The following is a 72,089-nucleotide window of genomic DNA, read 5'->3' as shown; positions in this document are numbered from 1 at the left end:
TGGAAGTATGCATATACCCCCTCTCCCCCATTTACTTTGTGATTTTGATATTTTTTCCTCTAGTAAATCCCCAAGTGAGGTCTTTAAAAAACGTGAGAAGGGAAAAGAGGATGAAAAGAATTAGATTGGGATTGAGGTAAACATAACAGCATAACTGAAGAGCTTGAAGAATTGCGATGTGGAGGGCAATAACACTAACCCTGGCACTGTTAATAGTGACTTGGTGAGTAACTTATATGTAGATTTCCTTTTACTTAGAACCTGCTACTCCATCTACCTCTCTTAAGCTGTAGCGTTTCTTTAATGGAGGAGGAAGGAAAGACATTGGCTTACAATTTGCTGCCTAATCTAATATTTGGTTCTCATGCACTGATTTAACAGATATGTATTGAGCACCTACCTTTGTTAGACCTTGAACAAGATACTGGACCCAGTGCAATAGGCAGGATCAACTCAGACCCCTCTTCTAATATAGGAACTGCACACTGGCCTGTAGACATGTTCTCTTTGGTCCACACAGTTATAAACACTGCAGTGTTTTTTTTTCTCTTGAAAAACTGGTTGATTTGGCCCCCTGGACCTGCATCCTCACATGGCAAAGTCAGGGAAGTGGCAGGGGTAAGGGGTTGCTGAGAAATGTCTGCCACGGTCAATAGAGGCACATGTTCTACAACCTTCCCTGGCCTCTGTCTCTCATCGTGTTAGCTATTTTTGTCCTTGGTGGAATCTTGGTTGGGATTCCTCCATCTTCACATGCTTCTCTTCACAGGGATCATCCTGTGGGCTGGGGAGCCTGGGATGAGAGCTGGGACAGAAGCTGAGTTGGGATGGGAAGTGTGGCTCCCTGCTGCTCTCCCTATGAGTGGGCGATGCCCCAGAGCTCTGCCCCTGAGCAGTGCCCCTGAGCTATGCCCTTCGTCGAGCCCTTCCCAGGCCACTGCTGCACAGCTTTTTGGCTGCGCAGTTGCTTTGTACTCTTCGGGATTAGAATTTCAGAAAGGGGAAGTCATGCCACCAGCTTTTGTAACTCTCCCATCCATGAACTTCTGTTCTTGACAGTTGTGCTCTTTGTTTGTTTGTTGAAGTCCACCTGTGGCATTATTCCTGCCTCCACACCGGTGTCTTGACAGCCCTTCCTTCAGCCCTTCCTGCCTAGGGGACCCTTTCCTTCCTGCTCATGGGAGTGCTGCTCACCTTTGAAAGCACAGCCTGCCTCCCCTTCTTGAAGCCTCTTCTAGCTTCTACCAAAACAATTGACTTTATCTGTTTTACATTTTGGGCTTTCTCATACATTTTCTTTGAAGAAAACATTGCAAAGCTCAAGGTATATAATAATATAAGGCATGTTGTCTTATATTATTCATTGTCTTTCCTAATCTTCATACCTTGTCTCTAAGATTCCATCATGAATTCTGGAGAACAAGGTCTCAGTCCTGTATATTTCTACTGTCCCAGAGCCCAGCCACTGCACTGTAAATCATAAGGTTGAAAATAAATATTTGTTGCAGGAGTGAATTAAAATATTTCCTTCCCTGATTTTCAGAGCACAGAGTTTATAGATGATACAAATTTAAGTTTTTCATACCCTGCGACCACCTCCTTCTATTACTTGCTCCTCTTAAAATGTGTAGTTTTGAAAATGGGAGCCATCTTCTCTTTGTCTTGCTCATCCTTCAGGTTCCTTTCACCTATCTCTTAAGTCTGGGGCTAAAAGTAAAGGACAGGTGGGGACAGGTAGTGACAGGCCTGGCTGGAGCATCTCTGGGAGCTGAGCCACCTGACGTAGGGGGAATGCAGGGGAGGCTGGGCCCTTTGACAAGGTTTAGGGTGGAGACCACAGTCCTCTCAGAAACACTCCGAGGATTCCCAGACTCTCTTGTTAAGAAACTGTACATACAACATGGTGTCTCCCACTGGAGACCTCAAATACCAGGGCAAGGTAAAAAGATGGCTGAACTGGGAATTGGTAGCCCTGATTTACTTGCTAACCCCACTGCCTATTTATTTAACCTTAGGCAAGTCACTAAACTTTTCTAGGTCTGTTTCATCTCATTTTGAGAATTTGATATGGGAGAGCCCTCCCAGCATGATCTCCCTGCTGGTTGTGAATCTCCTCTGACTCAGCAGACAATGCTTTATGTCAGTATTCCTCTGCAGTTTCACAAGAGGGCACTAAGCCTCAGAGGGTGTGAGCATGAAAGGGCCAGAGGCAAACATACAATTTATTTCCAGTCTCTGCCGTATCTTCAAGTGGGATTTTTTGTATTCTAATCTTCACTATAGCTATGTTTTCGTATTTAAACAATTTAAAATTTATTTTTACAAATTACATTATTTATTGTCCTTAGATTTTGTAGTGTAAGTTAAACCCCAAGGATATGGAACATGCCTATCCCCTGGTTTTGTAAATTCCCTGGAGTGTCCGCATGCTACTTATAGCTATATTGTTCGTGGTCAGTTTTAAATTACAAGATGGATGGAGATTATGCCTCATTATAATTATTGCATATGCATATAGCAATTAACTTAACCCCCACCCCATAACCCTATGCAAAAGGTACTGTCCGTTACTCATTTTATAGACGGAAAACTGAAGCACATAGATGTTCAGTGAATTGCACAAAGGTACACAGCTTGTAAATGGTGTAGCTGGGATTAGACCTGGCCAGTCTGTGTTCTTAGCCTCACTCTATAATCCTGCCTCTATGGTAAACTAATTTAGGGAAGCCAATTGATTTTTTTTTCAGATAATGATCTGATAATTTTGGTGTTATTTTTCACACAGCATTTTTAGAATAAATTTTGACGTCGTTTGCAGGCACCTATTTTGCCTAGAGTTCAAGAAACTCAGTGGTGGGGCCTGATGTTCTCAATTACTGAGAGCTCAGGTCAGCCTCAGTTCTGTGGCTACAGATAGATTCTACCTGGTGTGCGCAACTAGCCAATTCCAGAGAGGCACCACATAAGGCAGGCGGGGCAGGGGCTGCCTCTGACTAGAGTGATTGGTGTCACTGCCAGAGAGAAAATCAATCTGAAGTTTGTCTCATGATTCCAGATGATGGATCTGCATAAGCCATGTAGTTGGATGTTTTCAAACAATGTGACTAAGATACGAAAGATACAGATATTAAAGTTGCTGTAGTGGCTTTGTAGTATTATTTGCTATTGATGCACTTTGCTTACAATTCATTGTGTTTCTTCGCTGTGTAAACAAAAAGCAAGCGCCATTTATTACACACCGTTCTGTTTTATGCTTGTGGTTTAACGTTTGCCAGATATTTCAATATATAGCCACAGATCACTCTGCATGACATTAACAACAACAAAGTCTGTCTGTTTCTTTGTTGTAAAAAATTGGGATCGGCCCATGGGCCTACTGTATATCTCAATGTGGCAAAGGCAGCAATAAAATGTCACAGAGGAGAACAAACTAGCCTATATCTAAAGAGAAGATTTTAAACAGACATATGGCATAGAGTTAGGCAATTGGAAGAAAGCTTTCATATGTTGCTACTTGGGAACCTACTGACATACTTTTATGGGTGCTCATGGGTTATTTTTCTGTAGTGCCCCACCGAAGGCCCATCTCTTGACAATGCACTGAATCCCATCATCCTGTCTTCTACTCAAGGTTTCTGCAATTGTCCCTGTGGTCCCTGGTGGCATCTGTTCTTGCACCCACATTGCCTTCCAGCTGCTATACCATATCTCTGAAGAGTTGTTGTCTCTATTTACTGCCGCACATACCTCTCCTCCCATGCTCTGCAGTCCTCACTCCAGTTAGGCTTGGTGTTCCCCTCCCCACCCCCAAATGACTCTCTGACAAAATCGCCCAGGACCTCCACCTTTCAAATTCAGTGTTGAGTCCCCAGTCTTCATCTTATTCAGCCTACTGGCAGGATCTGGCCCAACCAATCATGACCTCTTCCTTGAAAGCATTTTTTTTTCACTTGGCTCCTTGATGCCACACTTGGTCCTTTGCCTACCCAGAGGGTGATCCATGCCAATCTTCTTTGCTGATCCTCCTGGCATTGCTTCAGCCTCTTCATATTCAAGTGCCTCAGGCCTCCACAACTTCTGTAACTGTCCTCACTCCCAAATTATCTAGTCCCTTGACATTAAATGTCACTTAAACACTGACGATTTTATCTTGGAACTCTGCTCAATTTCAACCGTTTTTTCTACCTCTCTGCTTGGATATCTGATTGGCATCTCAAGCCTAGCATGTCCAAAGCTTAACTTCATTTCCTTCTACACACTTTCTCACCCCTGCCATACCCAATCTGCCCCATCTTGGTAAATGTCAGTGCCATTTTTAAAATTGCAAAATCCTAGTGCTGCTATTGACCTCTGTCTTTAGCTTCTACTTCACATCAGCAAATCATGTCTGCTCTTCTTTTAAAATATATCTGAAATCTGACCACTTATAATCTCCACTGCTACCACCTAGTTCAGGCAGCTGTCATGTCTTATCTGGAGGTGATCAGTTGGGTGCCCTGTTCCACTCTTGCCTTTCGAATCACCCTGGAAAGATTCTTAGATCTCTCCCAATCTACTCATGTGGGTTTCCATTTCTCTCGGAGTAAAGACCATAGCCCTTGTAAAGACAATGGCCTAGAAAGTCCTATGTGATCTGCTCTCCCATCTCTACCAAACCCAGTCAGTCTCATATCCCTCTTCATTCTCCCTTGATCATTTTGCTGTGGTGACACTGGCTTCTTTACTGTCTCTTTTACAAGTTTTCTCTGCCTTGCCCTCTCATTTGTTGCCTAGATATTTATGAAACCTACTACTTCTCTTCCTTTAGATCTTTGTTTAAATGCCTACTTGATCAGAGAGGCTTTCTTTCACTGATCACCCTAAACAAAATAAGTTGCTCCTAACCCTGCTCCCACCCCCATGTCCCAGGATTGCCTGCCTTCTCTATCCTGCTTGAGCACTCATCACCGGGAGCATATTATGTAGTTATTTGGTTATATTTCCTTCCTCTTTAGACTGGACAGGGAATTTGTCTCTTGTTCTTTGCTGTATCACCTTAACCTAGTGCGGTGCCTGGAAGTTAGTAAGCACTCAATAAACAGTTTTTAAATGACTGAGTGAATTTCCTAGGCAAACTGGTCAGAAATAGGCTACAGAGAACGGAAGAGTGGCTGTACCTGTCATTTAATATGCTCTCAATATGATTACATTATTGAAATAAGATTTTATTCATGATGAAACAAAATGCTATTGGGCATACAGAAAGGCATGAGAAAACCAGGCACTAAATTTAATATTAGTCAAGCAAATGTTCATAGTTGGAGAAATGATTGAAGCTGTGTTATGTTTTGTTACTGAGTTACATTCAGAAGGACTGCTGATCACACGACAAGCAATGCAACTCAAGGCAGAAGAAATTGCCAAATCCCCCAGAACAAAGCAGTGAGGAACTAGTTTGACTGTCACCCAAGACTGTCTTTAAGGCATTGTGTCATAGTTAATTGGCAAAGTTTGTTTCTTTCCTAATGATACATAAAATAATGAAGTGTCTTACAATCAGCAGAGTTTTAGCTTGGATAAAATAGGGTGGGTCTCTTTTCTAGATCTTAGAATGATAAAATGAATTTATAAATCTTAATTTTGCCATTTACAGTTGTTAGTTTACTTCTTAGTTTCTAAGATAACAAATGTTACTCTTCCATATTAGTTAAACCAAGAAGGGAGGGGTTTGGCCAGACACTTGTGTATCATTTCTTGGTTTCCTTACTGAATGTCTTTCTCCAAGCATTAGGTACAGAACTAGCATAATTGGGACCAATTATCCAGTCGTGAGTTTTGACTTTTGTTTCTCATGATTAGCTTGAAGATAATTTTTTCAGACAGCTGCTGGTTTTGTTTTTCAATTTTTTTTTTGAAATAATTATAGGTTCCTAAGCAGTGATAAAAATAGTACAGAGAGGTCTCGAGTATCCATCAGCTAGTTTCTCCCCATAGTGACATTGCCCATAACTATAGCACAGCTGCAGTTTTTAATAGATCATTTTGTTCTTTTCCCATGACCTGTTGGAGTAGGAATAGAGAGATCAGGTAATTTCGTTATGGTCTAAGCCGCCTCGCTTTGGGAGGGAGTGTTTCTGGTCGCAGGTGGTGAGTCCAGAGGCAGAGTTGCTATAGAGGGACTAATACATTGATTTTCATGACCTAGAGGAAATAATCACTCAGGTTAAAATGTCTTCAAGAGTTAGTGGCCTGAAGCTCTCCAACAGAGAAACTCTTAATTGATTTGTTTTTGCTTCAGCACAGCTTTCTTTTGAAGCAATCATTTTAGAGTGATTTCACGTGCTCCAAAAAACCTCTTGAAATAGATCAACTTAAAGATCTAGAACCTCATTTGGAAGGGATGTGAGGTCAACCTTACCCATTGGATAGGGTGATTTCCCCCTTAAAGACCCAGCCAGGTCACTGTTGCAGTTCTTCTTAAGATCCTTCTCTGCTTAAGGCCTCTGTCCAGTTTCCACATGATGGACTTTTCTTACCCACAAATCAGACAACAGACAGGTACCTCTGTGCTTTCCTTTTCTCCTTCCAGTTAAATACATCTGCGTTCTCAAATCTTGTGGTGGTTTTAGCCACCCACTCCTGACCTCCCTCCTACTTGCTACTTCTCCACAGGCTGCAGTTTTTTGATAGCTTGGCCACGTCCTAGAGAGAAGATAATGGTGATAGATTAAGGGGTGAGCTGAGAGAGGTACATTATAGAAAAAATATGACAGAAGGTATTTGGTACAAGATTAGAAACGAAAGCTCATTATTAAAATTATATTCTTCAAATGAGGGTAGTGCCTTCCTTATCCTGTTTCTCTTTCCTATTTCTATTATTTGTTATCTTTCACTTGCACTTTTGGACACCCTGTACTGTCTTCTATCCCTTGAAGCCAGACTTCTAGGGTATGGTCTGCATTGTGAGGGGCCCTGATACCCCTATCTCCTCGGTCCAAATACTCACCTTTTGTTTTCTGCTTCTGCTGACTCTTTCACTACATCACCTCTCAGCCAAGACCACCACCTCCACCTCCACCTCCACCTCTATCTCCACCATTGTCCTTCACCTCTACCTCATTTCCATCATTGTCCTTGCCCAAATGCCTGGCCTTCAAGTTGTCTTTGCTGCTGTTTTTTATTCTTTTCTGTTATCGCTAGATGAGAACCACGTCATGTCAGCATAGTTAGTGACTATGCTGAGACCAAACAGTCTTAAATTCATGTATATTCAGCATCAATGATGCCTTTGAAAATTCTGATTCTCCCCAGATAAAATATCAGAATGGCAACCCCTGCCCCCTGCCCCTGACCTTCAGCCTCAAACATCTGGCATTTTGGGAGCCGATAAAACCCATACAGAGTGCCCGAGGACTCTTTTCTTCAGAGGGCTGGAACTCTGAGAATTTTCCCCTGCAATTGCTATTTGAAATATTTTTTAAAAAAAGAGCGAGAGAGAACTAAAATATGAACTGGAAATTTCTGGAAACTGCCAGCCCCTTGCGATAGATGCTGGTCAGGATGTGACAAAATTGGGTTTGGGAGTATTATTTCTACTACATAGGAAGTTAGTTGAGAGAGCACTGAGTTGAAGGGTAGAAGGACAAATACTGCAATACAATTAACTTGGCTTAGGTGGGATGGTAGAGAACCTGAGGGTTGGGGGTAGAGGTAGCCAAGTCACCTGTTCTAGAAAGAGATCTGGCCCATTTTATATGAACCCAATATTGATATATCTTTGTAGATTATGTAAATATATTTTGACTAAGGTCTCCAAAATTGTTAATGTTCTATAGGCAGACTTAGGGATATGCAAACTTGGGCATACAAATTATCATCCCTAAAGAGCTCATCCTTACAGATTAAAATTTCCAAATTGAGGAACACATAGAAATAGAGAAGTAAAAGCCTTGGCTTATTCAGAGTGGTCTTGAATTTATTTGGAGACCCCAGTAAAGATGCTAGCACAAAAAACAGTGTTATATAAATAGAAATGAACTTTGGAAAACCCGACAATGTGATAAAGACTCTATTCTCTGAGCTCCTGGGTGTAGAATATTCTGTAAGGGTACTAATTCACAGAGAACATTTGCTTATCTAAAGAATATCCATACCTATGTTTAATAAAGGAAAAAATCATGGGTAGGTAACTAAGCAGACAATGTATTTTAGCTCATTTGTGTAGTAAAACATGTAACAGAATCTCAGTAGAGTTCAAATATGCCCTCTTGACTTCCTAATGCATAGACTCCGTTAAAATAGTATTTTAGTTGTCCAAGCCTTCCGCCTTAGCCATTTTACACCTGGTAATAACTATGTAAATTCAGAAAAACAGATTTTATATGTTTTGATCCATCTTTTTCTTAATATTACTCTTAGTGAAGATCTGCTTATTTCACCCTAAGGCAATTCAAAAGTTCTGTATGACAACTTTATTCTCACTGCCAACTATTAGGAAAGGAATGCCCACTTTTCCCTGAGGGCGTGTTGTTGCATGCAGCATTCCCATTGGAATGCTCTTGAGAGGTTGAACTCATTCTCTGAGCAATTGTTTTTATACATTCAGTATTTTGCTTCCAGTGCTCATGGCCAGATAGTGTATAACCTGGTCTCTACCCAGTATTATCCATGCTGTTTTCACACTTACCTCCAAGGGCCAAAGATTATCTCACAGAAGCTCCGAAAGAATTCCTGTTTCTGAAATTCATGTGTAAAAGGAAATTTTTAAAGGGAAGAGGGTGATAATTGAGTTCAAAGTCTGAAGAATTTTTGTCAAGGATTATATTGATTAATAACAGAAGCTCTCTGGCATTTTCAGGCAGACATGTGAAAAAAAGTAGTGATTGTAATTAATTTTTAGTGAGTGCCGCATATTTGATAATTGCTCTGATTCACGCTATTATATTCCTCTTCCTTCACCCACAGCAAAATAAGCTTAATTTGATTCATACCCTTAGGAAGAAAAAAAAAAGCCTAAGATTACTCACATGGCTGTGATTCAGCTCTTGGCTCCCACCACCTCCTCCGCCTCCTCATCCTCCCTTTCTCCCACCCTGCCCACTCCCATGTTCACTCCCACCCAGTGGTGTTGCCATCAAAAAACTGAGTCAGTTTGTTCTTTAAAATGGGTGGGGAAAGAAGACAACTAATAAAAACTTTTCTGAGCGAAGTATACTGCTTAGAGCTGAAATCATTGCAGGAAGACAGGCAAAGCGGCTACTTACATAACATGAGAAGCTTGAAACAGAGGCCAGCCCTCATAAAGAAATGTTCAGATTCTTATATAAGACTAGTATAGCTTGTGTGCACGTCTGTAGAGGCATACACATAGCCATGGAGGCAGGTTTCTGTGAAAAACCTCTGATATTGTGGATCTTACATAAAATGTATACAGAAAGAATCTTGTTTTCAAAGTAGGATACTTTGCTATAATCAAAAAGTGAATATAGAAGCAATCCAAAGATTTTTGATCATTGCAAAACATAGGTGATAAAGACATTTTGTTTGCCTTCAAATGAACGTGTGACTTGGCAGCTTGAGGTTTTTTTGTTGTTGTTTGTTTTTTTGTTTTGTTTTGTTTTGTTTGTTTTTGACAGTGTCTTGTTCTGTTGCCCAGGCTGGAGTTCAGTGGCACAGACCACGGCTCACTGCAGCTTTGAACTCCTGGGCCCAACTGATCTTCCCATCTCAGCTTCCCAAGTAACTGAGACTACAGGCGCACACCACTGTGCCTGGCTAATTTTTTTATTTTATTTTATTTTATTTTATTTTATTTTGTAGAGATGAGGTCTCACTATGTTGCCCAGGCTGTTCTCCAACTCCTGGGCTTAAGCAATCCTCTCACCTCGGCTTCCCAAAGTGTTGGGATTATAGGCGTGAGCCACTGCACTCGGCCACAAGATTGTTTTTTGTTTCTCTCCTGAGGAACTGTAAGGTTAGTACTGAAGGTGACAGCTCACCCTTAGAGAGCTGATGGTGGTAGCAGACATATTGAGGCAGCAGTCTCTGTTCCTTGCTTGTATTTTTTCGCTTATTCCCATTCTTCAGATGAAGTGAAAGCCTTAGAGAAATGAAGGGACTCTTCTATGTCCCCACAGGTAATAGCCTCAGAGACAGTATTACAACCCAGGCTGTTTGTCTTTACCCTGACTTGTAACTTTGGTTTCTGGGAGCCTGACACAGTTGGATCGTTTGGTATTTTAGAACTTACCCAAGACAGGAGTGGCGGTGGACAGGAAGCTCCATGCTGGAGCTCCAAACCAGCCTTGAACTGAACTGTTGAATCAGGTCTGTGTGCATCTTCAAACTGGGCTGCGACATGGAGGGGAACAGAATGGAGCCTTCCCCCATCACTCATTTGTAATCCCAACCACCCTCTCTTCATTTTGCTGGCTTTTCCCCCATTATGTTACCATCTGTCTCCAAAACATTGCCTGGGTAAAGACAAACTGGAGCAGTTGCTCGCCCTCAAACAAAACACAGAACTACTTCTCCTCACTCCCATTCCCCCCCACACTAGTGCCGAGCACCATATTTGAGGAATTCCATATTTATAAAGCTTGCCTGCACCTCGATGATGTCTGCTTGCTGTCCTTTTTATTATTCTTCAAATATGTTATGTGCTGACTGGAAACGATTAGCTTTTGTTACTGAGGGGTTTGTGGGATGCTTGAAACAGCTTCATATAGTTCTCAGATGGAAATGCATGCTGTTTGCTCCTTTAAGAAATGCAATTTCTTAATGAAAGACAGCATAGAGGAGAATGCATACTGAGGTTCCCCACCCAACTCTCTGGGTTTCTCCTAGGGTAGTTGTGGTAGGGTTTTATGTCACGGCCCTGTGGAGCGAATAAACAGTGGATCTTGGGTATTTTTTTCTGAGTCTGTACCCATCTCTTCATGCCTCTGACTAGGGGCCCTTGTTAATGTCAAGGGCAGTGCTCTGTCCCCAACAGAGCTGTAGTGTTGCCCCCAGTCTCTGACCCACTCACCTTCTTTCCTGGCTGATGACACTTCCAATGTCCTGACACATCTGGGCAAAGTGGAATTGGAGTTCTTAAATGCCCTCTCTGGCTGGCCCCAGCTCGATTCTGCACTGGCCTTAGCAGGCTCCAGGAAGTTTGGAGAGGAAAGACCCAAACAGATCTCAGATGTAAAACTGGATGAGTATTTCAACTGCTGAAACTTTAGGAGGAAAATATGGATGGGCTACGTGTTTGTCAACATTAGTAAAATAGTTACTAGTGATTCTTTTTTTAAAAAGTTATGGAATCATATTTTTCTCATTCAGAAGTGTTACTTAGGGAATGACTGAAATGTGTATGACTCCAGAGTTCTCTGTCAGACACTGTTCTCAGCACTTAACATAGAATCATTTTTTAATCCAGGTGCCACAGCTAGGAACAGCAGAACCAGAAGTCAAATCCCAGCAAGTCTGACTCCAGAAGCTAGACTCCTCAGAGATGTCATAGGTCCTTTTAGATGCCAGAGTTTTAGATGTTCCATTTTATTCACATTCTATTTTCATAGCCTGTGTTTATTTCCACTGAAAGCCATATAATTATAGACTTTATGTTCTGTATCTTAGCAAGGTAACTGTCTTTAAGCCAATAAAACTTAATACATTACTACTGAAGTATGAATAAGTTTTAATAACTGAGAAATACATACACATGGTTAAAGTAGAATTCAAAAGTGTAATTTGGAAGTGCTCTCGAAATAGTTTCGTGTGATTTTAATTTCTGAAAATTAATTCTGTATGTAAATTGAATGTAGTGTTTATTCCAGTAAAACCCTGCAGGAAGTCTTTTTATAAAGTGAATAATCAACTCCTGAATTAACTGTTATACATGGTTTCAGTGTGTATACCTTTTCTGTGCTCTCATCTACCAATCTGAAAATTAGACATCTGAACATTTTTCTGTGTTTCAAATGTTGGATGTATTTCCTGTATTGTAATAAAACTAGTTATCCATCAAGGCATAATCAACAATAAATGCCAAGCCTTAGTCAGAGCAGTTGCTGACTTTGCTGAAGGTTAAAGGAAGTATGCTGAAAAGAGATAACTGTAGTTAAATTGCTCAGCCCAAGCCTTCCAGATTTTTCATGTGGGGAATTGCCCTTCTTATTACTGTATTCTTCCTGTCTACATAATACCTGGGAACAATTTACTCCATGTAATGCCACTCCCATCTTGGTAGTGAAGTTTTTACTGAAGAGGAAGACTACTAGGGCATGTCAGTATATTTAATTGGAATTTTCACTGGTGGTTTTCAAGTTTTTATTTCACAGCTTTTAGGCAGGTCGAGACTAAAGGACTGTACAGATTTTTTGGTGATGTGATTGTATTACGTGTGTGCTGTGTGTGACTAGCTCAGCTTAGAGTGTGAATTGCAGTAAATGCAAAAGTGAAAGCTGCAACATGGCTCTCATGCTCCCAACCACTTCCTGAAGAACCCGCCGCGCGGGCCCCAGACTTAGAGACTTGAATCTTCAGGATGGAAGGAGTCCAAGTCCCTCATGGTAAAGACCTCAAGTAAACCTAAATGTAGAAAACCTGTTTGCTACTCTTGTGTGAATTAAAACGTTTGGTTGCCTCCATTGTAAAAATTTCAGTGCACAGTTCTGAAATTTAAAATATTAGGGAACAGAGCCAGAGCGTTGCCATACCTTAAAAATAATCTTGCATCTCTCCTGTTTACATGATTCAATTCTTGAAACCAGTTGGAATGTGCGTCCTGATCTCTAAATGTACAAGTTATTTAAAAAAAATGTGAGCTTGTCAGCTTAGCTACAGCCACCAGTCTAATAAAACTGAGTCACATCCAAATGGGCTGCACTTAAACTACCCTCCCATTCTAGGGAAAACGTGGCTGGAGGAGGCAGTCTGAGTCATCACCTGGTTTGTTTGACATACACTTCCTTCCATAAATTGGGAATGGCAAGCGGCACAGTGTTCTGGGCTTGCCTGGGAGAAGGAGCTGTTGCAGTCTTGCACGATCAAAATAGGGCCTTTAGGTTTGAAGGATGAGGTTGAGCCCATATTTTGACTCCAAATGTCGGGGGAGGGGAGAAGAAGTCGACAGATCCAAACAAGGAACATTTGTAAGTACCATTTTTGGAGGTCGGAGCAATGGTAGGGGTGTTCGCAGTTGAATTTCTTCCTAAACATAAAAGGTGTTTAAGAGACAAATTGGGGGCATTCAAATAAAAATAAATGGGTATCTAGTTCACAAAGTGGGCTCGTTTACTTAACAAGAGTGTCCTTGATGTGTACAGTTTAAAATGATTGAGAGAGAGATGATTTGTTAGTTACCATACGAATCTGTTCTGGCAATGTTTAATTTCACTTAATTTATTTAACTATTTTAAAAGAAATGTATTTCACTTAGGAATCTTTTCATGGCCAATTTGAATCTCCTTCAGGGGTATTTTGAGGGGATGGGAAGAGAGGCTCATGTGTCTCGCACATTTTCTTACAGCGGTTTTGCAGAGGCTCACTGGAGCTTTTTAAAATAAAAAAGTTTAGAATGTAAAATTATTGGAGACTATAGAGGAAGGGGAAGGAGGAGTAGATTTATAGCTGAAGTGGGTTTGTAAACTCAGCGTCTGCTTTGGGATTATTTTTTAATATGTGCCAGACATTCTTCTGATTTTCATCCTGGCTTGGTTGTGGCTCTTTCTCTGTCTGTGTGAGGCTGGGGTGTTCCCTGTTTTAAAGCCGTAGTTGTCGCAGCCTGGGCGTTTTCTGTTTCGGCTTATGGCTTTTTTTCTCTTTTCCTGAATGAGTGTCCTTTGTGTAACCCCAGTAATTCAGAAATCCTGCAGTCATAGGGACTGCCCTATCATGTGACTTAGGTACTAGGTGCTGGCTGCGATTGGTCAGCAGCTAATTGGCGGGTCCCTATAAGAGGTCTTGGGTCGGGCGTCCGGCCACTCTCCTGCCTGGGCTGCTGCTCAACGGGGGCTGGGGGTGTGTGGGGCGGGGGTGGTCTGTCCAGTGATTCAGCCACATGTGATAGATGACCAAGTGACTGCTTTCTTGGAGTCCGCACACCAGTGGAAGACTCTCAAAGTGGTTGTGACCGACTTGATCAAACTCTAGGCTTCCTGAACTGGTAACTGTCACTTTAATATAGGTTACTGATTAAACTCAGAAAAATGCAGCTTAAAATCTTTGCCAGGAACTTGTGTGGACTTATTCCCTGTTCCCCCCCCCACCCCCCTTGTTCTGATTTGTTTTGTCACAGGAATGAAATGCAGATAACTCTTTAGAAAACTTTTGTAGGAAAAGCGCCTCGTGTGATCTGGAACAAAGACGTTTTATAATCAGATTTATCAAGCTGCGAAGAGGGAGTTTTAGTGAACGGAAGCAGCAGCATTCTGTCACCAGGAAATACTCCTTTATCCAGAATTGGTAAGTGAAAAGTGGCATTGCTCCCTAATAGATATCATATGCGTGTGTGGGAATTGAAAAATTGTTCACAGACCCCTAACAACTGTGTTGAACAGAGAACACATAAACAGTGAGGAGTTCTAAAAAAGAGCAGCACGAGAATACCGCATAAAGACTGAGAAGAAGCCAGGTAATTAACAAAAATGAGCTGAGTGCTATCAGTTTAGCTAAACATATGTAATACAGCTAGATTTGGTTGTTTTATTTTTTCTTGTTAGTGGAGGAGAAACATAAAATCAGAATGGGCTGTTTAGTAGAATTGCGACATTAACTTTCCATGGATGTAGATTTCCATTTAGTCTGAATAGCATGTATGAAATTTGAAGGGATGCTTTCAGAATTAGTCTACTTGCCCTCCTTTCCTTTCCTCTGCATTAAGATGTCAAGTATTTAGTTAGAACCTTACAAGATGAAAGTTGTACAAAATGAAAGTTCAAGTAATGCGTCGGAAACACCTCTCCTGATTGGGAAGGGTAGATTACAATGGCAATAGATTTTTGTTTTTTGTTTCTTACATTTGTGTCACGAATTTTAAGTTTGTTCTATTGGATTACATTAGTACAGCAAAAGGGGGGTTATTTCTATCTATATGGTTCATGACATTTTGAGAGGTCGTGATTAGTAGTTCTTACTGGTTTCGTATGCGTGTTCCTGCCTGTTGAATTCAGTTTTCTAATCTTGAATCTGAGCTGCCTTTATGTTAAAGGGTTCTAGAAAAAGACAATAAAGCTTTGAATACCCGTGTTATATACAACAGGTTCCTGTTCATGATGTATAAGGTAACGCAATTTTATTTTAGGCATGAATGTCTAATTTCTTGATTTGGCTTCTTAAGAATATACTGAAAAGGTTGAATAGAATAAGAAAAAGAACATTAGAAAAGAATGGTGGGTGACTGCCTGATTTTACTAGTTTCTTATTGGTCAATAGAAGTAATCATGTGATGTCTACTTATAGAAGCAAATGGAAAAAATTTTTCTTCTTTAACTGCTAACAAGTATATAGGCAATTTTAGCAATCTTCATTTATTAATTTGAATATATAATTATAACTGTTATTAACAGAATAAGTTTTGGGTAATATAGGAAATAATAATTATTTCTTTCTTTTTAAGCCAAATTGGAAGTTGAATCTACTTTTGGTTCCTGTTCTGTTACTTTCAAAATCTTAAAATCCTTAACTCAAAAGGGAAAATGTATAATAAAACAGGATAGCAGTGCTGAAATTTCTCTCTCTTAGCAGTGGAGTGGGATGAGGGTGGGGGAGGGAGATGAATCTAGTGAGATATATTAATTGTTTTTTCCCCCTCTTGTATACTTGGATAACTTTTGAGATCAGTTTTCTCAGACTAGCAGCTCTCAAGACTTTTGCATAAGTATTTATTCTTAAAGAAATAGAAAGACAAGATAAGCACGGCTCTTAAGGGCAGGTCCTCCAATAAGTCAGGAAACGGGTGATCCAAACTTGTGAACATGACAAGTCAATTTGACTTAATTAAGGAATGGCATTAGTTTTCTTGAAGCACATGAATTTATAGGTTTTTAGAGTCTTGAAGACAGAAAAATGGCAACAAAGCATTAAGGTATTTACAGATAATTTATATTCAACTGCTAGCTTATGTTTTCAACTCTGTATTTCATGTAAGTAAATACTTGGGGAGAACATGATGATTTAATAATCTGGATAAATACTGCCGTGCCTGTTGGAAAAAAGCCTCTAATTTTTAGGTTTTCCTCATCCATTTAAAATCCATTGTTTTGAATGACAAAATGTGATAGAAACAGGTTGGAACAGTAAATGCTAGAAAGTATATCCCAGAAGAATTAACTGAGAACTTCATGTTTTCAATTCTATTTGCCGTTCTCTGTTCTCAATTTGTTAATTTTTAAAAGTACATCGAAAGTGAGTAGCATTGCTTGCTCTGAATTCTCCTCTGGGGTCATTGAGAGTATTCACATTTTCGTATACCCTGTTAAAAGATATTAATGCCATGCATATGCCTTTGTCTTTGTGGGTGTGTAAAACAACAAACTGAAGGGATCTGGTCAAGAGACAGACCTCAAAATAATTTCTCTGAAATAGTGTTTGAATTTGCATGTTCGGGAACGTAAATGCTTTCCCTTTGGGCTTGTTTCTTAAGTTTTTGGTGTAGTATACAGTTTTACCCAATTAAATTTTTCTTTTGAGGTCTGTATATGTATGGGTGTCTATATTTGATTTGAAGGGGGAGTTTTAATCATTAGTGAAACAAGTGGCTGTTTGTTAGAACCCAGATAAGCCTCATAGTGTTGTTCCTATGACAACTGAGTAGTTGGGTGTTGAAATGTAGCTTTAAGTTCTTGGTTTGGAAATGTCATTCAGACCTCCCACTATAGTCTCATTGAGTAGGAGGATAATGAGAAGGGGAAAAACCATGAAGCAACATAAGTATCTCCGTTCGTTTCATGTCTTCCTGACTTGTCTTTGTGTACAGGATCGCCATGGGAGTGGTAAACATAGGTCTTGAACAAAGCAATACTTCAATTAAAAAAATACATGGAAAGGGTCAGAAAAGTTGGGGAAGATAAATAACAACACATGGGGGCAATAAAGAGGCAAGAGAAATAGGCTTCCATGGGTTTCTGCAAATCCTTTATCCAGTGCTGACCAGCAGTGAGAACATCTTGAACCAGTTATTGTATAGCTCTTCAAGAGCTGTGAATTTCCTTAAAATGCAATGTGGAGAAAATTCCTTTGGTAGCAGGATGGTTTACCACTTTGGCATAACGTTTATTCATCTCCCCCAGGCAGACTACAGAGGATACTGTGTTCTTTTAAGGCACATGTTTTTAAACCAGTTGTTCATTTGTCATTTAATAGCTTTTGTCTTTTTTCTATGGGAAAGACAAGGTTGTACTATTAAAATAGTGATAAAATTTAAGTATTTTATTCTATATTCAAAAAGTGCTTTTGAAAAGTACTTAGAAAAAGATTGTTTGAGACCTGTTGTTTGTGGAAATGTCTGTCAATGGAGAATCTATGGAGCACTGTATTTGAGGAGAGGGATTGTTCAGACTAATATTTGGCATAGCTTAATTATGCAGTTGTTGATTTTCCATGTCTGAAGGTCTTCCTATTTCCTACTCCTAAATAGTTTTAACTATTTATTTGGTTGCTAGAACCTCCTGAAGTTAGAAAGAAAAAGATTTCAGTGGGGTTAGTCTCTTAATAAATATATGCCCACCATCTCTTCTGTAATCCAAAAAGCTCTGAAAATCAAAAGATTTTCATGTAACAAATTTGGCAGCAAATCCTGACCTGAACTGATGTGAAGCTAATGATAGTCTTTGTTTAGCTCGCTCAGAATGAATCTTTGTATGTTTTACTGTAGAAGTATTAATGTGTTTGATCACGGAGTATTGTTCCAGACTCCCCTAGAGGTTTATATACTATATTGAATAGTCAACCTATTACCTTTATAAAATAATAATAATAATCAATCTGAGTGTCAGGTAAGCATTTGTGGACCCATAATTACTGACATACATTGAGTTCATATTATATGCCGGGTACCATTCTAAATGAATCACTGGCATCTAAGAACAGTGTCTGGCACATAGTAGGTACTTAGTAGACACGTTTTGGTAGGAACTGCTTTACACTTATTAAATTCTTTAACTCACAAAAACAGTATACAGGAAGTAGCGGAGCCAAGATTTGAAAGCAGACAGTCTAGCTCCAATCTGCTCTTAATGATTCTGATGCAGGTACAAGAGAGGACTGGAGATGTGGCACTGGACTTCTTAACTGAGTCAGAGGGGGTGTTTGAGTGATTTACTTTATTCATAGTCACCCTATACCTCCTACGATCAAGAGCTGGTGGTATCACCACTATGGTCATTAGCCGGGGCTGTGGTTGAATGCTTATAACAGGTTCTCCTGGGTGGGAGTGTAGGAATTCCAGGGGTCTGAACTCTCCTCACAGGCTTCCCAAGGTGATCTCCATCAGTAAATCAGCCCGACTTTTTCATCTTGAAAAATTAAGACATAGGAAATAACTCTTTCCTTAACCCTAAGGAAGTTTCCTTGAACAGTGGGAAAAACGTTTTTGTAGACATTCCTTAGACCCCTTACCCAGCAGGAGGTGTGGAATCAATAAAGAGGGCATGGGTCACCTCCAAGGTTGTGAGCTCCCTGGCTTGGGAACTACACTGGGACACAGCAGAGCCTCTTGGCAGAAATCAGGCAGCCCATGGAGCTTCAGCTGCATGACTCTTTGAATTCACAAAAGGATACCTTTAACAGTACTTCTCAAAAAATGTATATAAGGCATGTCTCAAGTCCCTATATGTTTCTAGGGATAAAAAAATTCATTTCAAACTGATGGCAACCTCCCCATTCTATTCCCCAGCTTTCTATCCTTCTTCCTGCTTAATTTTTCTTCTTAGCACTTGCCTCTGTCTGACATATTGTATGTCTTACTTATTTATTCATTTGACATTTTAATTAGACACTAGCAGTATTGTTTTCTTTGAATACATTTAAAGGTCCTAGATTTATTTCTTTTTGATGCTCATCTTCTAACTCATTCCCTCCTATCAATCTCAGACTGCTGTAAATAAATGATTTTTTGCCTTTTTTTTTTTTTTTTACTATTAGTTATCATATTTATTTTTCTTAAACAAGCTGTACTGGTTATACAGTCTGAATTTGGAGAATAGACGTCTTCATTCAGGAGGGGAAATTGAGCCAAGTTTGAATATAATCATTGGGTAACAAATCCAGAAGATTAAGTTACTAAGGAGAACATGCAAAGTAAACACTTGCATTTTATGAACTACCTTCAATTTAAATAGACAACTGGGTAACTGTATATGACATGTTTTGGGAGTAAGACCTGTTAAACCTACCTACTTCCTACTGTTTTCATTTGAAAAATAAATCAATTATTAAACAGTTATTCTACACATTAAAGACTGTAAGTGATTTAACCTTGAATATTTCCTGACTCAAGTTCTTAAAATCCTCAACTCTAACCTCTTGTTTTTCAACCCCATATTTATTCTAGTTTATTCTTTCCAACATATTTAGGGCAATCTAAAACATAAAGTAAAAAAACCCCCACATATATTATTAACTATAAACAATGTGGTTATGTAAATGCATCATTTTAGTTGATCTTTTTTCTTTAGCCTAGTTCTTTTTTTCTTTTCTTTTCTCTCTCTTTTTTTTTTTTTTTTTTTTTTTTTTGAGACAGAGTCTTGCACTGTCACCCGGCCTGGAGTGCAATGGTGTGACCTTGGCTCACTGAAACCTCCACCTCCTGGGTTCACGTGATTCTCCTGCCTCAGCCTCCCGAGTAGCTGGGATTACAGGCACACACTGCCACGCCCGGCTAATTTTTTTTTATTTTTTATTTATTTATTTTTTATTTTTAGTAGAGACGGGGTTTCACTATGTTGGCCAGGCTGGTCTTGAACTCCTGACCTTGTGATCTGCCCGCCTCAGCCTCCCAAAGTGCTAGGATTACAGGTGTGAGCCACCGCGCCTGGCCTAGACTAATTCTTAAAGGAACAGATTAGATACATACAAAAGTTGAATTTAGTATGCTTTTGTAAGTTAATATAATGATTGGGACATTTTGTTTTCTTAGCTATGCTTTATAACAAAATAGTTCTAGTTACTTTCTTTTAAATGGTTACTAAAGTAATAACTTGCTTTTTAAAAACATAGTATAACTATTTAAGGTAGACTATGAAGAGTAGGCTGAGGTTTCATTTTAAATTATCTCCTCTTTCTGCCATGGAAGAGTTTAATTCCCCTGATGTGCTTATGGTATTGAAAGCCCATTGTTGGTGTTGGTATTGAAAGAAAGCTTAGTTTTTCTGCGTTTCCTAAAAGGAGAGGGAAGAAAGATTTTTAAAAGTGAAAATCCATTGATTTTTTTTTTTCTTGATTAGGATTTGTATAATATATCTGAAGTGAGACTAGAGTTCTTAAAGTTGAGAGAAACAGTAAATATGTACACGCCCGGCAAAACTTTGCAGGGAACATTCAGAGTTCGGATTACCTGAAAAAAATCTTGAAAGCTTCAGACATTTTCCAGAGAGTGTTAGTGCGTGAAAGTGGTACCCATGACCCCAAGAGGGTGTCCATTCACAGCCTCCATTGAAGTAGTTTACTCCCTAAGAGGCCCAGGCTTTGGAAATAAGTAGATTTGTGCTTTAAGCTCCCTTTGCCCCTTGCTAGCTGAGTAAGCTACTCCGCTATTTCCCTGAGCCCCAGAGTGTAGAGCATCAGAAGTAGTGCACAGGTTTGTTGTGTGAGATAACACATGTAAAGCACATGCTGTGGGACCTGGAGTAATGGTGCTTAACACACTTGCATTCCCTTCCAAAATCCCTTTAGGAACAGACTTCTTCAGTTTAGTCCTAAAGCCTGTAGATCCATGCTAAGTGATATGACTTTTTTTCACATCAGATTAAGCAAAACACTGATGATGGTGACTGTCGCTTATTGTGCAGTTACCATGTTCTGGACAGGCACTGTTGTAAGGGCTCTACCTGCATCGACCCATTTTTCCTCATGACAAACTATTGGTGCAATTATCATGCCCATTTCATAGATGAACACACAGAGGCACAGAGAGGTAAAGGAACTTACTTAGGGCCACTCATCTGTCATGGAACCAGAATCTAAATCCAAATAGGCTGTTGCCAGTACAGATGGTAAGTACATGTACTTCTGGCAGGAAAGCAGAATAAAAGTTGACTGAACCTGAAAGTCTCGGAAATGGTCTTCTCATTTCTATTCTGTAAAGTGTCACGTCTTCTAGGCCTACCTCTGTCAATATTGAAATACAAAATTAACTTTTTCTGCTTTTTATTTCACAAATCAACGGGAACAGTCTTAGTCATTTGTGTTTTATGAGTTTTAATTAGGCCACTGCAGTCCAGGAGGGGAATTCCTTGTTTTCAGTTGATCTCATATACTAACAAGTTTAATCATGTAACTTCCCCTATTTTTTTCTCTAATGTTTTCACTTGAAAGTGGGGGTGGGAGGGAGAAGTATGTTAGCATTTGAGTCCTAGGGATGCACTTACATCAACCTTTCTGGAAATTCCTTCTTGCTGGTATAGAACTAATCCATAGAAAAATGAAATGTGTAAGAATCTGTATTTACTAATATTTTTCTTCTTTATCTCCATCTAGTTCTGGATATTTTCTGGAGGATGGGGTAAAACTTCTAGATAAAGAAGTACAGGAAGCCATCTATGTGCATAAAACCTTATGTTTGGGTGTGGACTTAATTTTCAGAATATGGGAAAGGGGTTTCACATTGAGAATTTCCTCTTTCTGATGTAGATTGAGAATTTTGACTTAGAAGATGAGGGCATGTTATCCTAGCCCGTGGGTTCAGAGTGCTTGGAAGTCTCTTTAAAAAAAAAAAAAAATCCCCTGGCCTTGGACTGAGCCTGCTCTTGGAGGATTTATTAATCATGCCGGCCTTCATTCTTTCCTTTGTTTGTTCATTCCTTCATTTGTCCATACTCTCGCATAAGTCATTCAACATCTACCTGCAAATAGGTGAAAGAAAGGATGGGAGTGAGAGTCCATCAGGGGACGGGAGAGGAGAAGCAATAAACTCACTCTATGTTCCTTTCACCTCACTGACTGCATCTTGTATCTGATTGTTTGTCCCTTTGGAGACAACGTATATTTCACAGACAGACACTCACAACACTCATGAAGGTCTTTAAGCATCTTCCTTTGGGAGCTGCATTTCTTTTTTTAAAGTGAGAGGAGAAAATGCTTGTGAGGGAAAAACAGTGCAGAGAAATGGTTTTTCTTTCTTTCTTTTTAATGTTGGCGGAAGAAGGGTTCATAGTAGGGAACGTATCAGTAAATATAATCTAAGAGCACTCATGCTTTCAAATAATTTCCTTGTTTAAAGATATTAAGTGCAGTAGCGTTTACAATTAATGATCACAACCAGTTACAGATTGCTTTGTTCTTTCTCTACTCCTGCTGCTTCACCTGCCTACGCTTATAATAAAAGAACATTAAGAGACAACAAAGGCCATCACAAAGATGTCTTCAAAAATAATTTTAAAATAGAATTTTAATTAATTTAAAGGTAAGAAGTGTTGCCATGCCCTCAATCAAATTTATTATGACTTTTTGAAAATATCTCTAAGTAAATATATAGAAAATGAGGAATGAACATAGGGGAGGGCTTTTGGAATTTATACTACTATTCTTTCAAAAAATATTACTCGTCTCCATGTTGCAGTTAGGAATACGCTTCCTTAAGACAGAGTCATTATCTTTACTTGTTATTTAAATCTTGATATCACCTCCTATAGTTTTTGAAAGACATCACTCTTCAAGTTGTCTTCAATGGCACAAACTATACCTGTGCATTTTCTGAAACAAGTTTGACCATACCAGCAAAGGCAATGAAAATGCTTTGTCTTTCAGCATGAAATGTGAAGTCTACATTATTAGTGGGTATATATGGCCCAAGGGAAGAAAATGTTGAAGTAGATTTAAAAACAAAAACAAAATCACTCACACTCTAAAAGAATGTCTCAGTATTTCAAGGCTCTTCTCTCTCTCTGTGTTAAAACCAATAAGGAGGCCTCAGGACAAGTTAGGTTGATAATGACAGTGAATATCTACCTTTCTCCCCATTCCGTTTGACATCCATACTCCAAAAGACCTTCCCTTATTTGCTATGCATGGGTAGCAGGGAGATTATAGAGAAACTGTTCTTTTTCCTGCTTTCTTTTTTTACTGCTGGGGGAGTGATCACTTTCCTACAGCTCTTGTCCACCTGGCCCTTGAGGCGTTTGGAGTTTTGGTAAGGTGTTAACAAAAATTGTCTCAGGTGCCAACTAAATTTCATAAGCTTATAGCAGCACAACAGACTAAGACACCACATGGGAAATGTACATTTTACAAAAATATATTATACATCTACCATGTCTACCATGTGCCTTAGAGAGTTCTGGGTCTGGTAATACAGCAGTGAATAAAGTCCCCGCTCACATGGAGCGGGTAGGCTGATGGTGATGGAACTCATAAGTATACGGCAGGTGTTAGTAAACACTGCGGAGAAAAATAAAGCTGTGTCAGAGAGAGAGTACCTGGGGATCAGGGGTAGAGCGACGTTAACCAGGGCTAATAGGAAGGCCTCTTTGATGTTATTAGGCCAGTGAGGAATCAGCTGTGGGAGTGTCTGGAGGAAGAGGATTCCAGGCAGAGAAAATAAAAAAGTAACTGCAGTAGAGACGGGAGCAGGCTTTGTGTGTCCAAGAGACACATCATGGCAGATCAGGTAGGACTCTGTTGGCCACAGTAAGAAGCTGTTTGGAAGGTAGGAAATGATAACTAGAGAGAGTGAAGATGGTATTCTGAGAGTCTATGTGATTTATTGTAGGGATCCCGGAGAGTCGAGCCCCTTGTGCCTCATAACTGGAGTGTTTACAAGCCGTGTAAGGCCTTCTTGCAGTAAAATGCTACTTTTGTAATTTAAATTATTATGCTATGAAAACCTTAGCAAAGATAGATAAAGTTGAACTATTTGAAGCACAATTACAGCTAAAAAGCGCAAAGTGGGCAATTCTTCCTATCACATCTACTCCTCAGAGAGATGTGGGGTACCTGAATGTCTAACTGTGGAATGTTTTGATTTGATTTAAATTTGCCAAAAACTCATCTTCCATAAGGCATATCTTTGCTGATTTTTGCACTCAGTAACAAGCAGTTTAGAATTTTGAACTGAAGGGATTTTAAATCCATGTTTAAAGTGCTTTCATTTTAAAATAATTCTTAGTTTTATGTTCAGTCAGATGATAAGCTCCTTTTTAAAATTCTGTATGAAAACTTACTGTTTGGTACAGGTTAAGAAGTCTTGTTATACAGTACTTATTTTATTGGAGGTACAAAGAGAGTGTGGAAAAATAAAGGCAATTGGCCAGGTGGGAAGGGTAAAATTGTTTTATGTACCTTTTCTCTTGTAAAGTTGTGTTAAAAACATTTTTGTAATTTCTTAAAGGTAGAGTTGATTGCCATAATTTGATTGCAGCCCCCTGTCATTACTTCACTATTATACTCGGATACTAAATGCCCCTTACTAAATCTAAGGAAATGGGCAAGTTCTGTCATCTGGGAGTTTACATGTTAAGAGACATTGCACGGGTGAGAACAGACATAAAATGTATATGTAATTATATCGACAACATACAGGGCTTAGAAAGGGGCTTGATAGCCTTTTATAGGTGTCGTCCAGGTTTATCTTACTTGAAATACTGCCTGAGACTCTATACCTAATTCTTATCACATAGCCTTTCTATTAGTCAATGATAGATTTGGGTTGGGTTAACCCTCATATTCTTTTAGCAAGGGACCCACCTGCAGAAAAGAGTTATTATTGGTTTTGTCATTTATAGTTTAGTTCAACAAGACCGGATTTCCTCACCGCCTTTGGCTGAAACTGACTGACTAAATCAGTTTCACTTGTGGGGTAGAGAAATGAGTAATTTGGGAACATAGAGTGTTGTGTGGAGGAGAGCTTAGTTTGCTCCTCTTCATCCTCCCCTTAGGTAAGAAGTCTGCATTGAGAGAGGGAGAAAGATTTGGGACATCATGGGGAAACTGACCCCCTTGGGTGAGACACATTGGGAATTAAGAGAAAGATGTAAAAATGGACCAGGAGAGGATGTACAGAAGCCCCAGGGGAGCCAGAGAATTTCTGGTCCTAAGCTCAAGTGTCAGCCTCAGTTCTGCCTAGCATCTTGGACATGCTGTCCCTGCTGGCTTATCTCCTGTAAGACAAGGGGCATACTCCTGACTTACTGAGCATCCCATCTCAGAGGAGCTGGGAGTACAAGGAATTCAGGAATGGACTTTCAAGACAACATCTAACCCGAGTCTTCTGCAGACATTTCTCTACTGAATCTACTTTCTAAGTGTAGATTAGTGTCTAAGAGATAGACATTAAGTTTCTTTTTCTACCAGCCTCTGACCCCCTTGCTTTGAGGAAAACACATGTGTTGTCCACGAAGTGGTGAGTTCTGTTTGGTCCTTCCTCTAAGATTGGTCCGGGGCTTGAGCCGTTTTGCCCCATGTGCTCTGGGATTTCCCCCGGTTGTCCCCCCATATAAGTAGACAACTTGCTGTCTGTGTTCTAAGACCTTCATATTTTTCCCTTTGACTTGAGTCTGTTCTGGAACAATTGTGTGGTGGCTGGGCACTGCAAAATGAGTCAGTTCCTGCAGTTTGGTTACAAGTTCTCAAAAAGTATTTCAGAATGTGGATGTGGTCAGCAGAGTCATTTTCCAGACATCTAAAAGGAAACCCACATCAACTGTAACAATTGAGCTACGAACCGATGGCTCTACACAACCGAATGGGGCCTGCTTTTCCTCAAAGCCTGTAGGTGCCCTCAAATCTAGCATTCTCTATGGATCGGAAAGGAGAATTCATCTTCATGCTTGTAGATCACATTTTATCTGTTACTGTTGACATAAAAAAATGCGATAGAGGTTTTGGCCTTCATCACCTTTTGAATGTGGGCACAAATTTGACATAAGAAATAATTAGTAAAATGGAATCTATGGGATTAGAGTATAATTAGTGCAAAGTGTGAAATGTGGCTTAGGGATAGATGCTTGGGTAATTGAACTAATGCACGAAGGAGAGGTTAAGATGGTTTGGGTACCGATAGAGTACATCGAAATATGCTTATTTGGTTTACTAATAGTCTGAACCTGTGCAGACTTAGCAGCAATACTGATAAAATATCATTAAATCCTTTTCAAGCTTTAAAAGAAGTTCAGATTTGTCATAACATTTGGAGAATATTTTCGCTCCACACAAGTTTTGGAAAATAATCTTTGTGAATTTTTTTATCCTCTTGGGTATCATGAATTGTAAAATTTTGTTGCAGTTCTCAGTTACCAGTCTTGCTCCACTCATTAAAACTGATGGCATTTTCAATAATAAGAAAACAAAATTTAAAAATGGGTAAACGATTTGAACAGACACTTCACCACAGAAGATACGCAAATGGCAGATAAGCACAAGAAAAAATCTTTTCAATGTCATTAGTGAAACACAAGTCAAAACCACAGTGAGGTACTGCTACACACCTATCTGAATGGCTAAAATTTAAGAAGCCAGCCATGCCAACTGTTGGTAAGGATGTGTAGGATTTAGAACTCTCATGTAAAATGATACAAACATGTCAAACATACACCTATCATATGATTCAGCTGTTTCACTCCCAGAGAAAAGAAAGCATGTGCTCACCTGAAGACTCGTACGTGAATATGCATAGTAGTTTTATTAGTAATAGCTAAAAGCTGGAAACAATCCTAATGTCTATCAACAGGTAAATGGATAAACAAATTGTGGTGTATCTGTATGATGGATACTACTCAATAATAAGAAGGAATGAACTATTGATACCTTCAATAACATGGATGACCCTAACCCATGAGAGTCATATCATATGATTCCATGTATACAGAATTCTGGAAAATGTGAAAGCAGATCAGTGGTTACCTGGGGTAGGGGAGATGGGGGTGGCAAGAAAGGGGTTACAAAAAGGCCCGAGAAAACTTCCGGGCTGGTGGATAATTTCTGTCTTGTGTTGATGGTTTCATGGGTGTATATATGTCAAAACTTATCAAATTATACAATTTGAATATGTGCAGTTTATCGTATGTCAGTTATTCCTTAATTCTTAAAAAAAACTTAAAATAAGAAATCATTGTTATAGTAGATGGAAGGCTTTAAAATGCCCTTATTTGGCAAAATCAGCATTTCTTGGGGGGAGGGGGGAACCTGATAGAGTTTTAATGGTTTGAGGACAGAAATACGACCTTCTAGTACAGATGAGAAACCAAAGTTAAACAGTGAACATAATAAATGGGATCTCTTTAGTCCCTTTTGTTTACAAAGCATTTGAACAAGTGGTTCAGGAAGTATCTTTTCCAGCATGGTGGTTCCAGCTGCCTGCCCGACTTCTAAGCATTAGCACTTAAACAAACTTACTGTAGCAGTCTACCGTGCAATGTGGCTAAGACATCCAAAGTTGCTGTGTTCAGATTGCAAAGATAAGACATGAAAATCCCCACTTTCAGATTCTATCATTGTTGGAGAAATAAATCTCTCATATTTACACAGTGCATGAAAATTTATGTATTTCCAGCTGTATTGAGGTATAATTGACAAATAAATTGTATATATTCACAGTGTGCAATATGATGTTTTGGTATATGTATACATTGTGAAAGGATTACCACAATCAAGCTAATTAGCGTATGTATCACCTCACATAGTTATCTTTTGTGGTGAGAACGTTTTAAGATTTTTCTCTCTTAGCAAATTTCAGGTATATGATGTAGAATTATTAACTATAAAGTATTTTCATAAACCTCATCCTGTGAAATCCTTTCAATGGTCCTATTACAGGTAGGATCAGTATTATCCTCGTTTGCTTTGGCAGCAAACTGAGACCCAGAGAAGCCAAGCTACTTGGCCAGGAATACAGAGCCCCCATCTTCTTGCTCAGAAATCACCATTCTAACTACTACACTTTGCTTCTTCCTCAAACTATTGTCATTGAGTGTTTGGCTAAGACTCTTCACTCACCAATTTGTCAGGTAGTTATTAGAGTTCCTTTTTAAAAATATGAGATGTTCAAGATGATAATTCCCTCTAATCCTCTGTTTCCCCGTTTCTAAATGGGTAATAACACAGCCACCAGCTTCCCAAGTTTGTGACCCTTACACGTGGAAGAGTCATGAAAAGTGGGCAACTCTGTGTACCCAGTGGGTGTTGATGTTACTGTGTGACTGCCCTCTTTGTTCCTGGGTTACTGATCACACAGTACTGAGTGGCTTTGCAAACCCAACAGGGAGACATAGCAGTTTAGTTAACATTAGTTGCCCTATAGCTTCCTTCAGAATTGGAAAGTTGCACAATAAGAAATCCTATGTACTGGATTATTTTAAATTCTTCTTTAAAGGACACTAAACCATCATTAGTTGGGTCCCAGAGACTCACCAAACAGAGCTTAGAGGCAGATACCATTGAGGTTTACTTAGCTAACAAGATTGACCCATGTCTGGCATCCTCCTTTTCTCCTTGGTTGTGTTGCCTGTACATCTCTCCTCCTTATTCTTCATCATTTTCGATGGCCTTCTCTCTTCACTAGCCCTCTAACACACTTTAGAAAATGTTTTGTTTTTTTTTTAAATAACTATTTGATGTATTGGCAAAATGAGCAGTTTTCCTGAGAGTTCTCTGTCTGTCCCGACTGGCACTTCTTTTTTTTTTTTTTTTTTTTCTTTTTTCATATATTGATTTCTTTTAAATTAAATTAAATTTTTTAAAATTTCTGTTGGTTTTGGGGGAACAGGTGGTGTTTGGTTACATGAGTAAGTTTTTCAGTGGTGATTTGTGAGATTTGGGTGTACCCATCACCCGAGCAGTATACACTGTACCCAATTTTTAGTTTTTTTTTTTTTTGAGACAAGTCTCACTCTGTCACCCAGGCAGGAGTGCAGGGGTGCAATCTCGGCTCACTGCAAGCTCCGCCTCCCGGGTTCATGCCATTCTCCTGCCTCAGCCTCCTGAGTAGCTGGGACTACAGGCACCCGCCACCACACTCGGCTAATTTTTTGTATTTTTAGTAGAGACGGGGTTTCACCGTGTTAACCAGGATGGTCTCGAGCTCCTGACCTTGTGATCCGCCCACCTTGTCCTCCCAAAGTGCTGGGATTACAGGCGTGAGCCACCACGCGCAGCCCCAATTTGTAGTATTTTATCCCTCACCCGCCTCCCACCCTTTCCCCGAAGTCTCCAAAGTCCATTGTATCATTCTGGCACCTCTAAAACCAGACATGATTTGTTTTCTTGACTTCGGCTTGAGAGTTCCAATTTCTAACTCTAATGGACTTTAATCTTAGAAAATCAGGGGATATAATCATATGGTAGTGCAAAGAGTATCAAATTTTGTCTAAGGATGACAATCAAAGGGAGCCCTATTTTTTTGTTTTGTTTTTCATCAAATCCTCGAATTTATTCCATCCCTAATTCCGTGGTCCTTCATGGCATTCATAGGGGCAGCTGTGAAGAAAAGTGGTAATGTACCTGACGACTCTCTCCTGTCGGTGTCAGGGTTGCATTTACTATTACTGATCCCAGTAATAGGATGAGTTTGATCTCTCAGCATGAAAAGAATGACCATATTAGGGATTTGTTTGTTCTCCAGACTACAGAAAGTTTGATAACCAGAGTAGGACTTACTGGAGAGATAATGTCAGAATGAATAGAGACTGTCTGTGAGAAATTTGAACGGGCTCAGTGCTGTTACCTACTAGCTAGAAATGGGAAGCAAGGGGATGAATGTGAGGTTGGGGGCATTGAGTCAAGAAGAAGATCAGGCAATTCTGGAGCTAGGTAAATTGGGATCATTCCTGGCTTGTCACATCTACGTGGGACATTTAGACTATCCACGGGCTGGATACCTTAGGAAAGTTCCTTCTGGCTCTGGGACTCACTGCTCTTTCAGCATTGCCAATTTACATCTAGTGTGTTCTTGTTAGAAGTGGAAGGCTCCTCTTCATTTTTGAGCTCCTTGCGCCCTGTCATTTTCTCTGTATGAGAGGGTTTTGCTATTCCTTTTTGAGTGAAAACGACTCCCATAGCATATTGCCATTCACACTCCACCAGGTCTCCCCTTCACACACACACACACACACACACACACACACACACACACACACACCATTCTCTTGTCCTCCCTGAGCCAGTCCTTTCAAGGTTATATCATCCTTTAGTGCCAAGTACCTCCCCTGACCTCTTTCTTCACTCATAGAAAGAGGAACCAGATTTCCCCTGTGTGACTGCCATCAATACAAACAGCAGTTTTGTTTCTGTTATTTCCCCTTTCAACCTAGTGATAAAGTTTGCTGCTGCTGCTCTCCCCACCCCGCACAGGAAGAAAGACTTCCTTCCTTCATCTCTTGACTTTGCCCAGGCCTATGAATAATCTTCGCTTTGTCATGGACTCCGGATGCTCACCTTTTCTAACATTTTTTTTAAACCTCCAAGAGTTACTCCTCAGCCTCCTTCCCTTCCCCACCTTCTGGTTTTCCCTACCTGGTAAACTTCTTATTCTACCTAGTTAATAATAGTGGGCGCCCATGAAGCTCTTGCCTCATTGATGAGTATCTGGGCATTGGGCTTCCCTATGTCCATTTTCTCTTCTGGTGTATTGACTGACGTCTCTCTCCCTGGCTCTTTTCTCACTTGCGGTGGTGCTCCCTCTTCAATATCCTGCTTCCTTTTTACATTCCAGACTGTCATGTTGTAGACCATCTCCAATTGTAAGCTGAGTGCTTGATATTTTGCCATTTTCCTCTTTGTTAGTGTTTTGAATCCTAATTTTTAATCTGATTTTTAATTATATTGATGTTGTTTTTCTAGATACTTATATTTTGCTCTATAGAACTGTCCATACGTTGTCAAAAAACCTTCCACTGTCAGCACAAATACAGTCCAGCATCAACCAATAAGGAGAGAAGAAGGGGTAGAAGGATGCTGTTGTGCTATTATCAAGGCTTTGCATGGTCCTTGGGGTGTACCGAGTTATTTCCTCCAAAACAGTTGAGGTTTCCTTACAACCTGTTGAAGAACTGATCACACGTCCACTGTGTGGCAGCCACTCTGGGAGCAAATACTGGACTTGTAGGTTAGGTCTTTATACTGTAGTCTTTCTTCGTAGTTTGAAAATATCTATTTCCCCTCTTTCCCTTCGTTTAACACATTTTAGAACATTCTTTCTTTAAAAATCTTAATTAGCGTTTCCATTTTCTCTTTGTTACACAAGTAGAATCCATGTTTTCATCCTGTTCCTCTTTGCTGAAGTGTGTGTGTGTGTGTGTGTGTGTGTGTGTGTGTGTGTGTTTTGTACCTGATAGGTCATCAAATAGCATCTGCGGGAAATACATTTAGCCCTTCATCATTTAAAAATCATTTTTATTAGTCTTTCCGAATCTTCACACTTCTTCTGCTAACTATCTTCCTTTCTCTTCCATTGTGGTGTGAGCTATTTATATAAGCCACTTAATTTTAAAAGTCCACATACTGTCATAGAACTCATAATAATTGATACCTAATGTGGTTGAGCTTCTGATAACCATCATAAGCAAAAGAAACTGTATATATGGATGTTCTCTTTCTGGTCTTCCCTCATTACCTGTTCATTTGTCTTAGTTTTATCATTTTACTGGAGTAGATTTTATTTCCCTGAGGACCCTTCTGTGCTACAAACCTGTGATGGTACACAAACACACTCTAAGACAGTGCTTTCACTAGTCCATACTTCTGTTAAAAGGAACATACACTCTTTTACAAATAGCATGATCTTATAAGCACCCACAAATCTTACAGAAAGCTACCATAAAACTAAGAGAGAAAGCAAGAAATGTTTAAAGGATGAAGAAATACAAGAGTTTCCCTGAATGGAGATAGTCTTCCACTGTGTGTGTGTGTGTGTTTGTGTTTGTTGTTTTTTGAAATGTATCAGTATAGGTGTCAGGCATTTTACTGTCTATTCACTCACATTTCTTTATTTGACAAATATTTACTAAAAGGTGACTATGATCTAGTGTACTATGCTGGTACCTGGGGAATCTCAAAATTATGGGACTGATTCTTACCCTCAAAGAGCACATATTCTCACAGGGAGACACATTTCTAAACAAATTGAAGAGCAATGTGTCTTGTGTTTCTGGCTGAGACCACAGACTCAGTGATCTGGGAACCAGCCCCCAGTAGTATGCAGCTAACTTTCCAGAGGAATCCAGGAAGGTCCCTTAGCATCCTATAAGAGAGCTGGGCCTTGCAGGGAGGGAAGTGCTTGTCAGGCAGTGTTCAGAAGCCGAATTTTGCTCCTCCATCAGTCCATCTGAGGAGAGGGAAACTTGATGGGAAGATTCAAGGAAGACGACACAAAGAATTTTGTACCATAAGAACATTGTATGACAAAAGAAGTTCTGTACAGTGCCAAAAGCAGAGGCTTGGTAGAGATCTGATTATAAATGAAGGTTGCAATGGTAGACATGTGCGATGTTGATGCCTTTAGAAAATAGCACAAGGCTTAAAAATGAGACCAAATCCACAGAAAGGCCTCGGTAATAGTATAGAGTAGTAATGGGTTAATTGTCACTAAATAAGTCTCTAAGTCATGAATTCTTGAGAGAACTGACTGGTTTTTCTGCTATTCACAAGCTCAGAGAAGTTACTTTATTTTGACGTCCTTCTTTTGTTTTTACTTATCATTGATGGAATGCAAATTATTTTCCTCTTTCTTTTATTTAAAAACGACAAGAATTCCTCACCATCGTTGCACACTGCTGACATTGTATGTAGAGAATGCCTTAGGGTTTTCTTCCAGAGTGTGGGGAGAGGGACAAAGAGAGATATATATGTACATGGATTTAGGGCAATTAATTTCTGAAACTTGTCCATAAAAAGACTGTTTGTTACTTAGGTTAAAACTATCCTTTTCCTCTGAGTGTTTGCAATGAGTAAAATGCTTCATGTTTTCATCTATTGATTGTTTAAAAAATGTTGTTTTTCGTTGAGAAGGATTAAAGGCATGCACCTAATTGTTAAATATTAGTTTTTAAAAAACTAGTCTGAGTCTGTCTTTATGGGCTCTGAGTGGTTTCACCTTTAGAAGCTTGTTTTAGGATCTTGTGCCAACCAGTCCCTTCTGAGGCCTGTTCAGACTAGAATTATCTGGCAGGGGCAATGTCTTTTAAAAAAATGTCTTCAGCAGGAACGTCCCAGAGAATGTTCACCTCAGTCTTCAAGTTGGCTTGCGGAGCAATTTACTAAATAGAGAGATGTGAGAATCAAGTGACCATCAGCTGGTATAAATGTTTTTGGTCAGTGTAGTCACAGGATCTCAGGTATGCAAGAGCTGGACGGGTTTCAACCACGTGCCCGGTTATGGTGATACCCTGGCTCAGTTGCTCTAACATAACATAACACAGAAGGAATCCAAGTTCATAAGAACATACTTTAATTAGACACCTGTATTTAAAAGGCTGATTTCTCCTCTAGCATAATTTCACCCTGTGGCGCACTGTGTATACATGGGTGCATTTCTTCCCTGGCCTACAGTTAGAGTTAATTGGACTTTTTGTTCTTAACGGTGTGGGAGGCAGCTTTTTTTAAAAAAAAAAACAGCTTTATTGAAGTATAATTGATAAAGAACTGCACATATTTCATGTGGAAAATTTCATGAGTTTGGATATATGCAAACACCTGTGATACCATCACCATAATCAAGGTAATGGATGTATTCAACATCTCTCAAAGTTTCATTGTATCCCTTTGGTTTTGTGTCTGTGTTTGTGTATATGTTAAGAATCACTTAACATGAGATATACACTGTGGGTGGCAGTTTTTGTTCACTTCTAAAGTAAACTCTGACTTCATTAGAATAGTGGACTGGCTTATGCTCTGTCAAATCCCTAAACATGATTGTGATAGAATTTGACTCTATTCCTATTTAGTTACAGAAAACTACTGGTGCATGAACAAAAATATGTGAAATATCATGGATGGGGTTTAGGGGGACATGTGGGGCCAGACTTTGTGAGGTTATAGAAAATCATGGAACTGGAAAGCATCTGGAAGTTCTTTTACTCAAAGAAGCATAGATTCTTTCACATTTGTGTTAAAAACAGTGAATTAGACAATTTTGACTTGGTAAAGTTAGCATTCTGGCAATGCTGTGAAATCGTTCATCTCTCTTCATTTACTTCCACATATAGTCCCTAGGGTCAAAATTTCTTTCTAAAAATGATAATTTCTAAAGTCAGAGATGCTTTTTGGGGGCAAAATAGAATTGTCCAGGTAATCAGTTTAAAAGACAGAGTAATTCTACTCTTCCTTCAGTAGAATGACGCACGAAGCAGCATTTCTTTCATTTCCAGTAGAACTTTGATGCGAATGTGACTTTTATCTCTCTCAGTGTAGCTTTAAACATCAATGGGTTTCTTTACTTCTTGGTTTGGTGTATAGGTTGCCCCTGTTCTAACCGTGTGGAGTGTAAGCTCTTCAAATTCTAGGTTAACATTTCAAGAAATGGTCTTTATCCCAGTTCAAAGCAGGCCTTCCAACAGCAGGTGGCAGGCTTAACTTTTAATAGTCTTTCCCTCCCTTTAAACTCTTTCTCATACCTCAAATAAATGGTCTTTAGCCAGAATGTATGGGAGTTTTTGTTTATTATTATTTTTGTTTTGTTTGTTTGCAGTGTGACTAGGACTTGAGCAGAAGTACCTTGGTTACAGTCCTATCACTCACCCTTGGGGCTTAGTTGTCATCTTAATTGTTAGATAACAGAATTATATAACTCAACATTTCTAGTTTGAACCTATTTCTTTTCTTTTCCTTTTATTTTTAAACTGAAAATGCATTATTGGTTAATATTCTATGGTGTTATATATTCTACATATTCTATTCTTTGTGTTTTTAATAAACTTAAAACTGTATAGTATTGTTTAGTGGTTGACACTAATTTACAGAATAACCTTTAATAAAATTTTATTTACAGATTTTCCTATTTGTATTACCTAGATTAAATTTAAAACAAGGGGCAAAAGACCACCTTAACTTTAGTACTAAGATGTGGAGAATAGATACCTTTGAGAATTAAAAATTTACCTTTTCTCATCTAAATGTAAAGATTTATAAAAGATAATCTTTTGTATTTTGGCATTGAAAGTGACCACACTAAACCCTTGCCTCACTTTAATTGTTAGTCTTATTCATAAAAGTAGAGTTATGAACAGTTAGTTTTAGTGGTTTATGAAATGTAAGTTTGTGTGTTCTACAAATGCTTTATTTTACATTGAGGGTAAGACTTAGCCAAACCTATATAAACGGTCTTTTCCCCCACTTCAGTATGTATGCTCTGGTTTGTAGGCAGTGCCAAAATATACTTCATAGATGGGATTGGCCTTAACTTATTTAAAGAGAAAAAAAAGCAAGCAATCAAAAAAACCCCTGCTTCACCTTGTAAATTCCACCCTTATCCTCCCCCACCAAGAGCTAACCACACTGGTGAAGCACTATTACTATAATTTGGCAAGTGAGTTGCCTCTTAAAATTAGACATCTGTGATTAAATAGTTAAATCATTCCCTAGATATGTATATATTTAGAGCTCCCAGAAAGCTGGTTATCTTTTCTTATAGCTAACACATTTTTAAAAAGCCACTTTTCTCTTGGTGATAAATATGTGTGTGTCATACTGTGGTATAGCTGCATGTCCGATCAAATGGTACTAGTTTCCAATTGACAGTAGCTTTATTAAATCTTTTCTAAGTGATAGCTGAAGCATTTTAAATTCACAGCAAAGGATTCTAAGACGTGTACTTGGAGAAAAGTTGCATAGTCATTTACCTTCTAGAATAATCCTAAAAGTAGGAAACAATAATTGGCCATGTGGTCATGTGCTAATAAAAGAACACCTTGTCCAAGATACCAGGCTTTTTCCTGTTTCAGTGCTTTTTGTTCTGACTCTTGCCTCTCCCTGTGGTGTCCTTTCCCACCCCAGGTATGTACATGATTCTTCTCCTCCTACTTCAGGAATCCACTCAAATGCCAGGCCCTCAGTGAGGCTTTTCCTAGCCACCTTATCGAAAATAGCATTCCTCTTAACTGTTTCATTACTCTATGAAATGACCGTCCATATCTATGGAGGTTTTTTTCAGTCTTTTTCTACCCTTTCCTTAAATCTTAGACTTAAACTTCCGTGAGTGCAAGGATTTTGTTCAGTGTTGCATTCCCAGTGCCTGGAATAAAGCACGCAGAAGTATTTCAGTAAGGTACTGAAAGGTACTTATTGAAGGTACTCAGTAAGTATTTCTGGGGTGGATAAATGAATAGCAAAGAGAACACCAATCCTGTGACTTATTTTGTTACCTTCATTGTATCATGGGAGGAAAGCTTGGAACTGACATGCTAGTGAGCACCTGCTTTGAATATTTATTATAATATGCATTTTCTGTAATTTTCTTTGGTGTTTGAGATATTTGGTAAAATAACTGTATTATCCTCAGTTCGTAACACGAAAGAATTTTTTAACTGCAATTTACTTTACATATGTGCATCATTGCTAGATTACCCAAGTTAAAGTGACAGGAAGCAACAAAAATGCTCCAAGCCACAATAAAATGGTAGATTGGTTTTTTGTTTGCTTGTTTGTTTTTCTCTTGTGTATATTTCCATTTTACTGCAAAACATACCAAATAATTGATTGTAGATTTTGTCACAAGGAATCATGTATGCTGTAGAAGTATAGAGATTTTCCACTTTTTTTGTTTGCTGCTGGATCTCCAGCACCTAAGAAAATATGTGGCACTTTATTTAATGTCACTCAGTCAGTATCTGTTGGATAAGTAAATAAATCCAGAGGTTGTTTAAAATTACGTACATGGGAATATTGTCAAAATGTCAATTCATGATCCAAAGAAAATGTGCAATTGAAATCTGATATCTTCTTTTTTCTTCCACAGAGCCCCTCCCCAGAAGGCAAAGGATCACCCAGCTGCTGGAAGGTGTAGGTACCCTCAATGGCTCAGTAGCCAGTGTAGATCCTGTCTTTCGTAATCAGCAGCTACATCTGGCTACTGGGTCTCTGATGGCATCTTCTAGCTTCTGCTTCAGTGTCCTGAGAGAGATTATTGGGCAGTCTTTAATAATGAAAACTTTACCTTGAATTACACACACACACACACACACACACACACACACACACACACACTCACACACACACTCACACACACACAAAGAGAGAGAGAGAGAGAGAGAGAGAGAGACAGAGAGAGAGGAGAGAGTCAAGTTCTAGGGTGTTAAGTCCAACATTATCAGCTGGGGCTTGGGAACCTTCAAGGTTTTATGAATGATGAGGTCTATTTGCTTTCAATACTACAAGGGGGAGGAATCTGGATATTTATCCATGTTTTAGCTCTTACCTGTTTTTGTTTTACCTCTTTTTTTCTCTTTCCCCCCTATGAAAGGTATCATTTGGATAGATCAATCTATTCATCTATCTACCTACCTACCTATCTACCCCTACCCATCCACCCATTTATCCATCCACCCATCCATCCATCCATCCACCCACCTGCCCACGTACCTACCAGTTTATCTATCCGACCTTCCTTCCATCCAGCTTTTTCATCTCTTGACTTTTAGATGGCATTTTCAACATGATGTCATGATTAAATGATGACAACTTGATGATATGATGGTTTAAGGAAATTTTGTTGGTAGTAGGTAAGTCCCAGCATTTCTGACTGTTGGTTTTCTTTTCCTTGTGGTAGAAAAGACAAATGCCAATTTTGAAATCTTGAATGCAGTAGGCAGTTGTGTTGAAATAGTATGTGAGAATTACTTGCAAGCTGAACATCCAGGTCTGGGGCATGAACCTGGCATACAATGTAGATTTCTGTGTTCGTTAGGCAACAGCTACATTGTCTGCTGGGTTTCAGGCTACCTGGAAACATGTTCTCCATTGGCTGTCTCACCAATGCTACCCCTATAATGTTTCTGAATAACTGTTTTCCAGGAGGTATAAACCAGTGGAGTTTATCATTGAATAGAGTGCAGAGAAAGGACCGCAAGAAAGCTGATCACCTCAGCAATGAATGATTTCAATACGATTTCACCCAAATGGTCTCACACACCAGCCTAGTAAACCAGAGATAAGGTGTAATGTCATCCTTCCTTCCTTCTCCCTGCCTCAACTGTCAAAGATTGACAACTTACATGTTGTTTACTTTTTGGCTTCTATTTCTGTTCATAATTATTATCAGAAGGCATAGCACCCACAAGCCTAATCATACTGCCTTACAACCTTATTCCTCTTCATTTTGTCTTCTCACTTACCTGCAGAAACCCAGTTTATTTTTGTTCTCCCTTTACCACACCAGCCTTGTAACTGTTATGAATGACCCTCAATCTCACTGGAATCTGAATCACTCAGGAATTCAAGCAAACTGGATGTTTTAACCACTGTTCAGCTTTCTTATGGAATGACAGAGAACTTGTAAAGATAAAACACCAGTTTGCAGGAAGAAAGGAAGAGAATGGAAATTGCTTCTGGAAAATACTAGTTTTACAATATGTTTTGTTTGTCTGCTCTCTTAAATAAACTTAATCCTATAAACATTTTTTAAGAACTAGCCATTAAGACTGTTAAGTTCTCAATTATAAAGGAATAAAATGTTTTAAGGAGGATTTATTTGCCCTTGCTTATATGAACTGCATATTTTTAGTAGGAAATCATGTAATTTAAATTAGTATTGGTTAACAGATTTAACGTAGAAAATGGACATATAAAGAATACAAGGATAAATGTCTACATGTAATAATGGATGGTAGTGATATAATGCATTTTTGTCATCCCATGCTGAATTCAGTAAAAATAAAGCTAATGACTTGGAGCTTTTAAAAGATTGTACTGTTCTCTGTGTGTGTCTTTTGGCTTCCTACTCACCAATCAGTTCTATTATCTATTCTGTACCTGAGCCACTGGCTTTTGTGACCCGGGAAGAGAAAGTAATTCCACTTAAGACGTTTGACAGGCTTTTAAGAGAAATAAGTGGCTCTGTGCAACATGGTTATGTTTAATAAATCATAATTACCAAAGGGACAGTTTCTCTTCTCCCATGTCCACTCATACTTTTTTTTTTTTTTTTTTAAAGAGATGAGTTCTCATTCTGTCATTCAGGCTGGAGTGCACTGGTACAGAACTCTTGGGCTCAAGTGATCCTCTCGCCTCAGCCTCCAAAAGTGCTGGGATTACAGGCTTGAACCACCATGCCCAGTCCTCCACTCCTTACTTCTGATGTTCTTTGAGTCCCTTTGCCTATCATTAAATGAGAAGGTGTTGACAGTGGTGCCAGGTGTGAAGAACTCCCTAATTCCATTGATAAGTTTACATTTCCCTCTCAGGTACAAGTATTGGGTTGATCCTCAAAGCAAGATTGAATGTTGTGATAATATAATAAGAAAAAGACATATTTGGTCTTCACCCTCAGTTCCTGGAACAGAGCTGCTAAAACTGTCATAATTTTCTAACTAATAGAGGTGATAGCATCTTTTGTTAAAGTATTTGGTCTTAGTCCCCTGTTCCTGACACAAGAGCTTCTAAGATCCTTGGACTCTCTGGAGTGATGAGTGTCTTTCTGTATGCTAACAAGATAATGAGATGACTTGGCTTAGCGGGGAGTAGAGGTGGTGGCAAGTTAGCTTCAGGATGAAGGCTGGTTGTCAGAAAGACCAAGGTATGATTAGAGGGTTGGAGCTTTCAACATTCAATCCCACCCCTGACCTCTGACAACTGAGTTGATCACTGTCTTAGTCCATTCATGCTGGTATAACAAAGTACCCGCGACTGGGTAATTTATAATGAACAGTAATTTATTTTCTTATAGTCCTAGAAGCTGGGAAGTCCAAGGCCAAGGCCTTGGCACTCAGTGTTGGGTGAGGGCCTTCTTACTGCTTCTTCATATGATGATGAACGGGCAAAAAGAAGATGAATGCTGTGTCTTCACATAGGAGAAGAGAAAGAACACACTCCGTCAAGCCCCTTTTAAAGAGCCTAATCCCATCAGTGAGGCCTCTTCCCTTGTAACCTAATCACCTCTTAAAGCCTGTACCTCTTAATACTATCACACTGATGACTAAGGTTCAACATATGAACTTCGGAGGACACAATCAGACCATAGTGTCTGGCTCCTGGCCCCCCAAATTTATGTTCTTACGTATGAAATATATTCATTCCATCTCAGTAGCCCCAGAGATCTTAACTTGTTCCAGCATCAACTCAAAAGTCTAGAATCTCATGTAAATCAGATATGAGTGAGACTGAAGGTAAGGTTCATTCTGAGACAAATTGCTTTTGTGCTGTGAACCTATAAGGTCAAACAAGTTATATACTTCCAAAATACAATGGTGGAACAACCATAGGATAGACATTTCCATTCCAAAACAAAGCAATAGGAAAGAAAGAAGGAATAACAGGTCCTAAGTAAGTGCTAAAACCAACAAGGTAAACAACATTAAATCTTAAGGCTTGAGAATAATCTAGACACACTGGAGTGGAGGTTAAGCCCCCAAGGCCATAGGGGGCCTCAGCCCCATGGTTTTGTTGGGCATATTCTATACAGCACCTCGCAAGTTGGAGTTGGGTGTCTGCAGCTCTCCCAGGCTAGGATCACACTCCAGTGGCTCTGCAGTACTGGAGTCTCAGAGGCAGTCCCAATCTTATGGCTACCCTGGGCATTGTCCCACTGGGGAGTCTGGTGGCACTATCCCTGTCTCAGTTCTCTGTGTTGGTCCTGAGGCTCTCCAAGTCATCCATTGAAACCTACGTGGAATTAGTCATTCCTCCACAGCTCTTGCGCTCTGTGTGTCTGCAGAGTTATAATGTGGACACTGGGGGCACTAGCCACACCTAGGCATAACCACAGCTGAGGTGGGTGAGGAGTGCTACACTGGAGTAAATGGAGCAGAGATGAGGCATCACTGGGCAGTGAACGCAGAGGTTCTTCGGTTACCCTAAGCCCCTAGTTTTAGTTATGTGCCCCAGGCCTTGGCACTCCGGGCTTGTCATGAGAAAGGCAGCACCAATAGTCTCTGATATGCCTTCAGGGTGTTTTTTGTTTTGTTTTGTTTTGTTTTGAGACAAAGTCTCACTCTGTCACCCAGGCTGGAGTGCAGCGGGACGATCTCAGCTCACTGCAACCTCCACCTCCCAGGTTCAAGTGGTTCTCCCACCTCACCCTCTCCAGCAGCTGGGATTACAGGTGTGCACCACCACCCAGCTAATTTTTGTATTTTTAGTAGCGATGGGGTTTCACCGTGTTCAGGGTCACTTTTCATTGTCTTGATGAACAGTGTATGACTTTCTTCTATCCATACTAATCTCCTTGCAAATGGTCACTTCTTCACACCCCTGGTGTTTTCTTCCAAATGCTTTTGCACTTGGCCAGGCTGAGAATGTTCCAAACCTTTAAATTCTGCTTCCCCTTTGATTTTATTATTTATTATTATTTGAGACAGGTTCTTGCTGTGTTGCCCAGGCTGGAGTGCAGTGGTGAGATTTTAGCCCTCTGCAGCCTTGACCACCCAGGCTTAAGTGATCCTCCCACCTCAGCTTCCCGAGTAGCTGGGAGTACAGGCATGTGCCACCACACCTGGCTAATTTTTTGTATTTTTGGTAGAGACAGGGTTTCACCATGTTGCCCAGGCTGGTCTCAAACTCCTGAGCTCAATAGATCCACCCACCCTTGGCCTCACAAAGTGCTGGAATTACAGGCATGAGCCACCATGCCTGGCCACTCCTCTGAGTTTAAATTCCATCTTCACTATATTTCTCTCCTGCATTTTACTATAAGCAGTTAAGAGAAGCCATGCAGTACCCTGAACACCTTGCTCAAAGATTTCTTCTGCCAAATATCCTAGTTCATCACTCTTAAATTCTGCCTTCCATAAAGTTCTAGGAAGTGGGCAAAATTCTGCCACGTTCTTTGCCATTTTGCAACAAGGATGACTTTTCCTCTGGTTTCCAATAAGACACTCCTCATTTCTATATAATACTTCCTCACGATGGCCTTTACTATGCATATATCTGTCAGCATTCTGATCATGATAACTTAGGTACTCTCAAAAAAAGCATCTCTCTACAGCTTTCCTCTTCTGAGCCCTCACCAGAATCATCCTTAATGCTCTGTTCATGGCAATGTATGCTTTTTCTAGCCTGCACCTTCAAAATCTTCCAGCTTCTATCCACTATCCAGTTCCAAAGCTGTGTCCACATTTTTAGATATTTGTTATAGCAACACCCCAATTTTCTAGTACTAGTTTCTGTTTTAGTCCATTTGTCCTGCTATATAAAAGTGCCTGAGACTGGGTCATTCATAAAGAACAGAAATTTATTTTTCTCACAGTTCTTGAGGTTGGGAAGTCCAAGATCAAGGCACCAACATTTGGTATCTGGTGAGGACCTTCTTGCTGTGTCCTAACATGATGGAAGGTGGAAGGGCAAAAGAGATGAACTATCCTTACATGGCAGAAGAGCAGAAGAGAAGACCCCACTCCCTCAAGTGCTTTTATAAGAGCCATAATGCCATCCATGAGGACTCTGCCATTATGACTTAATCACTGCCTAAAACCCCACCTCTTAATGTTATTACATTGGAGATTAAGTTTCAGTATACAAATTTGGGGGGATGCAATCAGATCACAGCAGTTACCAATGGCCAATGATGTAATCAATTGTGTATGTAATAAAACTTCCATATAACCCCCAGAATTACAGAGTTCTGATGGCTTCTGGGTTGGTGAACACATGGAGATATTAAGGGGATGGCATTCCAGGAGGCTGCATGGAAGCCCCTCATCCTTTCCCACATACTTTGCCTTATATATCTTTTCCATTTGGCTGTTCCTGACTTGTACCCGTTATAATAAACCATTAATATTAAGTAAACGTTTATTCTGAGTTCTGTGCGCTGTTCTTGCAAATTATCTAACACAAGGAGGGAGCAGTGGGAACTCCTGATTAATAGCCAGTCAGAAATACAAGTGGTTCAGAACTTGGAATTGACATTTGAAGTGGGGGCAGTCTTGTGAGTCCTTAACTTGCACCATCTGACACTAATTCCAGTTAGATGGTGCCAGAATTAAATTGTAGGGCACTCAGCTAGTGTCAGAGAATTGGTTGGTGTCGGGGAAGAAACCTGCACATTTGATGTCAAAGTGTTAAGCATGAAAACAAGATGGAAAGGTGCAAACAACCAGGGGCTTGTTTTCTCACTTTTTCTCAACTTTTTTTCTCTCATTCTGTAAGACCCTGAAGCAATGGACACTGGTTTGTTGGCTCTTACTAGAAGAGGCACAACAACCTGACTATATTCTTTTTTAAAAAACTTTTCATTTTGAAATAATTTCAAACTTCAACATAGTTGCAAAAATAATATGAAGGCAGCGCTGGTGGGAGTTTAAAATGGTACAGCTGCTTTGGAAAAGTTTGGCAGTTCCTCAAATACTTAAATAACATTACCATATGATTAAGAAATTTCACTCGTATGGGTATACCCAAAAGAATTGAAAACAGGTACTCAAAAACATGTGCATGCATGTTCATAGTAGCACTATTCTTATTCACAGTAACTGTAAGGCGGAAATGTCCATCAACAGATGAATGATAAAATGTGTTATATCCACACAATGCAATATTACACAGCCTTAAAAGGAATGAAGTACTGATTCATGCTACAACATGGGTGAACCTCAAAAATATTATGCTAAGTGAATGAAGCCAGATACAAAAAGCCACATACTATGTATTTCCATTTATATGAAATATCCAGAATAGGCAATTCTATAGAGACAGTAGATAAGTAGTTGCCGGGGCTTGGAGGTAGGAAGGAGTGGGGAATGAGTGCTAATGGATACAACATTTCTCTTTGGGGTGATGAAAATATTATGAAATTAATGTTCTGGAGATGGTTGCAAAGCTTCGTGAATATACTAAAAATCACTGAATTGTACACTTTAAATGGGTGAATTTCAAAATATGTGAATTATATCTAATAATAAAAAAATTGAGAGTATCCACACACCTTCAATTCCCCAGATGACAATATCTTATGTACCTACAATTATCAAAATCAAAAAATTAACATCAATATAATACTATAACCTACACACTGTGTTCAGATTTCACCACTTGTCTCTCTGTTGTTCTGTTTCTAGTTTAGGATCCAATCTAAGATCCCACGTTTAGTTTTTATATCTCTAGTCTCCTTTAACCTGAAACAGTTTCTCAGCTTTCCTTTGTCTTTCATGACTTTGGCACTTTGGAAGAGTACAGGCCAGTTATTTTGTAGAGTGTTCCTCAGTTTGGGTTTCTGGTAATTCCTTCTGCTTAAAGTCAGGTTATACATGTTTGGCAAGAATAACACGTAAGTACAGTTGTGTCCTTAAGTGCATCATATTAGGATACACATTACATCGATTTGTCCTGCTACTGGTGATGTTAAATTCAGTGATCAGTTTCTTTGGTGTGTGATTGTGACTATTCATAGTTTTCTTTCTTGTTTATAAAAAAATTTCATTTTATCACCATTCTATACTCCCATTTTCCCTTACTCCCCACACATAGTCAAATATATTTAATGTGTATCATGTAGTTTCTATGTGTTCTTGAAAAATGTACCTTGTTTTGGTGTCCAAGTATTTTTAGTTTACATGAGTGACATTGTGTTGTATCTCATTCCATTTCTTACTTTTAAAATTCAGCACTGTTTTTAAGGTCCATTCTTGTTTCTAATCTGTTATTTTTAATTCTGCATGATACTCCTTGGAGTGCAACTACCACATTTCACCTATGCCATTTCCAGTGATAGACCCCACATGGGAACCAATTCCTGGCCACCACAAATAACATTGTACTGAACATTCTAATAATGCATGTCTCCTTATGGGTCTCTGTAGGAAATTATTTGGAATGTATAATGAGGAATGGAGTTGTTGGGTCATAGGACACACACACACACACACACACACACACACACACACACACACAGAATGGCCTGATCAGTCCATGTTCCCAGTGTTAGTGAATGAGGTTTCCTTGGTACATCCCTGCCCATAACCGATATGATGAAGCTATTTCTGCCAGTCTAAAAGATGTGATATCTTATTGTTTTAATTTGCATTTCTCTGGTTGCTAATGATTATGAACATCTTTTTGTATGCATTTGAGCTTTGGAGGTTTTCTGTAACTTTCCTGTTGATATATTTTTTCCATTTTAACTTTTAAAACTGTGAAGTAGCATATGGGGAAATGCATGTAAAATAAATAAACAACTCACTAAATAGAGTTGTGTAATTGCCACCCAAATCAACAAATGGAATATTCCAAGTATCTCAGAAACTCAACTCCTATGTATCCTCCCAGTCGGTATCTTTCACTGCTCCCCAAAGGTAACTATCACTCTGAATTCTAAAATTATAGCTTAGTATTGCTTGTTAATGAAGTTTTCAACTCTCTTGTTCATTTTTATGTTCAGGCAGATTATTTGTTGACTTGTAAGAATTCTTCATATATTCTGGATGTAAGCCTTTTGTTATTTTATTGCAAATATCTTTTACTCTATGATTTCCCTTTCGTTTTCTCAATGGTTTCAATGACCAAAAATTCTTAATTTTAATGTAATCTAATCAATCAATATTTTCTTTAGTAAGTGTTATTTTTTGTATGTCCTGTTAAAATCTTTTCCTATTCCAAAAGTTTTATTGTTTTGCCTTTCACATTTCACATTTAAATACACAATTCTCCTGGAACTGAATTTTATAAATTGGGTGTGTTAGATGTCAAATTTTGTTTTTTAGTATAGGGATTTACAAGTTATTCAACTTCATTTGTTGAAAACGTTCCCCACGGCTCTGTGCAACTTTCACAAATAAATCAAATGCCTATAGATGTCTGTGTCTACTTCTGGGATATGTATTCTATTGGTCCATTTGAATATTCTTGTACCAATAATACTTTGTCTTTATTACCATAGCTGTATAGGTTAAAAAAATGTTTTTAGAGACAGGGTCTCACTCTGTCACCTAGGCTGGAGTACATTCTTGACCTCCTGGGCTCAAGTAATCCTCCTGCCTCAGCCTCCCAAGTAGCTGGGACTACAGGTGCACACCATCATGCCTAGCTAAGTTTTTCTTTTTTTTGTAGAGATAAGGTCTTGCTATGTTGCTCAGGCTGGTCTCAAACTCTCCTGAAGTAATACTCCTGCCTCGGCTTCCCAAAGTGCTGGGATTACAGGTGTGAGCCACCACGCCTGGCCGCTATATAAGTTTTGATATCCACTAGAGCTGTTCTTTGATATTGCTTTGAATATTTTAGCTCTTTGCATTTGTGTTATAAATTTTAGAATCCATTGTAAATTTTGCCAAAAATGTTAGGATCTTAATTGGAAACGTAGTTAATCAATTTGGAGAGAATTGATATTTATGCTTTATAGAGTGTTCTGATATGTGAATACTGGGATCTCTCTACTGGTTTAGGTCTTTAATTTCTCAAATGTTTTAAAGTTTTCTGTGTGGAGCTTTTGCACATCATACATTAGATTCATTCCTAAGTATCTGATCTTTTGTGATGCTACCATACATGGTATCTCAAAATTTCGCTTTGTAATGAATTGTCCTGGTATATAAAAATGCAGTTCGTTTTTTTGACTTCGTATCCAGCAACTTTGCTAAACTTATTTGTTAATTCTAAGGTTAATTGTAGATTTTTGACTATGTACACAAATATATCTATGAATAGGTTTTCTTTCTTCCTTTCTAATCTTTATATTTCTTATTTATCTTTGTTTACTAATTGTACTGGCTAGGGCATATAGTGCAGTGTTGAATAGAGGAGTGCATAGAGAGCATCTTTGTCTTATTCTCAGTCTCAAAGGGAACACTTAGCATTTCACCAGTAAGTATGACGTTTGCCCTAGGTTCTTTGTAAAAATAGGCCTTTTAAGGCAGTTTACCTCTCTTTTGAGAGTGTTAAATTTTTTTCATGAGTAGATAGTGAATTTTATCAAATGCCTTTTCTGCATTTACTGAGATGATCATCTGGTTTTTGTCTCCTTTGTTTAGTTAATGTGGTGAATTGCACTGATTTTTTAAAAACAACTTTATTGAGGTATAATTTACATATATTAAAATGCACCAATTTTAAGTATAAATTCAAAAAGTTTTGATAAATATATACCCATTAGCAATCATCACAACCAAGATATAAAACATTTTATTATCCTAAAAATCCCCCTCATGTCTCTTTTAGGTCAATTCCCACACCCCTCCCACCCCCACAAGGCACACACTCACCCCCACAAGGCACACACTCACCCCCACAAGGCACACACTCCCACCCCCACAAGGCACACACTCACCCCCACAAGGCACACACTCACCCCCACAAGGCACACACTCCCACCCCCACAAGGCACACACTCCCACACTGGCTTTCTGAACAGTAGGGTGAGGGCTATCATGGTGGGAAAGGCCAAATGGAAGTCATTAGAGCTGCCTCTATCTAGAAAAATAGTAAACTCGTTTTCTAGAGTTTTATGTAAATGGAATTATATATATAGCCTTATGAGTCAAGCTTCTTTCTTTTTCTTTTTTCTTTTTTTTTTTTTGAGATGGAGTTTTGCTCTTGTTGCCCAGGCTGGAGTACAATGGCACGATCTCGGCTTACTGCAACCTCCGCCTCCCGAGTTCAAGCGATTCTCCTGCCTCAGCCTCCTGAGTAGCTGGGATTACAGGCATGTGCAACCACGCCTGGCTAATTTTGTATTTTTAGTAGAGACAAGGTTTCTCCATGTTGGTGAGGCTGGTCTTGAACTCCTGACCTCAGGTGATCTGCCTTCCTTGGCCTCTCAAAGTGCTGGGATTATAGGCGTGAGCCACCATGCCTGGCCGAGTCAGGTTTCTTTCACTTGGCATGTTTCTCAGATTCATCTGTGTTTCATGAATCAGTAGTTCTTTTTTACTGCTTGGTAGTATGCTATTAAATGGATATATCACAGTTTGTTTATCTATTCATCTTTTAATGGACATTTGGGTTGTTTTTAGTTTTGACTATTGAGAATAAAGCTTTTTATGTACATTAAACCTTTGTATAGTCATATATTTACCTTTGTCTTGGGAAAATACTTATGAGTCACAGGTAGGTATATTTTTTATTTTATAAGAAACTGCCAAACTGTTTTCCAAAGTGATTGTACCACTTTATGTTCTCACCTACAATTTATGAGTGTGCCATTTGTTCAAACATTCTTGCTGACCCTTGATATTGGCAGTCCTTAATTTTAGCTGCACTAGTGGCTATGAGTAGTATCTCATTGTGGTTTCAAATTGCACTTCCCCAATGACTAAAGATGTTGACTTTCTTTCATGTGTTTATCTGCCATTCATATGCCTTTTTTGGTTAAATATCTCTTCATATCTTTTCCCGTTTTTAGATGGAATGTTTGTCTTCTCATTATTCAGTTTTAAGAGTTTTTATATATTCTGCATAGAGACCCTTTATTAGACATGTGTTTTGCTAATATTTTCTCCCAGCCTGTTGCATGCCTGTTCTTTTTCTTTTTCTTTTTTTTTTTTTTTTTTTGAGACGGAGTCTCGCACTGTCGCCCAGGCTGCAGTGCAGTGGCCCGATCTCAGCTCACTGCAAGCTCCGCCTCCTGGGTTCATGCCATTCTCCTGCCTCAGCTTCCTGAGTAGCTGGGACTACAGGTGCCCACCACCACGCCCGGCTAATTTTTTGTATTTTTAGTAGAGACAGGGTTTCACTGTGTTAGCCAGGATGGTCTGGAACTCCTAACCTCGTGATCTGCCCGCCTTGGCCTCCCAGAGTGCTGGGATTACAGGCGTAAGCCACCACGCCTGGCGCCTATTCTTTTTCTTAACAGTATTTGTATTAGTCTGTTTTTACACTGCGATAAAGATACTACCTGAGACTGGGTAATTTATGAACAAAAGCGGTGCAGCTGCAGAATTCCCACACTGGCTCTCTGAATAGTAGGGTGAGGGCTATTACGGTGGGAAAGGCCAAATGGAAGTCATTAGAGCTGCCTCTACCTAGAAAAATAGTAAATCAAAAACAATATCACATCCCTGGAGGGATTGCGGAGATTAGTGCCACCATCAAGGACTTGAATGACACAGGGGTGGTGATTTCCACCACACTCCCGTTCAACTCTCCTATTTGGCCTGTGCAGAAGACAGATGGATCTTCGAGAAAGACAGTGGATTTTCTAAGCTTAACCAAGTGGTGACTCCAATTGCAGCTGCTGTACCAGATGTGGTTTCATTGCTTGAGCAAATTAACACATTTCCTGGTACCTGGTATGTAGCCATTGCCTTGGAAAATGCCCTTTTCTCCATTCCTGTCCATAAGGCCCACAAGAAGCAATTTGCCTTTGGGTGGCAAGGCCAGCAATATGCCTTTACTGTCCTACCTCAGGGTTATATCAACTCTCCAGCTTTGTGTCGTAATCTTATTCGGAGAGACCTTGATCGCCGTGCTTCCTCAAGATATCACACTGGTGGCGGGGGCGGGGCACGGGTGGTGGTGGCGGGGAGGCCCTGGGCCTGGCCCACAAAGCCATTTTTCTCTTCTAGGCCTCTGGGCCTGTGATGAGAGGGGCTGCTAGTCTGATATGCCCTGGAGACAATTTCCCCATTGTCTTGGCTATTAACATTCGGCTCTTTCACCTGTGCAAATTTCTGCAGCCTGCTTGAATTCCTCCCCAGAAAATGCGTTTTCTTTTCTACACATGGTCAGGCTGCAAATTTTCCAAACCTTTATTCTTTGCTTCCCTTTTAAATGTAAGTTCCAATTTCAAACCCTCTCTTTATGAATGCACATGACTGAATGTTTTCAGAATCAGCCAGTTCAACTATTGAATGCTTTGCTTCTTGGAAATTTCTTCCACCAGATACCCTAAATCATCTCTCTCAAGTTCAAAGTTCCACAGATCTCTAGAGCAGGGGCAAAATGCTGCCAGTCTCATTGCTAAAGCATAGCAAGAGTGACCTTTGCTTCAGTTCCCAATAAGTTTCTCATCTCTATCCGAGACTACCTCAGTCTGGACTTCATTGTCCCTGTCACTATAAGTATTTTGGTCAAAACCATTCAACAAGTCTCTAGGAAGTTCCAAACTTCCCCGCATCTTCCTGTCTTCTTCCGAGCCCTCCAAACTGTTCCAACCTCTGCCTGTTACCAAGCTCCAAAGTTGCTTCCATATTTTCAGGTTATCTTTATAGCAGTACCCGACTCTGCCAGTACCAATTCTCCGTATTAGTCCATTTTCACACTGCTATAAAGATATTACTCAAGACTGGGTAATTTACAAACAAAAGAGGTTTGAGTCACAGTTCCACATGGCTTTGGAGGACGCAGGAAACTTACTATCATGGCAGAAGGCAAAGGGGAAGCAAGGCACATTTTACATGGCAGCAGGAGAGCAAGAGCACAGGGGAAACTGCCAAACACTTTTGAAGCATCAGATTTTATGAGAACTCACTCACTATCACAAGAACAGCCTGGGGGAAACCGCCCCCATGATCCAATCACCTCCCACTAGTTCCCCCCCTTGACACATGGGGATTATAATTGGAGATGAGATTTGGAGCCAAACATATTAATGTTGTTCAAAGAAGAGAAGTTTTTGACATCTAATTTATCTACTTTTTTAAAAATTCTTTAGATTTTTAAAAAATTTATTTTTAATTGACTAATAATTGTATATATGTGATTCAATGTGGTGTTTTGGTATATGTTTACAATATAGAATGATTAAATTCAGCTAATTAACAAACCTATCACCTCAAATACTTACCTTTCTGTGGTGAAAACATTTAAAATCTACTATTGTGGCTATTTTTAAATATGCAATATATTATTATTTATTATAGTCACCATTCTGTACAATAGATTACTAAAGCTTATTCCTCCTGTCTAACTGAAAGTTTGATAAGCTTCTTCCATTTTCTCATCCACTCCCATTCTGAGCCTCTTGTAACCATCATTTTGCTCTCTACTTCTGTGAGTTCACCTCTTTTAGATTCACTTATAAGTGAGATCATGTGGTATTTGTCTTTCTGTGCCTTGCTTATTTCATTTAACATAATGTCCTCCAGGTTTGGCTATATTGTTGAAAATGACACAATTTCCCTCTTTTAAAGGCTGAATTGTATTCCATTTTGTATCTATACTACATTTTTAAATTGTTTTACTTTTAAGAGTACCATGCTTTTTATATCTTATTAAGGAAATCTTTTGTTTCCTTATAGATTATTCATAATTTTAGCTTTTATTTGAGGTTTATGATGCACTTCTAATTAATTTTTGTGTATAGTACACAATAAGGGTTGAAATTCTTTTTATTTCCATGTAGATTTCTAATTTGTTTTAGCACCATTTCCTGAAAAGACTATCCTATTCCTACTTAATTACATTGCTCTCTTTTGAGAAAATAAATTAACCATATATGCATGGGTCTATTTCTATTCTATTGATAGGTATGTCTGTCCTCATGCCAATACCACACAATTTTGATTACTAAAGACTAAAGCTTTATAATAAGACTTGAAGTCAGTAGTTTAAGTCCATCAACTTTATTCCTCTTTTTCAAACCTTATTTGGTTTTATTTTTTGATTGACAGTTTATTAAATATACTACATTTGTACTTAATGCTGTAGTTTTAAAAATTATTCACACATGGGCTTAGTAAATATGCACTTTATAGAAAACCAACTGCAAGACCGAAATGAAAATAAGAACACACATATTGCACACATATTAGATAAACTGCTGAAATGTTATGAATTAATTTAACCTGTACATGTGCTTAATGAAGGTGATCATGAAATATTAGGTGGTTTGATTTACTTAAATCTGACACCAGACCGTGACTTCAAAAGTGTTAATGTTGAAATGTAGGTGCAAAACCATCTATTAACAAAATCATTTAATCTATTAGTCTTTGAAAAACAGAATAAAACATTGTTTTTCTTTTAAAGATACTTTTCTAAATCCATTCTCTATGCACTCTTTCTCCCATTCAAAGAGTTAGTTGTGCAGACTGATGAGGCAAAAAATCAATTCCTTTTAAAAAAATCCCAACAAACTAGAGCCTACTTACAAAACATGCAAAGGGAGAATTTTAAGTAGGTATTACTGCAGAACTGGTTAAAAGTGAATACAGCTGAGTGACAGAATATACCTTTCCTCTGACAATATAGGTCCTTCCCCACTTCTCTCTGGAAGAAACACATCATCAGGGCATGGACTACATAACGGCATAAAATGCAAAGACAGAAACAAAGAAGTTTGCAAGTTCTCTATATTTCTAGCTGTTGAGGCAGTATGTTTAAGAGCTGAAGTTACCTCTAGCGGCGAAACCAGAGCCAGTTACTAAGCAGCCACAATCCTATGGTAATTGAATACATGACCATTTCTCTCTTGGCACGTTCCTTGTTCTCCTCTTCTAGATGTTGCAAGCGTCTATTTAGTTTGATTATCTGTCGTCTTAACGAAGCTGCATCTGCAACAGTCATGTCATCCGAAGTTCCTTCACTTGTATCTATGTTTGAAGTGCCATACCTGATGTTGTCACGATGCGGATTAGAAGTGGTAGCAGCAGACCTGCCATACTGCACAGGTCTGCGATTTTCACCCATCTCATCCACGATATGCTGGTAAGCCCTACGAGTAGAAGACTGGATAAATGACAGAATGCCATGAACAGAGGAAAGATTAGTTCTATTTTCGGGTAACATGTTGGGAAGACAGCTTCTTATGGTGATGGTGTCACGATGAAATCACTCCTGATCAACGTCTATTTTGGCCAACAACATTTTCACTCAAAGAGCAGTCTCTTTTTAGCTTGCCAAATGCACAGATTTCTTCATTTTGAAGGGTTGAAGGAGGTCTTTCTAAATCCTGAAAATCTGGTGGTCTTCCACTTAAAGTATATGAAGCGGTGGTTTTAGTGCCAGAGGTTTAAAGGGAGTTGACTGAATAAAGTCAAAATCCACTGGTCTTCAAAACAGAATGTCTCCGTTGTTCTCTGCTGTAACAATCCTCTCTAGAACCTGCATCATCACATTAGCATTTAGAACTCCTTTTTGGAATTCTTGTTCCAGGTCACCATTTGATGGTGCTGACTTAATTTTTCTGGGACCCTCATTTGCTGACTAATATCTTTATTGTATTCCATTTCATACTGAAATTGACTAATTTCTTCCATCTAGAGAAGGAAGTGCTTCCCTACTCACCAAATATGTACCAGCTACTACTTGCTATTTGGCACTATCTGCTCCCGTGCTTCATATTAAATGCTTTAATTTCATTCAAAGTGCATGTGCCGGGTTTAGAGCCACTTTTGTTCCTCTGGGTCTGTAGAGAGTTCCCAGTGAGGGCTGCCAGGGTGGGTGCTCTCAGAGACCATTAGCAAAATGCAGGAAAGAGCTAGGACAAAGCACCTGTCAGGTTGGCCGGTGGCAGACTAGGAGAGCCTCATTTGGTTATTTTAGATACTTTATATTTTCATATAAATTTTACAATAAGGTTTCCAACTTCTATGAAACAACTTGGTGGAATTTAGATTGTGATTACATAAAATGTGTCATCTCTCTATCTATCATCTATCTATCTATCTATCTATCTATCTATCTATCTATCTATCTATCTATGTATCTATCTATCTATCTAGATATCCCTCTCTCCACCTCTACTCACTACTCACTATGACTACTTTTTCTTTACTGCATAACTATGTTTCCCCTGGAATAAATACTTTTCTTGTTTCTTTTGTTTCCTTAGTTTTCTATGTATTTACACGTACTTTTGCTTCCAGACTCTTCTTCATTCCTTCTCTCAATACATTTGAATACATTAGATATTCCATCAGTTTTGCCTTTTTAAAGAGAAATCTCTCTTAACAAACCTCTGATCTGATTAAATATAGACAGCTTGCTCCCTAGGCCTGTTGAACACTGTCATCCTATAATCTCCCTTTGCCACCATCTTGGGCATTTTTTTTTTTTTGCCACCTTCTTGACTTGGTTCCCCTGTTGCCTTATATTTTCCTCTTCCTTGGTTTACCATCTTTCTTAGTGAGCACATACTCTAGTAGTTTCCCCAGAAAGAGGGCATGGGAGGTAAAATTTTTAAGACAATATATATATATATATATATAGTCTTAAAATATATATATATATATATATAGTCTTAAAATATATATATATATATATATATATATATATATATATATATATATATTTTTTTTTTTTTTTTTTTGAGACAGAGTCTTTCTCTGTCTCCCAGGCTGGAGTACAGTGGCATGTTCTTGGCTCACTGCAACCTCTGCCTCCTGGGTTCAAGCGATTCTCCTGCCTCAGCCTCCTGAGTAGCTAGGATTACAGGCATGAGCCAACACACCTGTCTAATTTTGTAATTTTTTAGTAGAGACGGGGTTTCACTCTGTTGGCCAGGCTGGTCTTGAACTCCTCACCTCAGGTGATCCACCTGCCTTGGCCTTCCAAAGTGCTGGGATTACAGGCGTGAGTCACCGTGCCTGGCCTTCCTTCGAATTTTGATCGCATTGTTCTATTGTTTTCTAGCTTCCGGCATTGCTGTGGCAAAATAAAATACCACAATCATTCATTATCCTTTATATAAAAGCTGAGTTTTTGCTGTTGCTGTTTCATCTCTTTCTCTTTAGAAAAACCTTTTATTTGACCTAAGCAATGTAAAACTGCCTTGATGTGGCTCTATCTTCCTTCTTTGTGATGAGCCCTTTCAAATTGGAAATTCAAGTTTTTCAATTTTTGGGAAAATTCTGGAAATCGTTTTGTTGCTGATGTCTTCCTTTCTGTTTTTCCGTCTTATGTTTGTGGCCACAGATAGTTTGCCTCTTAAACTATCTACATTTCATCATGACTTCAAAAAACTAAATTATAAATCAGAAAAACAACTAAAACTTAAAAAAAAATTTGTAAAGCTTAGGAACTCATAAGTATAGCTCAGCAAATGATTTTAGTTACTTTAATTAACACAGGTTATTCAGATTAGTATCTTCTGAATGGATTCTTATTTTTTCCTTCATTTTTAATTCTTTATACTTTTTGCTCTATTTTCTGAGATGCTTTCCAAACTCGTATTGAATTTTTATATTATTGCCAACGGCTCTTCAACTTTTTGTGTATTCCGAATGTTCTTTCCTCATACCATATTGTTCTAGTTTCATGGATACAATATCTTATCTCTCAGAAGATATAAGTAATCCTTTTAAAAGTTTTCTTCTCTCTCCAAGTTTGTTTCCTGTTTCTTTTCTTTCTGGTTGTTTTGTTCACTTTGTTTCATATTTCTCATATCTGATGACCCTTGACTGTCTGAATACATTATACAGCTTTGTACAAATGAGTAGGGTTTTTCAATTGTGGGAGACACTATAATGTGATTTGCCTGATCTATTTCATTAGAAAATCCCTAATGCCAATATCTCTTCCCCCCCACCACCCCAACCCCCGCCTCCCGCCCAATTGGTCAGGTTCCAAAATGAAGACCTTTACAATAGCTTATGAGCATTTGGGAAACTGAAAGAGATGAGAAAGCTGACTGTGCCAACATTTAATAGGCAAATGTCCCCCTCTCTATAATCAACTGTGCCTGGTGTACCTTAGTCCAAAGACCCACTGTCCGCATTCGCTTCAAGAAATAAACCTTCAGTCTCCTGTTAGGATGAAGTAGGATCATTCTCGACTGCTTTGAGTGGAGGAAGCACTTTGGGACCCCAATTCTTCTTAAACAGATTTTCAGTGAAATCTCCTGTTTTTAGCCTTACTTTAACCAGCATTTCTACAGCTGCCACCAATTCCTAAGCTGTTAGGAAAAAGTTCTGAGATGCAAACTGGGTTGTTTCTGGTTTTCCTGCTGCTGGCTTAGAATTCAGCTGAGTTGAGCCTTTTAGGTCAGTTACCATCTATCCATCTGTTTTCTGGCTTCCATAAATTTATTACTGTTGTCTTCTCTCTCTTCTCTTTGTTCTTGTGACTCTATGACAGATGTAAATGTGTTTGTTCAGTTGGTCATTGTTATTCAGAACAGTGCTCTCCTTTTAACTTAAATTCATGATAATATTCATGTGTTTTCTAATGCACTTGTTTCCTCCCATTGTTCCTGCCGTCCCTCTTTCACCTCAATGTAGCCATATATTTAAGTGTTAAACCTCATTCATGATACCCACATAATGTTATAAATGACAGTTGCAGAATCCAGTGCAGCTGTAGGAAGAAACCATACATGCACACATAGGTTAGATTAAACTCCTGGTTTATTTAGGCAGGAATGTAGAATCTTCTTGGAAACAAGGTAGCTGCCTTTACACTGCCTGTGCTAGCATCTCTTGGAAGCTTCCATTAACATTTAACATGCAAAGTTGGGTTTTTCTTTTGTTTTTTTTGATCTGAGGAATTCATTTTTTGACTATGTCACAGTACCATCGAGGAAGCATTTACACAGATAATGTTTGCCCTTAGAAGACAATATTTAGATATATTGGATTTAGATATATCCAGATATTTAGATATTCTGGAACATTAAAGACAATCTAGAGGGTAAATGGGCTAATGATTCTTTAGCTAAACTCAGTGTCAGCAAGATTTATGCTTATTTAAAGGATAAAACAGAGTGAGTGCCCAGAAGTCCCTGGATAATCTCTGTATCCTTCTTCTCAGTGTCCTGGAAAGCCTATTTCCCCGTTAGTCCACGCACAGTTTTAATACAATATCTTTTTTTTTTTTTCCTGGGGTGGCTCCGATCTTGTTTTTGGTCAAAGGATCATCTGGCATTAAATTTTAAAACAATTTCCCAAATGTGTGACTTGGTGTTGATGGAATATGGCAATGTTGATGTCCAGAGGAATCTTGGTATAGAAGCCATTTATCGCTCTTGCAACCATTAATTTTACCTGTGACATCACAGTTTTTTAGTCCTAAGCAATTATTGACCCATGTAAGTGATGCAGAAACTTTCAATTTTAAAGAGTGTGCCTTCACACTTAACATCCTGCCAAATGGTCTTTCTCCCAGGAATACATTTTAGTTTTATGTAATGGAGCACAGTAGGACTCTGTTTAGTATGGGTTGGTCTAGTTATAGAAGCTTCAAAAAATGTCATAAGGTGCTGGAGACCTTCATGTGGTCTTATAGAAGGTGCTACAAGGGCTACAGCGATTGGTACAGCCTACTTTTGGAGAACTTTTTTTTTTTTTTTTAGCATCTAAATGGCAAATATAAGTGAGTTCAAAAAGACCTAAAAGCCAGACACTGTGGCTCACACCTGTAATCCCAGCAGTTTGGGAGGCTGAGATGGGAGGATCACTTGATGTCAGGACCAGCCTGGCCAGTGTGGCAATAACCTGTCTCCATTAAAAAATACAACAATTAGCTGGGCGCTGTGGTGAATGCCTGTAATACCAGCTACTTGGGAGGCTGAGGTGGGAGGATTGCTTGAACCTGGGAGGCAGAGGCTGCAGTTAGCGAAGATCACACCACTGCACTCCAGCCTGGGCCACATAGTGAAACTCTGTCTCATAAGAAAAAGACCTATAATTAGAAACAAAGTGATTTTTTTCTATTTCTGTAAAGAATATCCTTACTATTTTGATAAAGATTACATTGAATCTGCTTTGGCTAGTATAGACATTTTAACAATTTTAACAATATTAACAATATTAATTAATTAACAATATTAATTCTTCCAATCAATGAGCATGGGATATCTTTCCATTTATTTGTGTACTTTTCAATTTCTTTCATCAGTATTTTAAAGTTTTCATTGTAGAAATATTTAACCTTCTTGGTTAAATTTACTCCTAGATATTTCATTTTTTTGTAGCTATTGTAAATGGAATTGTTTTCTTGATTTCTTTTTCAGATAGGCTGCTCTCTCTCTCTGTATATATATTCAGATATATGCTATCTATTAATCTAATATTATTAATGTTGATTTTGTATTCTGCAATTTTATTGAATTCATTCATTAGTTGTAACAGTTTTTTTTTGGTGGAATCTTTAGGGTTTTCTATTTATTATAAGATCATGTCATCTGCAAACAGGAATAGTTTCACTTCCTCCTTTCCAACTTGGATGCGTTTTATTTCTTTCTCTGGCCTAATTTCTCTGGTTAGGATTTCCAGGACTACGTTGAATAGAAGTGGTGAAAATGGGAGTCCTTATCTTGTTCCAGATCTTGGAGGAAAAGCTTTCAACTTTTTCCAGTTCAATATGATGTTCACTATGGGTTTGTCAAATAAGGTCATTATTATGTTGAGGTATATTTCTTCTTTACCTAATTGGTTGAGAGTTTTTTTTATGAAAGGGTGTTGAATTTCGTCAAATGCTTTTTCTGCATCTCTCGAAATGATCATATGGCTTTTGTTGTATGGAACCACAAAACATCCCAAATAGCCAAAGCAATCTTGAACAAAAAGAACAAAACTGGAGGTATCACACTACCTGACTTCAAAATATACTATAATGCTATAATAACCAAAACAGCTTGGTACTGGCATAAAAAATAGACACATTGACCAAACGAACCAGAATAGAGAGCCCATGAAAAAATTTACACATTTATAGCCAACTGATATTTGACAAAAGTGTCAAGAATACACACTGGGGAAAGGACAGTCTTTTCAATAAATGTGTTTGGAAAACTGGATATTCACATGCAAAACAATGTTATTAGGTCTTTATTTCTCATCATATGCAGAAATCAACTCAAAATGGCTGCATATTATTTCATGGTGTATATGTACCACATTTTCTTTATCCAGTCTACCACTGATGGGCACCTGGGTTGATTCCATGTCTTTGCTATAATGAATAGTACAATAATGAACACATGAGTGCATGTGTCTTTTTGGTAGAATGATTTTTTGGGTGGGCGGTATATACACAGTACTGGGATTGTGGGGTCTATGCAGCCATAAAAAAGAATGAAATCATGTTCATTACAGCAACATGCATAGAGCTGCAGGCCATAATCCTAAGCAAATTAATGCAGGAACAGAACACCAAATATTGCATTTTGTCACTTATAAGTGAGAGCTAAACATTGAGTGCACATGGACATAAATGTGGGAACAATAAACACTGTGGACTATTAGAGGGTGGAGGGAGGAGGTGGGTTTAAAAACTATCTATTGGATACTATGCTTACTACCTGGGTGATGGGATCTGTACTCCACACCTCAGCATCACGCAATATTCCCATGTAACAAATCTGCACATGTACCCCCGTATCTAAAATAAGAGTTGAAATAAAAAAGAAAAAAAAGTAAAGAAATAAACACAAAATGGATTAGACTTAACTGCAAAACCTGAAACTATGGAACTACTAAAATAAACAGGGGAAATCCTTCATGACATGGATATAGACAATGATTTTTTGGATAAGACCTCAAAAGCACAGGCAACAAAAGCAAAATTGGACAAATGGAACTATATTAAACTAAAAAGCTTCTTCATAACAAAAGAAACAATCAGCAGCGTGAAGATATAACCTACAGAATGGGAAAGGATACTGGCAAACTATACAAACTACGGGGGTTAATGTCCAAAATATGTAAGGAACTCAACTCAAAAGCAAGACAACAAATAACACTATTAAAGATTGGCAAAATACCTGAATAGAGACTCTGTAAAGAAGATATACAAGGGGCCAACAGGTATATAAAAAATGCTCAACATTGCTAATCATTAGTGAAACGCAAATCAAAACCACAATGAGATATCGCTTCATACCTGTTAGAATGACTATTATCAAAAAGACTATTATCAAAAAGTGTTGGTGTGGATGTGGAGAAAAAGTAACTCTTACACACTGTTGGTGTGAATGTAAATTAGTACAGCCTTGATGAGAAACAGCATTGAGGCTCCTCAAAAAACTAAAAAGAGAACTACCATATGATCCAGCAATCCCACCACTGGGTATATATCTTAAGTAAATAATATCAGTATGTCAAAAAGACATCTCCACTCCCATGTTTACCACCATTCACAATAGCCAAGACGTGGAATCACCCTAAGTGCCCATCAACAGATAAGTGGATTAAAAGAGTGAAATATGTATATGTACATATGTACACATATATGCATATACACATATCTGTGTATATACATATACACATATCTGTGTATATACATATCTACATGTATGTGTATATACATATACACATACATGTATATACATATCTACATATATGTGTCTATATATACATATATACACACACACACATGCACACATGCCTTTTGTGACAACATGAATGAAACTGGAAGACATAATGTAAGTAAAATAAGCCAAGCACAGGAAGATAAATACTGCATGATCTCACTCATATGTGGCATCTAATAAAGCTGATCTCACAGAAGAGGAGAGTAGAATGGTGGTTACCAGGGGCTTCGGTGATTGCTGGGTAGGGGGAATTGTTGGTCAAAGGATATACAATCACAGACAGGAGGAGTAAAAAAATTGTACAGAATGGACAAATATATAGAAATGGAAACTAGACAAGTGACTGCCTGGGGTTAGGGGTTGGAGGGGAGAGGATAGAACGGAGTGAAGAGAAATGGGGAATGACTACTAATAGTTATGGAGCTTCTTTATTAGATAATGAAAATGTTCTAAAAATGATTATGGTGATGGTTGCACAGCTCTGTGACCATACTTTTTGCAAATTGGATTTTTCTCATTTGAACGCTCAGCTCAGATTCAAGGAGTTCAGTCTAAGTCTGTGCTCTCACATTAAGGAATAAGCAAAGTTCATTCCCATGTTGTTCTTTTCTACAGGATGGCTGTTACTAAGTTAATATAATTCTTATTTTTTCTGTTTTTGAGACAGACTCTCACTCTGTCACCCAGGCTAGAGTACAGTGGTGCGATCTCAGCTCACTGCAACCTCCGCCTCCCGGGTTCAAGCAATTCTCCTGCCTCAGCCTCCCGAGGAGCTGGGATTACAGGCACCCGCCACAAAGTCCTGCTAATTTATATATATATATTTAGTAGAGATGAGGTTTCACCTTGTTTGCCAGGCTGGTCTCGAACTCCTGGCCTCAAGTGATCCACCCACCTTGGCCTCCCAAAGTGCTGGGATTACAGGTATGAGTCACCACGCCAGGCCAAGTTAATATAATTCTTTTTTTTTTAACAACTAGTATTATATGTTTTAAGAGACTGAATCAGAAATGTAAGAAAACCCTCTCAAATCCATGTTTTTCAAATTTTTAAAGAGAACAAGCCCAGACTCAAATTTCAAGATGACATTTTTTAAAACACTGCACAAACTACATTTTTCTGCTGCTCTATAAGAGGAGTTTTTGTAACTTCTTAATGCCTGTTATGTGGCTCACATGGCTCTTGGCCAAAGTTACCGTTTGGGCTTATACTTCATCTCTTGTAGAAATATTCTTACCCGCCTTTTCAGTGCCTGATCCACACATGGCCTATGATTAATCACTATTCACATTTTAATTAGTTCCAAGACTAAACATAGAATTGAAGAAAATGTTTAACCTGTAACATATATATCCCAGTTGATGGTGTGCGTTTCCAAAGTTGTATATCATATTAAGAAAAGACCTGAATGAAAAGGCAAAAATGGATTTTTTTTCTCTTTTGAGATGGAGTCTCACTCTGTCGCCCAGGCTGGAATGCAGTGGCGTGATCTCAGCTCACGGCAGCCTCCACCTCCAGCGTTCAAGCGATCCTCCTGCCTCAACCTCCCGAGCAGCTGGGATTACAGGTACCCACCACCATGCCCGGCTAATTTTTAAATTTTTAGTAGAGAAGGGGTTTCACTATGTTGGCCAGGCTGGTCTTGAACTCCTGACCTCAGGTGATCCACCCGCCTGGGCCTCTCAAAGTGCTGAGATTACAGGTGTGAGCCACTGCACCCGGCCAAAAATGGAATAAAAAAAAATTAAATCCTGATGCCATTCGCTGGAAGATTTATGGCTTTAAAAATTCCCTCTATAGTCATTTGACAAGCAATTTTCTCTCTGGTCTGCATTGCACATGCTTAAGATATGTTTAGAGTCAGGCGGGTGGATCACGAGGTCAGGAGATCGAGAACACGGTGAAACCCCGTCTCTACTAAAAATACAAAAAATTAGCCGGGCGTGGTGGCGGGCGCCTGTAGTCCCAGCTACTCGGGAGGCTGAGGCAGGAGAATGGCGTGAACCCAGGAGGCAGAGCTTGCAGTGAGCCGAGATCACGCCACTGCACTCCAGCTTGGGCAACAAAGCGAGACTCCGTCTCAAAAAAAAAAAAAAAAAAAAGATATGTTTGGAGTCTTCGTGCTCCTTTCCAATATTACAACGACTCAGTTGTGTTGGTTTGTCTCTTTAAGGTCCTATTTTCCAAACAAACTCATAGCTGGGAAGAAACTAAAAAAATTGAAGTCTTAAACATATTTTATAAGTTTCTTTTAAAGCATACTGCCTTCTCAAACTCTTATAGGTCCAGAGATGCCAGCAATTTATAGTAATAGATAATCTCCCTCATTTTACAGATGAGGGCACTGAATCCCAGCTAGTAAGCCAAGATATGTATCTGCTTTTGGCAAAACAACTTTAAAGGATATAAGCTATAGCATGAATGTATCAAACCAATATGGCAGTGAAGCTCTAATTTTGAATTATTTTTTAGCACACAATAAATGTGAAGAAAAAATTATACACACACGCACACATATATATGTGTATATATATGCATATGCATATATATGTGTATATATATGCATATGCATATATATGTGTATATATATGCATATGCATATATATGTGTATATATATGCATATGCATATATATGTATATGTATATGTATACGTATATATATTTTAGCTTCAGAAGAGGCTTAACTGGACTCTGAACATTCCTAGTCTACATTCTTAAGAGCAATACCAACCAATGAATATGAGGTTTGAATACTACCCAAATTTTGTAAAGAACTTGCTTTGAGAATTCAATTCTGCAGACATTTATTAATGCCTGCCATGTGCAAGGCACAGTGTCAGATGCTAAGGAGGCGTTGCATTTCCTTTAACAAACAATCCCAAAATCTCAATAACTACACACTTAGGTCACAGTCCAATGCAGTTAGCAAGTGTTGGCAGGATGACGGTGTGATCCAAGCTTTATCCAGTCTGGTGGCTCCATGTGACAGACTAGTTAGATTCTCACCAAACCCAGCCAGTGTTGAAGACGGCAGAGTAAATTAGTTAAGGTAAGTTATACACAATGGTATGCTGAGGCAGGTTTGTACAGGTTCACAAGAGCCACTGATTAGCATCTCTTTCCAACTCCAAGTTCAGTAAATGTTGAATAAATGATCACTTTGGTAGCTTGAAAACAGCCATGGTGGTAGTATTTACATCACAGAAATCAGCAAACACTACAAATAGGAGTTTTGTGTTTTGTTTTATTTTGTTTCATTTGAACATCCAGTTGGTAAACATTTACCAACACGAGTGGTTATATGATCTGCTGTTACAAACAATCCCCATATGTCAGTGACTTGATATAATAAATTTTTATTTCTCCCTTACATCACTATGTAATACCAGCTGACAGTGGAGACTCTGCTCCAGGCAATAAGTCAGGCATCAAACTCCTTTCACTGGGGCTCCACTATCTTCACATGGATTCATAGTCATCTGGGGATATCTGCTTACAGAGAGGGTAGGTAGAGAGAACATAGAGAAGGCTCACCACCTCTTAACTGCCTCAAAGTGACACATCACTTCCACACACTCTAGTAATGAGAACTAACCACAAGGCCCTATCTGGATGTGAGAGAGACAACAAATGTTTGACAATGAAGTATAGCAAAAGAAGTAACACTGTAAAGGGATTGAAGGGCTGAGAAAATGTTTTTTTTCCTAGATTCAGAAAGACCTGGATTCAGGAAGTACTCATTATGTCGAACAAATCCTGCTCATGGGACGTAAAGTTGACCATTCCATTGATAAAAGAAAGTCATAAGATCAGCCCATATTCAAAGGGAGGGGAAAGAAATGCCACTTCTTGATGGGAGAAGCACATCAAGGAAGGAGCACATTGCAAAAGGGCATGGATACAGGAAGACATGACTCATGGGAAGACATTTTTAATAATCTACCACAACCTCCTATCAGCAGCGGGATCCCACCAACCTGGCCTGCTCTGTGTTCTTCCACATACACGTCTTGAAGGCATTTTGTGACTTTGGCTATCTGTTATGGTGGCACTAGTGTCCACTAGAAAGTAATTTGCATGTGGCCTGCAGGACTTGAGGAAAACTCAGAATATGCTAACCCAATCTTAGGTCTCTGCTTTTACTGTTTTTTGTTCTAGCCATTTGTCTGCTGGTAATTTCTACTCTAACAGGCTGCTGACTTCTTGAAAGCAAGGCCTGGGTCATTCTAACAGGTATAAGGTGATATCTCATTGTGGTTTTGATTTGCATTTCACTGATGTTTAGTAATGTGGAGCATTTTTTATATACCTGTTGGCCCCTTGTATATCTTCTTTACAGAGTGTCTATTCAGGTATTTTGCCCATTTTTAATAGGGTTATTTGTTTTCTTGCTTTTAAGTTGAGTTCCTTACATATTTTGGACATTAACCCATGTAGTTTGTATAGTTTGCCAGTATCCTTTCCCATTTTATAGGTTGTTTGTTCACTCTGCTGATTGTTTCCTTTGCTGTGAAGAAGCTTTTTGGTTTAATATAGTCCCTTTTGTCCAATTTTGCTTTTGTTGCCTGTGCTTTTGAGGTCTTATCCAAAAAACCATTGTCTATATCCATGTCATTAAGCATTTCCCACTTTTTTTTCGTAGTTCCATAGTTTCAGGCTTTGCAATTAAGGGCTAAGCACAGCTTTTTACATATCAGGCTTCAATAAATGTTGAATAAATTATTCAAATTGACCATCTCCAATTTTTACCAACCTTTTCTGTATGACATTCCCCAATATATAATTATTTCTGATTATTATTTAAGAAAAGAAAGCAAATGAAGCAATATTGAAGTCTAGAGAATTTCTAAAAATTATTCTTTATTTCTAGCCACACTGTTTCTCACAGGCAAATACCATCCTTCATCTGGTATCTATGCCTGTGGTTAGGCTTCTAAGAGCAGCCCAAGGAAGGCCAAATACTTAGTGGGTACTGAATGAAGGAACAGGAAGAATCAGAATAAACTCTTTCCACACTGTTTTTTCAAAAAACACAAAGGAATAGAGCCTTGGTATTGTAAAGGGCTGTGAGCCTGGTGTGGAAAAACATCATACGAGAACAGTGAATGAAAACATACCCTGCTCTTAGAAGCCAACCACATACACACCTCTTTCTCCCTCCCCCAGCCAGAAGTGACTATAGAATCTGTTGATGCCATTAGGAAAATTGTAGTAATTCCCGCTATGTTTCACTTGATTCCAAGTGCTGCCTCATGACTCTGTCAGCCAAAAAATGTTTGTCAATATACTCACCACTAATTCTGATGCAGTCTTTGTCTTTTAGATGTGTTTGTTGACCCTCCTCCACTCTGGTAAGCACCTGCTCATTCCAAGGCAAGGCAGTTTCAGATGAGTCCCAGTACTTCACCCACCCAATTAAATTGGATATTCATGCAGTTTTAATTTCTCCCATTTTCCAACCCCAGTTGTGATTTGGAGAATTAGCCAAGCTTCTCTATCTGCTTGTCTGTAAAATTGGGCTAGCCATTTACATAAAAGAGAAAATCTGTGAAATAAGCTGAGATTTTCTTTTCAGAGATTACTTAGCTTGAGTCAGATTTTAGGCCTTGCCCATTCCCACAGGCTGAGAGGAGCTTGTAGAGGAGTAACTCCCCCTACCTAAGGTTCTTTCTGGGACAGAAACAGCCCAACTTCCATTCTCTTTCCAGATAATTCTTGTCTCACCTCACGCCTACAATGAACTGAATGCTTATGTTCCCACAAATACCCCCCAAGGTGGTAGCCTTAAAAGGCGGGACATTTGGGTGGTAATTAGGTCATGATTTGGATTGATGCCCTTATGAAAGGGATCCCAAAGAGCTCACTTGCCTCTTCCCCATGTGAGGACACAGTGAGAAGCCTCCATCTATGAGGAATGGGCCCTCACCAGATACTGAATTTGCCAGTGCCTTGGTCTTGCACTTCCCAGACTCCAGAACTGTGAGAAATCATTGTGTATTGTTTATAAGCCACCCAGTTTATTGCGTTTAGTTATAGCAACCTTAACAAACTAGGACACTGCCCATGTTTAACTTAGCTATGTGATTTCTTTATTTTTCTTTTTTGTTAGCTCTTTGATATTTTTGTAAATTGTAGTTATTTGCATTTGGATCAAACACTTTTAAAATCAATGAATGGATATTTATCTATGTGAACTATTTATCATGAACCATTGATTCAAAGCAAAACAGAAAAGTATCATTTATAGAAACTCTGTACTATTGCCTTATAATCACTGTATTTTTAATACCTTTATTGAGGTGTAATTGCTATAATATATGCCATACAGATTGAGAATGTACAAGTTGATAAGTATTCACATGTGTATATATACCTGTGAAGCCATCTTCACAATCAAGAAAATGGACAGATCCATCACCTCTAAAAGTTTCTTCCTGCCCTTTTATAATTTCTTTCTCCCAACCCTCATCCCACCTATTCCCAGGCTGGGAGGAACAAGTATCATTTACTATTCCTGGTTCTGTGTGAGCACTGGATATTGTTCCCGCTAAAGCTTTCATGTGGTTCTTTCCCTATGCTTGTATAGTTTCCTCAGATGCATGTGCTAATTAGTACTCTGCTGAATACTCGAGGGGGACCTCCACAGCAATCCTGAATTTTTTCTCTTCTCTCTACACTGCCAAGTCTAGTTGCCTTGGTCTCCTTCAGATTCTCAACTCTATTTCTGCAACTCAAGGAGTCTTCTGGGCCCCCTCTGAGTTCCCCGTCCCTGCACTATGACCTGGACACTCCCTCCAGGCAGTAAACTGGTGCAAGTGTAGGGCTTAACTACTTTGTTTCCTGTTTCTCAGGAATCATTGTCTTTATTGCTTAATGTCGAATGTCTTGAAAACTTTTTTTTTTCATATATTTTGTCCAGTTTTTTAGTTGCTTAAGACGGGAGGATAAATCTTCTCCCTGGTATTCCATCTTGGCTAGAAGAGGAAGTTGCTCATAGTTCTATTGTTTGCTATAAAAATCTTAAGGGGCAATAAAATTTCCACTAAGAAACTGTAGGAAAATGTTTTTATAAGTTCAATAAGCAGATTTGGAAGGTAAATTTAACTTCTCAACTTCTTAAATACAGGGCCATGGGAATATTTAGAAGATCAATATTTATTATAACTGTGTTTGAAGGAAAATGAATGAATTGAATAAAAAATTAGAAGTGAATAAATGAGGAGACATGATTTCTGATTTCTTTTCCCTTTTCTCCACGTTCTTACAGTGCCTTCTCTCTGATGTTGGCCCACTCTCCTACATTTAAACTTTATCACTCAACCCATCCATCTATCCATCTACTAGTCCATCTATCAAATGTTACTGAGTGCCAGGGATAAAATGAATTGTAAGACAGGGAACATCCTACAATGTACTTACATATGGTGGGTGGGAGTTCTGTTATTGTAGAGGCCTGAATAAAATGCTGAAGCATTGTGGAGGGCAGAGTCATTAACTTGGGGCAGGGCTGGGGCACAGATTAAGGAAGGCTTCTCTCAGGAGAAAACATTTGAAATGAGTATTGAAGAGTGAGTAGCATTTGGCTAGGTTGAGATGGGAAGGAAGAGGTATTTGAGAGGGAGGTAAAGACCTAGGCCAAGGTGAGTGTGGGGAAAAGGTCAGTCCTATTTCTGGAGGGGTAAAAAGCTGACTGTGTCTGGGGTCAAGGGGCTGGAAGGTGGCACGGCAGGAAATTAGGCTACAGAGGTGGTTGGAGCCAGCCTAAGAACTCTGAGTGCTAAAACAGTGTCTCCCAAGAGCCTGAAGTTTCATAGCATGGAAATGACATAATCAGATGTGGGTTTTTGAGCTCTCTAGAGGAGGCAGGTGGCAAGAAGTCTCCACAGGATGCTGCTGAAGTCATCCAAGAAAGGATACTAGTCCCTGAACTCAGACAGGGAGGATGCAGACTAATCCAAGAGACATTTCTGCAAGAGAATTGGAAATGTACAGTGACTGGTTGTATGTTGAGAATGAATGAGAGGGAGACATAAGGATAAATGCCTCTAGGTTTTTCAATTTGAGAGAACTGGCAGATGTCATGTAATTAACTGAGATGGAGACAGAAGACAGAATAGGTTTGAATTAGCTTTTAGTTCCACTGAGTTTAGAGTTTTTATGGATCACTCATGTGGAGAGATAGAACAGGAAATTGGACCTCGAGAGAGGTCTGAGAGTCAATGGCACAATGCCATGGTTAGAATGATCACAATTGGTTTGATCATGGTGCATAGAATGAGCAGAAAGTAATATGACATTCTTGTTCTCTGAAAAACTTTAATGAAGAATTTTGTACTTCAAATATCTATCAAGCAAAGATACTCATGCAGGCCAATTTCTGAGTATCCCAGTGCAGGAGATAAAAGTCTGCCGTAATATTCTCTCAGTAGGCAAAGGGTTTTAAGGTATTCTCATCAGCTGTCATGAATTCTAGAATTTTACACAGTGTAATGTTCTTCAGTCAAAATGAAAAAATCAGAGACAGGCATGTATTGTCTACAGACTTTCTAAGCAGTGACCACTGGAACAGAAAAGTAAGAAGAGCATCTGAAAGAGAGTCTCAGGAGTCAATGCTGAGCCCTTTTCAAAGAGTTGCTATTTTAAGTCCAGCTCTGATTTAAATATTCCTGGTACTGAATAAGCAGGGGAACTTGGGAAAGCCTGAGTCACCCTCACACCCTTAGCTGGCTTCATAAAGCAAGACACATTCTGACTTGGCCATTTTATGAGCCTGTGAAAGTGAAATCTATTTGAGGAAGAAGTGATTTGGTGTGACCTTTAAGCAGTGGAAAAGAAAACACTTGCCACTTCCGGAGGGCTTCCTCAGAGGAAGCGCTGCCTCAGGCAGTAGAACCCCACTGGCATTTCCCAATCTCCTGAAATATCAGAAATATTGGCTACAACATTTGCGTTCATAAGGACTACATGTTTGAGAATTATTGGTGGACAACTTTGTTAATGTCAATCTGTCCAAAGCTCTAATTAAGTTCTTCCCTTCCTCGACTAAGATGGTCCAAGGTGAGCAGACAGTGTTATATATTGTGAGGAAGCTCCCTTTCCCCAGGCTACAAGATGTAGGCAGAGAAAATGAAGAGCCCAGTTTTCCAGAATCCTAATTCAGGAAATCCCTCAGACATGGCATGGTTCCATTCCTGTATTCCAGTGTCAGACATTCAGTGGCATGGCCACTTAGTTTTCAGACTGAGACCAGATTTGGTGGTTTTTGTGTCTTTCATAGAAGTAGACAGCATGAAGAAACTTCTTGATTTAGTGCTACCTGGAATGAATGATTCTTAAATACAACACAGATTACAAAATGGTCAGGATTTGCCATCACATGCTTTAAAAGTTTCTTCTTTATATCACTGGAAGTTGTTGATGGCAATGAAAATATGCAATAGTAACTCTTCAGTTACTATTCTTCAGAAACTTCTAGACTTGCAAACACAACCCTGAGAGGAGAGACTGTTGTCATCCATCTGAGAATATTTGGAAGGTACCTGATAAGGTAGAAGCTGATCTTCAAAGAGTTTAGAAATTCTTGGCAAGTGGAGCCTGTCCTGGAAGTTGGGGCTTTCTGTCTTCTGGGAAATGAGTGCCTGAAAACAATGGTGGATGGGCAACTACAGGTTATGTCTACAGATGTCCAGTGCGAGGCTTCTGCAATGAATCCTTTGACTGAAATGCACAGAATGCTCAATGGAGTAAAAGCCTTGAGTCTTTTGTATCCAAAATTCACTGTGTGGAACAACGAATCACCTTAAGGATGTGGTATGAAGGGTTAGGGAGAAGAAGCTCACACTCAAAAGACCACCACCCTTGTTCCAAACCTCTACTGATCCCTGAACTTCTACTACCAGTCATTCTCTACTTTCCCACTTTTTGGAATTTATGGAAGAAAAAAAAGGTGTTGCCACCAGGCTGTGGATTAATTGATCATATTGACTCCCTAGTTAATTTCTGGGCCATTGGTTGGGAAAAGAGAATGCAAGGAGCCCAAAAAAACTACCTAATCTACAGTTTTGCTTACTTATTATACGGCCTGATGAAACATTACCTTAGAAGTGAGAATGCCTTACAATACACTAGTTTTTGGTGGCCATTTTATTGGATATTTACTATGTGCCAGGTTTTGTACTAAGCATTTCATAAGCACTATTCTTATAAAAGAACCTGAGAGATGGGTAGTATGACTATTTTACAGATAAGGAAACTAAGAGTCCCTGAGGTTAAATGATTTAACCAAGGTCACTGAGACCCAAACCTAGGTTTGTGTAACTCCACTGTCCGATTCTGCTTAGACTTTTGTTATATCTTTAACCAGCTGTCTTAGTCAACTTGAACTGCTATAACAGAATACCACAGACTGGGTGGCTTAAACAACAAACACTTACTTTCTCACACTTCTCAAGGCTGAAAGTCCAATATCAGGGTGCCAGCGTGGATGGGTTCTGGTTAGGGCTCTCTTCCTGGGTTGCAGAAGACTACCTTCTTATTGTATCTTCAGATGGTTAAGAGAGGGATCTCAATTTCATATCTCGTCTTATACGGGCACTAATCCCATTCACAAGGGCTCCACCCCCCCCCAATACCTAATTACCTCCCAAAGACCCCTCTTCCAAATACCATCCCACTGGGGAGTAGGGCTTCAATGTATGATTTTGGTGGGGCCACACTAAGTTCATAGCATCAGTCATAATAATATTTTTCTTCATACTTAAAAATGTGGCTCCCCCTCAAATAGCTTTTAGATGATTTTCCACTAGTGTTTATGGGTTTGCATGCATCCATCCTCACTGTTTGACTCAGTCTCCACTGGGGCCAGCTTTTGCCCACTCTCACTTGTATATACCTCTTGCTTCATCCAAACTAAAATATTCCATGTTCCCATACACGCCCCATGCTTTTCATTGTGTTTCCTTTTGCAAAAGTAGAAACATAGGGGTGGAGGGTAGAAAGAGCTGCATAGTGTTCATCTTTTGCTCAGTGTTGAGGCAGGAAGAAGCTGAAGACATTGTTTTAAGGAGGGCTGTATCAGACATGAGAAACATGACACAGCCTCATTTCCATGTGTATGACCATGGAGGGCAAAAGGCCATTCTCCACAGTTCTCTGTAGTATCAATAAGGCTTCAATCCCAGAGGTCAGAAGGGACCATGACACCATCATGGTCTCCATTGTAGCAGCTTTGCGGACACGGAGAAAAGCACCTAGGAAGGTACACTGTACTCACAGAGAAGGTGGTGGTCTGCAGAGTGGGCATGACTGAAGTGCTGTCCCTCTCAAAACATTGGATAAAGACCAGAATGGAAGAAAAAGAGAGTACAGTACGGAAACACAGATTAAACTCTCTGTAAGATCCTGGAAGTAACTAGAATGATTTGGGAGGGGGCCACTTTTGGTGCTGAGGCCCAACATTATCCAGAGTTGTCAAAGAAATCTGAGTTATCCCCATTCTGTGACCTCACCCTCATTCATACAACCAGCTGGTGGGGATTGGGCAAGATTGAGTTCATTTATTTGGGAAACATGTCTCATATACCTAATATGTGCCAGACACTGCAAAGCTCTGAAGATCCAAAGATAAGGCTCAGTCCCTGCCCTCTCAGGGCTTACATCATGGTAACAAGTCTACTTCTTATGTCCACGGAGGCTTTGCACTGTATATCTCTTA

At 39.1% G+C, this 72,089-nt stretch overlaps 1 long non-coding RNA gene, 2 other non-coding genes and 1 pseudogene across 4 annotated transcripts, besides 1 other annotated feature; 3 read left to right on the top strand and 1 right to left on the bottom strand.

The window, feature by feature from the left end:
* Positions 1-13,951: 13,951 nt before the first annotated feature.
* On the top strand, positions 13,952-39,005 carry MIR222HG (miR222/221 cluster host gene). The gene is made up of 2 exons (NR_170290.1): positions 13,952-14,134; positions 14,267-39,005. It is a non-coding gene; the product is annotated as a miR222/221 cluster host gene (long non-coding RNA).
* MIR222 (microRNA 222) lies at positions 37,095-37,204 on the top strand. The gene has a single exon (NR_029636.1). It is a non-coding gene; the product is annotated as a microRNA 222 (primary transcript).
* On the top strand, positions 37,953-38,062 carry MIR221 (microRNA 221). The gene has a single exon (NR_029635.1). It is a non-coding gene; the product is annotated as a microRNA 221 (primary transcript).
* A 13,456-nt stretch (positions 39,006-52,461) lies between the features above and the next one.
* On the bottom strand, positions 52,462-53,131 carry MFFP3 (MFF pseudogene 3; annotated as a pseudogene). The gene has a single exon (NR_102268.2). The product of NR_102268.2 is annotated as an MFF pseudogene 3 (transcript).
* Positions 65,353-65,647: a silencer, noted in NCBI's record as "tiled region #14703; HepG2 Repressive non-DNase unmatched - State 24:Quies". NCBI's record gives its function as "represses a minimal TATA promoter and a strong SV40 promoter by Sharpr-MPRA in HepG2 cells {active_cell/tissue: HepG2}" and the evidence as "EXISTENCE:reporter gene assay evidence [ECO:0000049][PMID:27701403]".

This window comes from Homo sapiens, chromosome X (genome assembly GCF_000001405.40).
Source record: "Homo sapiens chromosome X, GRCh38.p14 Primary Assembly".
Classification (NCBI taxonomy): Eukaryota; Metazoa; Chordata; class Mammalia; order Primates; family Hominidae; genus Homo; species Homo sapiens.
The sequence above is the reverse complement of the archived record's forward strand: the minus strand, read 5'-3'. Positions and strand labels throughout refer to the sequence as shown.